Below are 72,089 nucleotides of genomic sequence, written 5' to 3'. Positions count from 1 at the left end.
GATCACAAACCGGGAAACATTGAAAGCCGCTATAGCACAATATTCAATATGACTAGTCTCAGACAGTGTGGTAAGAATATAGTAAGTGCAGTGTTTGGTGTCATTATCAGAGTACAGTATGATTTGGAAGCGGATATTTGTGCATATGGGATTGGGATGAAGGGAGCAGGGCTCTCAGCTGCTGTATCAGGTCCTGGGATTCAGGGAGCTCACAGGTGGCTTAAAGGCAGTCTTTGCCCTCAGGCTTCCTGAAATGTCCTGTATGTTCCTGTAGTGGAGCGGCTGCCCCACTCCCTGAGAATTTAGGCTGCAGCAGGCCAGTGGGCCTGCGCAGACAGGGAGCCAATCAGAGGAGGGCTTAATGGGAGCCAATTGGGGCCCAGATTGGAGGCAGCCAATCAGGGCCAGGCTCAGCCCTATAAAAAGGCTGCTCAGAGAGCAGAGCAGGCAGTCTGTCCTAGGCCTTTGACAGGGGAAGGTCTGTCTCCAGAGCAGGGAGACCGGCACCGCGGACAGTGCAGTGCTGGCCAGGCTCAGGGAGCAGAGAGGAGCTCTAGCCTGAGGCCTGCCAGGCTGCAGGCCCTGAGGGGAAGGGCCTAGCGGGTGCAAGGGGCTGTAGGGGAAGCGGACAGACAAGGGGAGAGAAGGAGGACAGCGAGGCTGCCACCAGAGGGTCCCTGGGTCGGGACCCAGAGTAGAGGGCGGGCCTGGGTCCCCCCCTTCCCCCCTTGCAGTACACCCAGCCATTGGCCGTAGGGAGCGGCCATTATAGACCACGCCAGATCCCTGACAGAAGGGATCAGACTTTGGGGTGTGTGGTTGACCACGGTGGCTGGAGCATAGAGACTGTTGATCAAACCCCCCCCCCCCCGGAAGGGGGTGTGGATGGACTGAGGGGCACTGCCGGAGGGCAGTGGTCCTGAAGAGGACGCCGCGATTTGGTGAGCGACGTGGGCTCGGAAGCCAACCGAGGGCAAGACAACGGGCGGGATACCACCGAGAGGGGACGCTCCACTGGACTGAGCTAATTCCCGAGACAACCAGTAGGAGGCGCCGTGTTGGTGAGTCCCAACCTTGTTACAGTTCCTCAGCAACAACTGAGGATCAGGGTCAGGACCTTGTTGTGTCATACACACTTGGAAATGTGGATGGGTCAGGCAAAATCCAAATCTGGATTCAAACTTCCCCAAAGTTTATATTTAAGGTTCTTCTGTTTCAACCCTATAGACATAGGGGATGATTCTGATCTCCTGTGCACTGCTCTTACATTGGTCTAACTCCATTCACTTCTGTGGTGATATTCTTGATTTACACCTATCTAAGAAAGATTAGAGTCAGCTCCAGGAGCCAGCCAGCTATGAAGTTCAGATCTGGATCAGAACAACTCCAAACTTTGGGTGAGGAGAGCGGGTCAGATTCAGATCAGGGTTTTTGTTCAGGAAAATCTCTTTATAAGTAGTACAGTTTAGAATAAAACCAACCTATTACATTTGTTAGCAAAAAGCCTTGGAATTATGCAGTACATCACCCTGCACAATACCTAGTGGATTGCACAATAAAAATATACAATGTCCCAAGAAAACTTTTAGGTGAATAAATCACATCAGTGTAGCTTGTTGGTCCCTCACTATGTTTAATGGGACCACACACTAAATGATGAGGATAAAAAGAAATAGCTACCCATTCAGTGAGCACCGTCCCTCCCTGGGCACTGAATGAGGCAGGGGTCCTGTGGCAAAAGTAGTATGTGATCATCTAACTGTTTCATAATAGATACACATAAAGGGATTAAATTAAGGTTGAACAGACAGTGTTAATGCTGGCATTTCCTAATGTTAAGAGCTTGACTTTGCAACTTTAACATTTTTAATATAGTTTTTTGGGTGCAATATTTATTCAAATTCATATTCTGAATAGAGATTTTTTCTGTTTTTTTTCTTTAGTGACCACAGTGGTTGCTATTAAAAAGTGACTGTTTACTCAGGTACCATATTATGGTATCTAAGACACCACCATTAGCTGTTGCCTGTTTTAAGCACAGACATATTTTACAGTAACTCAGCTATCACCAAGGGGTGTCTGTTGGTAAATACTGACTTTCTGATGGCGACCACTGCACTCTTACTATTCCAGGTCAGTCTCTACTTTTGAGCAACGGATTTTTTGACATCAAGTTATACAATATTCATTCATACACTGACTCTTGATACATTTACAAGATGTTTTACTAAGAATTCACAGACAAATAAGGGACACAATTAATTAAACATTAAATCAAGAGTAAGGGAGTAAGCATTAATGTCCAGCGTGCGGTTTTGTAATTCATCCATGAGCCAAGTGCATACCGATTGTTAGCCCCTAGCTGTAAACTAAAGAATCCTATAGCTAAAAGGACGGTGTCCAATTTCAGTGGAATTCAGAAATTAATTCAGTGGAATTATTCTGGATTTACACAGTGTAACAGAGTATATTTTGACCCAAGTACTATTGTTTTGAATAAAAGGTCTTGGGTGTAAAAAGTTGAGCTATAAAGACCCAGAGTACATTTTCAAGGAGTCCCATAGCATGGAGTCCATATGGCTAAACTACTAAAACCTACTCCATCAAATTTTGCTGTGGGGAAAAAAAAGACACTGCCATACTTCAGGCCTGATTCTGCTCCTATTGAAGTCAAAGACAAAACTCCCATTGACTATCTTGGGAATCAGATCAGACACCATGACTGAAATCATACTAGCTGAAACTTGCATAATAAATTGCAAGTACAATTTGAACCCATCTGGTGCACACAGCCAAAGAGATTTCTTTCATCCTGTTGTGGATTTTCAGTCCTAAGGTAACATTTTGCAGGACAGAACTGGAATTTGCTTTTTTTTTAATTGTTACTTTTCTAAAGCAAAGGCTCATACTTCAGATTTTTACCTGAGAAACTAGGCTTTTGGTTATTGCATACATAGCACTCACTATGTGTACTTCATAAAGTCATAATGGCAGGTATATACAGGATGGGGAAGTATATTTACATCAAACTGGTTCAAGGGAATCCAGGGCTAAATTCTGACTTCTTGCATAAAGGGCCTATAATTAGTTGGACAATTCTTCAGCCTTGCTGGTACAACAGCTTCCACCAGAAAAGCTTGTTGGGTAGAGTGGGTAGTGGCTTCTGTCTCTGTCTTTATGTATGTCTCACGGTCCACGTGGATCATTGCCAACCAATTCGCCCCCCTATGATCCTTCTTAGAATAACCAGGATTTAGTAACAAGTAAATCCTGGTGCAAAAAACCTGTGACTCAGAGGTCATAAAAAGTTACATTTCTAGCTGTTGGCAGTAACAAGCTAGCCAAGAGAAGAACAGCATCTGCCACATTTACCAATATATAAAGGACAGCCAGGATCCCAAATTCTACCCTGCCTTTTACCCATTAATAACACTTAGCATTTGTATGGAGCTTCACTTTAAAGCCTTTGTATAGATTAATTCACATTAACTAACAACTTTCATAGCAACCATGGGGTAAAATCCCAGAGGCTGTAGTTTTGAGCAAAACCTTTTCTCCAGGAATACTTGTCTGTTGAGGGCTTGATTAGGATTATACTAGTGTAACCTCACCGATTTCAGTGCAGTTACTCCTGACTAGAGCTGGCATATCAAACCCTGAGTCTACCATCATTGTAACCAGATCTGAAATAAGGGCTAGTCACAGGGAGTTGAAGTATCAAGTTGAAGTATTCCCAAAGTGGCAGAGGCTGTTGACATCTGAAGGTGCATAAGAAAAACAAGACGAGATTTTTATACTGGTGTAACTGCAGTTCATTCTCCTTCCTGTGCCTTACATCCCCATGCAATAGTTTTTAAAGCCAATTATTTGGCATTTTAGGCCACAGTAAGTCACCCTCCTTGGAACAGGAGTAACTCCACAGCGAGTTTGGTTGTATTCCTACCTACTCCACTGCTGGCAGTCCTCTCATTGCTATCACACACTGCACTTCTTCAAACCTTGATTGGATTGTCTGCATATGCATGTGCCCTTTACTGCCCCAGGATCATGTTGACTGGATGTCACCTCTCCATTTAAGTCTCCATTTAAATGCTGGCACTCAGCCCCTTTTCAATACCTGGTAGAAGGGAGTTCACACACCCAGAGTCACATACCCATAACAGCAGCCATGATCCCCTGTGCTTCTGCATGGACCCCTGTAGGACTCATAGACTTCACTGCCCTCTTTGGAGAGCTGCACGTCCAGTTCCATCTGCAGAAGAGTCACTAGAAGGCGCACATCTTCAAGACACTGTCAGAACAAATGGAGAAAAGGGGGCACTCCCAGAGCTGGACCCAGTGCAAAGTCAAAGCAAAGGAGCTCCAGCAAAAGTATCCGAAGACAAAGGACCAGAACCGACCCTTCGGTAATGCTCCCCCTACCTGCCCAAATGTGAGGAACTAGACCGCATTTTTGCAAGCAATGTCACCACTGCACCCAAGAACGATGTAGTAAACAGCTTTCCAGAAAGCACCCAAGACTCCATGACAAGCTCCCTTGACCCCGCTTATACCAGAGGGTCCAACCAGAGGAGATTTTTCTGGGCAGCCAAGAACTGTATGACCTGGTAGATTTGGAGAATACGAAAGAACCCCATACAGACAACTGAATAGGAGGATTTCAACAATATTTTCCCAGGTACTGGCTGTCCATTGCCATGCTGGGTGGAGCTGGGAGCCTCTCTCCACCTATACAGCTTTTAACCTCTTCCCCACAAGGTGCTCAAAATGACATCCATGCTGGGAGCCCTAAAGCTATAAAGTTTTATGTCCCTGCAGTATCGATATTACCACCAATAGCCACATGTACAACCTCCAACCCCCCTCTCCTCCCGAGCTGCTTTGTCTCACTCCTTCCTCTCTCCATCCCTCATGCACCCCCTTCCCGTGTTCAAGATGTTGGCACCACAGGGGCTAACAAATCAAATGTATTGCATGGCAGGCATGTTTCTTGTAGTAGCAGAAACGGAACGAGAAAAGTAATAGAAAAAGTAATTTGGCTCACAGTTTCGTAAGTGCCCTCAGCTTTTAGCTAATGAGGTTTTGTGTGTAAGTTACCTAAATCAGGCTTCAGAGACATTTCAAAATGCATAGGTATTTTAAGGCCTTATCAGGCACTCATGGCTCTCTGAAATGCTTGGGATCAGCGGGAGAACTTAGAGCAAAGATTATGCTCTATTTGGGTATGCACATTGCAAGGCAGCACAGCTGACCCAGGACTGCCCATCTACCTGTGCTGCTTCCACTCCTGCAGCAGCATGCAATTACTAAGCTGCTTTCTGCTGCCGCCACCCACGAGCCCGCCACCCACCTCAAACCACCGGCCCCCACTCACCCAAAATCATCAAAAGCCCACCCAAACCCTCGACCATTTAAAACCACCATTGGCGCCCCCCCCCCCAGCATTTTTACAGGGAACCTATGCGAGAGGGAAATAATTTGCAAAACATCTTACCATCTTGAAGCAAACCCCAGAGTGAGAGGAGAAGATGGAAATGGTGAAATCAACATTTTATCATTGTTGGCATGGAAACTAGGACTGGGGCAATTCATTTTTTTTTTTTTTATTTCCCTTAGCACCTGCAATGCCACCATCCATGTATACAGGGGACTTGTCACCCGCGGAGAGGCTGACAAACCACTGAAGGAAAAAAGAGGCGAGAGAGGAAATGTTCAAAGAACTGCAGCCCAAGAGGGCTGGGAAGGCAGAAGTGTGAAGGGAGTGTTTCCTGGAACACTCAGAAATGGAGTGCACGGACCTGGAAAGGGACACACATGATGCAGATGGTGAATCAAACAGCTGTGATGCAGCATCTTTTGCTACAAAGGTCAAGCCCAGCACCCCATTCTACCAAACTATGGAGACCATACTGGGACCTCCCTTTCAATCAACCAAATAGCCCACTCCCTCCCCGGAGATGGAGAACAGTTTACAGGGCCCCGCTTACAGGCCTTTGTGAGCATTCCGCACTCTGAGCACGCCCCAGTTCATTGGCTTTAGCGCTGTGTTCTTGTTTACTACTTTAAAATTCAAGCAGCCTCGTTACCGCTGTTATTTATAAACTCAATACATTTTTTTAACAACTCAGCTGAAAAATTTCACTGAGGAACAGCTCCCCCCATCATTTATATAACATCCCCTCTGTCATATTAATTCCTAATAAAAATCAATACACAAATGCATTTCAATCATTTCCTTAGTTACAGCACATTCATTACCCACAACTGCCCCAGCCTCTAACATAGGAGGACAATGCCTGCCTGACCCGGTTTCCCTCATCACTTGGGGCATTTTGCAGAGGCACCCTTTCTGGCTATCCAGAGCGTTCTGAAAGTCTTCCCCTGCTCCCACCCCTCATCCAGGATTTCTCCCTCACTCGCACAGATGTTGTGAAAAATACAGCAAACACTTGTCATGCTAGGCACATAATGCTGAGAAACATCCAGCCCTGTCATGAGGCACTGCCACCTGCCTTTCAGTCTTCCAAATGCATACAGCACTGTTGTTCTGCAACTATGCAGGGGTTAGTTAAACTGCTCCTTTCTCTTGTCCAAGTGTCCGGTGTATGGCTTCGTGAGCTGGGGAAGCAGAGAGTAAGCTGGGTCTCCTAGCATGACAGGAGGAATGATAACTCCATTAATGTTCATAGGGGTCCTGGGAGCAAAAATTCCATTGCTCATTCCAGCAGACTGGCCTGAGTTTTTAATGATCCTGGCATCATGGACCTTGCCAGATTAATATTGGTGAACAACCAGCCTTACAGTATCATGGAGAAATATCCTATCCTGTTGATAAAGTCTTTGGCCTGGTGTGGGGACAAAGAGTAGGCGTGTCCCCCATCAATAGCCCTTGCACAGTTCAGGAATCCCATCTGTGCAAAGCCACCAATAACCTTCTGTGCATTGCTATGACCTGCACAGCTGCATCCTCCTCATAGCATCACAAACCTCCATGACAACAGCCTTAACTGTTGATCTACCAACACCAAACTGGTTAGCTACTGACCAGTAGCAATCAGGGGTAATGAACTTCTAGACAGTGATAGTTCCTTACGCTGTGGGAAAGCATGTGACTGTCATGTTGGTGTTCTGACACAACACCCGTGAGGTGAGCTCTGCACTGATCTTTAGGAAGTTCTGAATCACTATCAGTGTTTTCCCCAGAATTTAAATTAGGGGTGTGTTCAAAAATACGGGGGGTTGGAGGTGAGGACTGGTGAGGGGTGAGACCATTAGGGCAAAAGTGGGCTGTATGACACCATGGTAAAAACTGAAAAATGTTTCACGACCATTTTATTAGATTTAACTCATGTTTTTAAATCATCACACAAATTAAAGTTGGCTATGCAAGCCTACTGTGAAGCACTATATCTACATCCTTCTTGGTTTCTTGTTGTAATTTTGCACAACTCTGTAAATTAACTTCTCAAATGCAGTGCATTCATTTTTGGTGGCTTCTCATGTGTTCAGTCCTTCCAGTCCTTCATGATATGCTCATGATCAGGCAGAAGGCGACTTCTTTCAGAACACACAATTCTATTCAATGAGGAAAAAGAATGCTCAACTGTAGCTGTTGTGACTGGGAATAGAAAGAGATGAATTCCTACTTATTTCATCCCAGGAAACATAGCACAAAAATTGGGTTGAACCACTAGTGATGATAAAAAAGAAGTTGAAGTCAAATCTTCATTTGTTCATCATATGATATTCCACTCTGTGTTCAAATTCTTTATTCTGTCCTGGTCACATGGCAGCCCCATTGCCTCACTCCACTCAACTGTTGGTGTTTTATGACAGGCATCTGTAAAAGCTACATAGAGGTTGATAGAATCCATAAGTTGCTGTTGTAGAGATGTAAGAATCAAGTCTGTGCACTTTACTTTTTCAGCTGGCTTAACAAACACTTCTTGTCCTCTTCATTTAAGGAGTTAATATATGTGCCCTAATTAGTCAACTTCTGAACTGAAGACTTTACTTCTTCCAGTACTTTTTCAGTGGATAGCTCTCTGGTTGATCTAAGTGTAGCTTCCATTGCTGGACAGAGATCTACTACTGTTGTAGCAGATGCCTGGATGGTATTGTTTAATGACCCACGTGGTTTCAACAGTAGACTTACAGGCGAGAATGAACTTAGTAGCAAAAGTAGTCCACCAGCCTCACTCCTTAGATCTGTCCCATCTCAGTAGATACTTTCCAAAGCCAATAATAATGGTTGCAGTAATTTTAAGACAACAGCCAAGGATAGCTCATGAGAAAGCCAGCGGGTTTTCCCAGGTTGGTCTAATTTGAACTTCAGTCCCAATGTAGCTTCTCTATTTTCCAAAAACATTCAATCCTTTTGGACTCTTGCTGAAAAAAGAGTATAATGAAGACATTAAATTTATAGCTTTTTAAATGCCCTTTGAAAATTCTGCAGCTCGTACTAGTGCTAGTTGGAGTAGATGGCCTCTGCAGTGTGTATTGGAGAGTTTAGAGTTACACTTTTCTCTGAGTAAAGCTTGTACTCCACTTCCAGAGAAGTTTGCAGCTCCATCAAATGCACAAACAGCCATCTCTTTGGGGTTCAATTTACAGGCATTTAACTTTTCTAAGATGTGGGTTGTCAGTGATGCAGCCAATGTGTCTTCTATAACCTGAACATCTAGAAATTCATCTACTGGCCTACTACTGACATCAAGATAACATACACAATGACTTAATACTTGATACCCATTTGCTATGATGCATTCATCAGTCATGTATGCACATTTTCTGAATGCGGTGAGAGAATTTTTCACTTTTTCAACTGCTGTTTTACTGCATGCTTCTAACCAGCCAGTTGAGTTTCTTGCAGAAAGATAGTGAGCATTTGCTAGTCTTGGTTGGAACCAGTGTCCAACTTCAGGATTAACAAATGACAATGTACTTAACATTGCCCTCCAGTTTGCAGTGTGTGGTATCTCTTCTTTAAAGAGAAAGTATGATGTGACAGCCATGTGTATTTGAATAAACTGTGTTGTGTCTCCAGCATTTTTAACAGCCTCATTAAGTACTTCTAAAATTGGCTTTGACAATGACTGGCTTATAAGGCTTTCTGCATGTTGATGCAGTCCAGAGGATTGATGTTTTGCAGCCTTTTCACATAGTTTGTCAGCAGTGGCTTTGCTGATCAGTCTGGCAAACCAAGCTCCTCCACTTTTACTATATAAATCCATGGTATGCTCACATCTTGAATACTGCATGCAGTTCTGGTCGCCCCCATCTCTCTCTCTCTCTCTCTCTCTCATTCATATATATATATGAGAGTTGGAAAAGGTACAGAGAAGGGCAACTAAAATGATTAGGGGTCTGGAACAGCTTCCATATGAGGAGAGATTAAAAAGACTGGGATTTTTCAGGTTGGAAAGAGAGGACTAAGAGGGGATATGATAGAGGTCTATAAAATCTTGACTGCTGTGGAGAAAGTGAATAAGCTCCTTCACATAACACAAGAACTAGGGGGTCACCCAATGAAATTAATAGGCAGCAGGTTTAAAACAAACAGAAGGAAGTACTTCTGCACACAACGTCCAGTCAACCAGTGGAACTTTTTGCCAGGGGCTGTTATGAAGGCCAAGTCTATAACAGGGTTCAAAAAAACTAGATAAGCTCATGGAGGATATGTCCATCAATGGCTATTAGCCCGGATGGGCAGGGAAGCAACACCAAGCTCTGAGAGCCTCCGTTTGCCAGAAGCTGGAAGAGGACGATGGGATGGATCACTCAATAATTTTCCTGTTCTGTTAATTCCCTTTGAAGCACCTGGCATTGGCCACTGTTGGAAGACAGAATACTGGGCTAGATGGACCTTTGGTCTGACCCAATATGGACGTTCTTATGAAAAAATTAAGTATAATATAATAATAATGTTTAGTACAGAAACTCCCAACACCAACCAAAATTGACCACTTGGGCAACACAGCTCTGTCTGCTCGATACCTAGGCAGAATAGGTGAGTTCATGAAAATACAATCTGGTCCTGAAGCTTTCCCCCTACCCCTGGCTCATCATTAGCTGTCCAGGGGAGAGCTCATTCAGACCTTGCTTACAAATCATAATTTGAAATTATAAGGTTGGCCAACATCGCCAAAATGAATGCGCCAACATTAGCTGCTCTTTTTTCTGACGTGTGAAGCTAGTCTTCGTTCACACTTTTCAAACCTATTATACTTTTTCAGGTACAAGTATTTTATCATACATTGTATCTGCTTTTAAAGTGTGTATTAATGTTTCAATTTCAATTCAAATTTCCTACCACTGACTAAATTGGCAACACTGCACTAGTTGACCACTGTGGGGGTGTTGGGGAAATTCTGTGTGTGTGTGTGTGTGTGTGTGTGTGTGTAAATCCCTGATCACTATTCTGTTCTGCTAGTTGGCCAAGCCCAGAAGTGGCTCTCCACCAAGTGAAGCTGTTCCAGATAAACGCCCTGCAGAAGTAACTGCTCAGTTTCATTCTCTTGCTCCTCCTCTACCTGTAGTTGTATTGCTGCAGCCTTGGAAGCCAGAGCCATATCCATCTGGTTGCATAACTGATAATTGCTATGCATCAGCCTGTTTGTATTAATGACTGTCACAACTGTGGTGTTCAGCCGGGGGTCCTCCATGCTGCCTGACAGCAGGTTCAAAAATGGCACTGGAAAAATATGGGTAAATTATTGGATGCCAGGAGAGGAATCATGGAAGTTTGTTAGTCTGACCACAAGTCCCAGAATTCTTGCAGGTTCTGGCAGACAACCCACAATGCACTACCTGAAAACTCCCAGAGCTCTCTAGAGCTGAGTAGTAGAACATTGCAGCAGGGGATAAATGCCCAGAATGCTGCACAGTAAACTCAAACAAACATAGCACTCTGTGGACTTAATGATTAATAAGGACAGTGCCTCAAGCCAGCATAACAAAGTGGTTTGAGTGAACTTCAGTTCAATATAGTTCATTTGTTGCACTTGGTGCAAAGTAATCCAGTGTAACATCCTCACGTAGACAAGCCCTAAAATGTGCTCAGAGCTGGTTTACAGCTGCAGAAACAGATCCTATTTTAGCTGATTTAAGCAAGGTGAAAGCACCCCTTGTCCGCACCCTAAGGAGATGTTACTTTTTCAGAGGAAGGCACTGAGCTACTTGGTTCAAGATTTTTAAATGTAAGTCTGGTTTGCTTTCCTCCTCCATCTGTCCTGCACTGTGTTCTCAAGAGACACTGCCCTTCACTCAGGGGAGTTGCTTTTGTGAAGGTCATACTTTCTAGGGACCTGTAGCATTCTCAGTGATCCCTGTATGTGAAGACTTCATTTCTTTGTCTCTTTTATTTATTAGAATGACAGAAGACATTTCCATGGGTGATGGCGTTCTGCTACTTGGATGAGTTCTCAAACAGCATGGCCAGAAACACACTATATACAGAAACAGAACATTCTTCATTCCCGTTAACAGTTGTAGTGTGTGGCTGGGAAGTGTTCTGTGATTCCAGGGTTGACTGTAGGTAGGGGTGAACTTATTTAATTTTTCCTGTTGGTTAATTGTTTTCTTACATAAAGTAGGGCTGTGGGAAATATTTGCTTGGAACCCTGAATCATCTGAAATAGAGTGAACTTAAATTCTACTGATACCCACACATCTTTGTGCACAGCATTAGCCTCACTTGGGACCCTTTCCTGAAGCTGGACTGTATTATATCGTTCTCCTCACAAACTCCCTCCAGCTGTCTCCCTTCCCTATCACACCTTGAAGACCCTTACCCTCAACTTACCATTTGTCTCCTTGAGGATATCCCTTATCCGGTTTAGTCCTAGGGCTTGGGGTCTACTGCCACATGTGGCTTAGGCAGTGCCAGTTGGTTCTGTGTGCTAGAAGGGGTACCAGGTAAAGATCCCCTCAATCCTTAACAGTGTTCTAGGGGGTAGTATGTACTTGCTCCTTGCTCCCCTAAAATCCTGCCAACTAGATCCTCAAACACCACCTGGACCAAGGTTGAAGCAAAGAACAGGTTCCAAGAGTCACATAAAGACATCAAAACATGGAGAAAATGCTTGGCTGACCATTGGGGTGGAGCAAGGAAAGGGGGTTCTTGAATGCGCAAAATGTGTAGAACTTGATCATCTGCCATGGTTAGGCTCACTACCAAGCCCTCTGAAAAGGCTGTTATTAATTACTGTTGTTCTCATAGTACAAAGCACCATAAAGTCACATTACAATGAGCAGTAAACAGCACATGGGATTATTGGTCAGCAATCTTCCTCCACGATTTGTGATCTTCAAATAGCCTTGAGAAGAGTACCGTACTGCATCCTGTCCAGTGAGCCACATCATCAAACCACACCCGCTGCGGGCCTCCCCTGGGCTGGCGCCTGCCCCTACAAAGCTTGTTGCAGCATTTTCCTCACCTGACCCACATGTGCCGCCAACTGACGTTTTCTTCATCTGACTGTCTTGATATCAGGTGTCACTCCAGTTAATTTGGGAAATTACCGCTTAGCCATGTATGGTGTAACATGGAGCAATCACTTGTGGCAGTTCAATTCAAAAGGCAGAAAGCCTCTTAATGCTCTGTTTCCTTCGCACCCATGTCCCGCACATGTATATCAAGATGCTGAAGGCAAGAGACTGCAGCAACTTCATTTTCCACTTCAGAGTAATACATTTGCTTCTCTAAATGTGGCTGAATGTCATTAGAGTAGCAGTTGTGAGTCCAATTCTGTGTGAGATGTCCAAGGTTACGTCTACACTTGGAGATAGGAGTGTGATTCCCAGCTCATGTAGACATGCTCTCATTGAGCTTGTGGGCTAAAAATAGTAATGTAGCCATGATACTATAGGCTGCAATGAGTGGCGGGCTAGCTGGCCCTACCACAAACCTGTCTGGACCCCATGGGGCAGCTAGTCCACGCCACTGCTTGCTACTGCCCATGATACTTCAGCTACACTACTATTTTTAGCAAGCTAGCTCTCATCGAGTTAGCGTGAGTATGTCTATGCATGCTGGGAATCACACCGCTGGCGCCAAGTGCAGGCGTAGCCTAAGGGATGTTTAGCATCCTTTATAATCATGCTACCCAGATATCTGAAGGACTGCTTCCTCATATTTGGGTAGGAATATCTTCACCGTTTTAACAGACTTAGATCTTTTGTCTTGTCTTTTCATGTGAACAGGCTGTATAGTGGCTTATTTGTGTGGGCCATGCAAACTGAACACTTTAAGAGCAGCAGCCGCAGGTGTGGGACAAAGCAATACCACTGGGTCTGAGGATTTGGCCCATATTCTAGACAATGACTGTAATGTTCCAGGTTTATGAATACCTCTCACATTTGTTCTGTTTACAAGTAAAAAGACGATTTCTCTAGCTAACAGCACTGCAAACACAAGATGTGATCAGAAAGACAAGCTGTGTTCTTTGACAGCAGCAATGACAAAGGTTCTGCACCTGGAGCATAACAATGGACAAATCATACTGGCATCTAGCACTTTTCCCACAGCACTATAACATTTGCCACGTGAACAGCAGAAAAAATTTGTGAAGAATAATTTGTCAGAAAATTATACAGATTCAACTCAGTACACACCTGAAGAGCAGGTCTGTTGACTAGGAAGTTGACATTTTATGTCCTATTTCTCCCAAAGCCACACTAAATAGAGAAAGTTAGATTAGGGAAATCTTAGTTTGATGCAAAGGGGCTGTAGCAGTGCGCAGGTTTCAGCTCTCTCTTTGGTGATAAATTTCATCATCTAGTTCATGCATATACACATCAGGATTTAGGACACTTTTATTGCTATGCTGCAGTAGCACATTAAACACCTACCTGAATCTGCTCTGCCTTACACCTTCTGTGTCATCAACAATTGTGCAGAAAGGGTACAAAATGCAGCAAAATCAGAATTTACCATCCACTTTGACTGATGGTAGCACCTTTGCATAGGAGGAAATGAAGGTGCAAAGCACAGGATGGTTGGGCCTTTCTTTTATTTGGATTATTAACTATAACTTTTTTGGGGGGGGGGGGGAGCTTATTTTAAGCATTCCAATGGAAAACATGTTGGATAGGCAGCGAAATCTGCACTAGCAATCCCAGCTCCAAGAGGCAGCCACCAGTCATTAAACGCTAAATTATCCTTTAGGTTTCCAGGGCAATATAACTTGACCTTTAACTAGAGCTCTATCTGTATTAGGAAACAAGGGTTTTGCAGGTCCCTGGAGGGATCTTCCAAAGGGAAGTTTCACTGCATTTTGTTTTTCAATGTGTAATGTGTGAAAGACATTTTATGAAACAAAATAGTCTGAAAACACTGTTAAGCGACATGCTATTTAGTTTTATTTCAGTTTCCTTTCATTTGATATATACCATTAATAAATGTCAGTTAGGGTTATTTTGTCTATTTATTGCACACGCTATTTAGGTCCTTTCCCTATCATAGCTCAGTCAATACACTTTATGCTTCCAATCACCTCACATTTCAACCTGCCCATGCAGAACCTAATAGCCATTGCTGGACCTATCCTCCATGAACTTATCTAGTTCTTTTTTGAACCCTGTTATAGTCTTGGCCTTCACAACATCCTCTGGTAAGGAGTTCCACAGGTTGACTATGCATTGTTTGAAAAAATACTTCCTTTTGTTTGTTTTAAACTGCTGCCTATTAATTTCATTTGGTGACCCCTAGTTCTTGTGTTTATGAGAAGGAGTAAATAACACTTCCTTATTTACTTTCTCCATATCAGTAATGATAGACCTCTATCATATCCCCCTAGTTGTCTTTTTTCGAAGCTGAAAACTCCCTCTTTTTAATCTCTTCTCATATGGCAGCCTTTCCAGACCCCTAATCATTTTTGTTGCCCTTTTCTGAACCTTTTCCAATTCCAATATAAAATCATGCCACCTGTTATTAAGCTTGCCTAACATTTCATATTACAAGACCTTATTTTCAATTGCTTATAACTTTGGCAAATTTTAGCTGAAAATTTTCATGGCAAGTGTCTGCCTCAAAATGCTTTTTTTTGGAAAATTTCAGTTACACAGTTTAGCTGTTTCTAAGATTGAAGCCTGAGAAATGTACATTGTTTTGGGTATGTTAAAAATTTCTAGTGACCTTATCTTTGAATGGCTGTAGTACCCCCATGCTGTGGACTAGAGACTTGAAATTTGACAAGGGGGTGACCTTTGTGTCAGGGATGTGCCTTTTGCCACCCACGTGAAAATCTGCCTAAATATGGCCAAGTTATAAACCTCTAAAAACATTGCAGTTTGCAAATACTCAGAGACTTTTCATTTTAGCAGCTAAAATACCAGCCTTCAGTGAGCATGCTCCTAATGTTGACCAAAGTGAATATGCACCATCCCCACTGTGAGCAACTGAGCATGCTCCAGCCCAGAACTATATAGGTGAAGCTGGACTTTCCCTGTAATTGCATCTGCATGTGTAATGGGTTTGGTGAAGACAATATGCTAACATCAGGCACAGTCTTTGCTTTCCCCTTCCTGTACCTCAGCTTCTCTTGTTGCTGTGGTACAGACCAGTCTTTTTCAGGACTACATATTATACAGAGTTAAATCTCTGATAAAAAGAGAGTGACAAAATCTCTAAGAGAAAGTTTACTAAATTTCTCTCTCCACATGCAGATGTATGTGACTGCATAAGTGTACTTATAACCCTCAAAAAAAAAAGTGACTTATCAATAATGCTTCTAAAGACACTGTCATGACTTCCCCCACAAGTTTTAGTCTTGTTACTGTCACAAGTTCAAATGCAAAATATAATTATGCATATGCACGTACATATACTGGGCTCTTCTCTGGGAAAATTTATCCTTCTCAGTCTCTGTGGAGTGGCATCACACACAGGACCAGCTCCAGCTTTTCTGCCACCCCAAGCGGCAAAAAAAAGACGAGCAGCGACACTTCGGCGGCAGCTCAATCGCGCCGCATCTTCGGCGGCAGTTCGGCAGTGGGTCCCCCCTCTTTTCCTCTTCGGCGGCAGCTCAAAGAGGAAGAGAGGGAATGAGGGACCCACCACCGAATTGCCGCCGAAGACCCGGATGTGCCACCCCTTTGAATTAGCCGCCCCAAGCACCTGCTTCCTATGCTGGTGCCTGGAGCCGGCCCTGTCAACGCACCATCGGTAGGGCATGCAAGCTCCTTAACATCTGGGAAACATGCAATAGTCTTACACTCTCCTTCAGACTCCCTTTGAATACATTCTGTTCAGAACCACCCTACCGCTGAGATTCTCAGCCTGTCTCCCAGTTTTCCTCTTTATAAACTCCTCCCCTTGAGTTCCCACTGTTTCAATAGTTGGAGAGTGACTCTGGGTGTGTCCTGCCAGGCTGCTTGCCCACAATGGAAATCACCCAAGTAGCTTCAAACACTTAATGAGCATGCCCAGTACTGGCCATGCCCACTTTCAGAATGATTCTGGAATTACTGGCCCATCCAGCAACATCTGCAGGCACAGTGTCTGCAACCACACAATCCTGCACAAATCCAAACCAAGAAATTATATTAAGGAGGGTGGTGGTGATTACTCCTTTGAGGGTCAGAGGGAAACATGAGGTGACATCATCAATAGCAGTACTGTAATTAAAACAAAAATGGAAAAAGTAAAAAAAAAATACAACCACCTTTATTTCAGAGCTATTGTCATAACTAAGCCCTGGAAAAATTAATGATGCAACTGAATGAGCCATTTCCCGGAGTCGAAGAGGTGGTTTTAATTACTTCAGTAAAGTATCTTTTCAGTAGCATTGCTGCCTTTTCACACGTATCCAGAGCTTCTAGTACTGTAGAGTATGGTCAGTTTCTAGATCAGTGGCTCTCAACCTTTCAGACTACTGTACCCCTTTCAGGAGTCTGATTTGTCTTGTGTCCCCCCAAGTTTCATGTCACTTAAAAACTACTTGCTTACAAAATCAGACATAAAAATACAAAGTACACTATTAATGGAAAAATTGCTTACTTTCTCATTTTTACCATATAATTATAAAATAAATCAACTGGAATATAATTATTGTTCTTATACTACAGTGTATAGAGCAGTATAAACAAGTCATTGTGTGAAATTTTAGTTTGCACTGACTTGGCTAGTGCTTTTCATGCATAGCCTGTTGTAAAACTAGGCAAATATCTAAATGAGTTGATGTGCCCCCCAGGAAGACTTCTGCATATCCTCAGGGGTACGTTTACATGTACCCCTGGTTGAGAACTGCTGCTCTAGATGTATGTATAAGTCACATGCTTGCAATGCAGCATTTACTGGTATAAATATGGGAAGAAATAATGCCCAGTGGGGAGAATACATAGTTTCCCCTTTCTGCTCCTTTTATATCTCCTGCATTCACCCCTCTCTTTTGCTTAAGAGGAAAAAACAATCCATAATCAGTATGCTACATATTAGCTTAGTTTTGTGGAAGATGCTGCCCTCTAGTGGGCCTCAAGAACAAGACAGCATTGCTTCTAAATTTAAGTAGCAATTAAACTGAAATATGGGTAGATGCAATTGTGACTTTTTCTTTCTATTTGTGAGTGTACTTAGAGCGTATCTTAGGGCTTTCTATTGCTGCCCATCACTGTGGTGTCTGTCTGCCTTCAGGCACAGGACAAATATTGCCCCCAAAGAGCTCTGCCAACACATCTCAATCCTGACCTCCAATACAACTCAGCCAGGAGTGAGCAAGGTTTTTCTGTTCCCTCCCTGGGTGGTAGTTTTGTGACATGAGAATGGAAAGGGAGTTTGATTATTAATTCCTATGTGACCTGATCAAGTATTTGAGCCAAATGTCCAGAGAGTAAATGTGAGTGCTTACAACTTAGTCTCTGTGATACCCATTGTAATTTTTAAAAAAGAACTATTTATGATCCTTATATATACCATAAAGCTGCACGACATAGTCATGTAAACATTAAGGGCACATGTTGCTTTAACTCCACTTTAGTATTATGTTCTAACTGTAATGGCACAGTTCATGTTCCGAATGGGGAGTTATGTTGATTTTCTTTCAGCCTGTCTCTATTAAGCGTAAATGGAGGTGTTCATTGAATGTAGAATATTCAGCATAAAAAGAGCTGCAAAAATACATGTAATGTGAATATAGATTTGAGTTTTTCCAGTTTTTATATTATATATATCATCTCTCTCTATATATAGATAGATAGATACAACAAAAAAGAAAATGTAGAGGTCCAGAATAAAGGAATGCACTGCATCAAACACACAAACAAGAGAGACTATAAAACTGACTATAAAACTATAAGCAAGTCAGAAGTCCCAGTTAAAAGTTGTAATGTTGATAAGGTTCAACCACATATATTTAACTGGGCTAAAGGCTTCAACAGTCCAAGGTTTTAATCTTGTATAAAGACAGGTTAGATTCCATCTAGCTTTCAATGTAACTGTGTGTAACCATGTCAAGAGACAACTGTTGTAAATGGGTCATCTATCTTAGCCCTGGTCTACACTAGGGGGTGGGATTGATCTAAGTTACGCAACTTCAGCTACGTGAATAATGTAGCTGAAGTTGACGTATTTAGATCGACTTACCGTGGTGTCTTCACCGCGGTGAGTCGACTGCTGCCGCTCCCCCGTCGACTCTGCTTGCGCCTCTCACAGCGGTGGAGTACAGGACTCGATGGGAGAGGGCTCGGGGGTCGATTTATCGCATCTAGACTAGATGCGATAAATCGATCCCCGCTGGATCGATCGCTGCCCGCCGATCCGGCAGGTAGTGTAGACATACCCTTAGTTATAATTGCATTGCTAATGGGGCCAGAGAGAGAGAGAAGCCCAAAACAAAGTAATCTACCACTAGTCCTGAAAGAGATACCATTTATTCCCTCCATTTTACCATTTCCATGTGATCAATGAAAGGGGCTCTAGTTAACCCCTCTGGATGTCTAGGTGGGTTCTGATTTTTCTAATATCTTAATAACTGAGATACAAAGCTGACTAAATTCTGGCAAAGGAAAGAAAAAAATTTCAAAAAACCTATATACAAAGCTTACGAGTAAGTGGCAGATCATATCCTACATTTGCCCTAACAGAGTATGTTCAGATCACTTTCAGTAAAGTCAGCGTATCAGCAACAGAGACTTGCTGTTAATGAAGGAACACAAGTTAGTTTTCATGCAGTCTCTTCTAGATGGCACAGCAGAATTTATTTAACTAGGACACATCAGGTATCAGGACAGGCCTATTATTCACTTGTCCCCAAAAGAGAAGAGATTATTTTGTTAAAAAAAGCTGAAAGAACTGGAGGAAATAAGTAACCGTACCAAATAAAATGACAGAAAATATTGAATGCAGTGAATATTTATTACTGTTACTTCCTCTTGTGAGTTATCTTTGGAAACCTCTGTAGTACAAGAGCCTACAATTTCATACCTTTCTAACACATGGTTAAGTATCACTTAACCTTTTAGCACAAGCCAAATGCATCCAACATGAAAAATTTTTGAAAGTACTATCTCAGTTAAGCACCAGTCATTGCTATTTACTCTCACTAAACAGGTTCCCTGGTAGATGTCCTGATTAAATGGAGTATGTTGTATTTAAGGCATAGCAGGATCCACTCAATTGGTAACCTAATAGCATGACATGTCTGTTTAACTGGATGTTTACCAGGGAACAAATTCACTTCAATGAATTTAAATTACTCTAAAAATGGCTCAACTTGTCCATTGAAATGGTGCAGCTGTGCTGTCTGAAAATCTAGAATATTTACAGAAATATATGGGCAAGAATGGGCCTACTAGCACAAATAGCCCATAGGATCTTTTTAGTTACCTCTTACTGCTTCACTGATGGATCATTACTGCTAAATTATTTTTTAATTCTTTCCATGTGCTATTTTAAAAACTTTTATTTCATCAGTTGCCTCCCCCAACACAAATGATTTCTAAAATCCGTGAATAAATGGAATAACTGGCAAATTTGTTTTGGGAGGAGCACCCACACACAGTGATTTGGTTTTACAAAGTTATGCAAAAGCCCACTCTTTGCCTGCAAAAAGCTTCAAAAGATAGATATTTTCAAAATGAAGAGGGACAAAAGCCACAGTTCACTATGATCTGAACGCAAGATTACCAGAGATTTGAAATTAAACAACTTGATTGTCTCATATATAGCCACTATTTACACACAAACAATGCATGCATCATACAAAATAGCTATCACTGGTAGAGGGTCAGACTTGATGATCTGATGAGTGAGTTTTCTTCCATGGTAGCTTCTATGATTAAGGATTTATTTCGATTGTAAACATTTGGGGGCAGGGATAGTGGTTTGTTATGTGGTAGTCCAGTGCCTACAGCAGAGAGGCTCTGATCCATGATGAGGTGCCTCTAGGCCAGGGGTGGGCAAACTTTTTGGCCTGAGGGCCGCATCTAGGTATGGAAATTGTATGGTGGGTCATGAATGCCATGTGAGAGAGGGGGACTCTATGGGGTGTAGCATGGGGGGGGGCTCTATAAGGTATGTTACCGAAGTGGGGGGAGAGGGGACTCATGGGGTGTGGTGCGGGGGGGGGTGGGCTCTATAGAGGCGGTACTGGGGACTCCTAGGGACCCTGCCAGCAGTGACACCAAGACGGCTGTACCAGGCACGTCCCTGGGTGGTTTCGAGACTGGGAGGGGATTGGGCCCCGCTGCCACGTAGGGGCGGGGTTCCGATCCCAGAAACAGAGCGGTGAAGTCGTGCCTGCACAGCGTGGCTCTGCGCGTGCTGGAAGATGGTGGAATTGTGAGTCAGGGGTTGGGGAGTGCCGGGTGGGCGGAATGGGGCAAGCCCCCGACCCTGCTCCACGGCAGGAGCTTGAGGGCCGGATAAAAATGTCTGACTGTCCGGAAGCGGCCTGTGGGCTGTAGCTGGCCCACTTCTGCTCTAGGCACTATCTGCAATACAAATATATGCATCAGTTACACAAACACAATTTCTACCTCTTCATAAAATCATTTTCTTCCCTATCACCAGATGGGAGAAAAGAGTAAAACCACAAGAACAGAGTTTTCACTCCAGAAGTAAACCTACCCAAGTCCCTCCATCCATCGTTTGCATTCTTGCAGGACCTCCACCACCCAGAGCTCTGTGGAGGGGCTTCTTCAGGCTACCAGGAAAAGAGGAAGTTTGCGATGGAGATGGTGTTACTCTCACCATAGACATGCCCCAAATATGCCCAGGACCGGGGCAGGTGCTTGAAATCACATTTAAAACATCTCCCTTCTGTACAGAGAAGGAATGATCAAGCTCACAATCTAATTCATGCATTTTCATGAAATTTAGGATTGGAACTTCCTTTACCTTATGATCTCCTAGCAGATAAACAATTGTATGTCTTTGAAATAGGCATTTATGTACAGGATACAGGTTTCCATGGGAGAAATGCCACCAGCCATAGAAATTTTGCCTGCTTAAGGACTGCTTAACATTCTGCAGTCCCTCCATCCATCCTATGCATACATACCAACTGCAAAGTCTACCTAAGGTACCATGCTATTAAGGAAGATTAAAATCCGAAGAAACCAAGTGGAACATCTGGGTAACATCATGCAGACAGGAACTTTTGTTTAGTATTATAGATGACTTCTAGTGCCCTAAATTTGACTTCATTTCTTGGTACTCAGAGATAAATTTTCCTGGGGCAAAGTCTGTTTGCACACGATGAAATGTGACAGATTGAGGTAGGAAAAGACTAGACATATCAGGAAACATGCCAAATTGGTACATGGTTATACAGAGGCTGCTATTGTAAACTGAAAGTTCCAAAATTTCAATTAATTGTGCCACTTGAAAATTTAGAACCTCCAACATGACAGCAGTAAATATGTGGGCTTTTTTTTGGGTGCAAGTACTGTTGGCATGAAATGTTCTTATATATCGGTAGAGGGTTGACAGCCTGGGAACGAATGTCTAAGACTGCCACTGAATTTCAAAGGCATAGCTGGGAGTTAGGCACCCACCTCCTGGTGAAAGTCCATGGAAGTTGGGTGCACAACTGCCCTACATGCCTTTGAACCCCTCTCCCCCATGTGCTTTTACTGTTTAACATTGCACAAGTATGTTTTGTTTTTAAATATTAGTTAAATAAACACGTGGGATCTTGCAGCGATGAGTCCAAATATTGTCAATATAAATATTCAGTTTTTTTCCTATGACAAATTTACATTAGAGTTGTACCTGCCTAAGGCTGTTAAAGGAGCTGTGAAACAGTTATTTATGATGGCCCATGCCATCGTAAGCTTTATTGAAGCTTATCAATCAAGAAGCTTTATTGATTGCTTTATTATGAATTTTCAGACATCAGCACTCAAAGCCTCTGAGGTGCAAAAGATGATGAGCTGGAGTCGACTGCACCATAAAATTCAATGTACAAAAATCTATATTTAGAAGACAATACAATAAGAGAAAAATCAATTCATTTCAGTCTGAGTTTATTTAATATTGTATCTAGTTCACTTTAAATAGAACATTAACTCCATCAATACTGGAAAGACATTGTGATAATACTTAAATTAAAAATTTAGTCAGTCACTGCATCACTGAAAATTATATTCCCCAAGTGGAAATATAACTATTCTATTTTTAAGTAAGAGTTTATTGCACTTAAGTTGGAAATATTTTTTTAAAAACATTCTATTTCTAGCAGATCAGTATAAATTGTCTGATCTTTATACTATTTTGTTCTGCTTAATAATATCATGAAACTGTACAGATATTAGTTCTGTAGAAAAGCATTAATAGACTGAAGCTTCAAAAAAGAAAGTTAACAAAAAAAAAAATATACCCATGATTTTTTTTTCTCCTCAGATCTATACTTTGGTCACTGAAGAATCTCCTTTATTTAATTGAAATCTATCAATAATATTCTTTAAACTAGGCTATATCATTTTTATAGAACATTTGCACATTTCAGAATTTTCAAAACTGAATAAGTGAGTTCACATAAAATATATCTGATTGCAAGAGTTCAAAAATCAATGGGTGGAGAAATGGCATGTTTAAAAATGAGACAAGCTCCTTTAAATAGGAGATTGTAATCATTAAATAAATTCCTTCCTGGCTTCTCTGCAGATGAGTATACACTTCTACATGTATTCCTAAAGCATTCAAGCATAACACAAATCTTTTGGCATTTATGTTTTTTCATTTCTTCTCATGCAGAACAATTTATTGCAATAAAATATATCTAGAGTCAGAATTCACTGGGGAAACCAGCTCACTCCCAACTAGAAAGGTTAAGACAAAAACGTGAAGGTAGGTAATTACAGAAGAAATGCAGGTAAGGCTCAGTGGCATTCAAGGAGACTAAAGCTTCAGATCTGTTAATCCTTTCAGATCAAACATAAACGTTACAAGCCATCAAACAAATCTCTGCTTTATGAGAAAAGTCACTCTGATCACAGTCAAGCAAAATCTGCCACTAGACTGTTCTCTAAACTTCCAGACATTAACTATGTTATATAGTCGCTGCATAACAACATACTGTCAGTAAAACACTCACCAATCATTATGTATATTACTTTGAACATCTACAAATGTAGGACAAAATTCTCTGCTGGTGCAAACTGGCACAGTGTCAGTGGAGTTGCACAAATCTGTCCCAGTGGAGAATTTGGCTCTTTAAGTTTAAGCTCTCTAACGTTACATTAAATATACTATATATTAAATATAGGTGGGCCTTGGTAATACAATGGGTGTGTACTGGATACACTGAGAATATGGTGAAATGTAATAGAAAGTGTTCAGTAATTTTGTGCAGGAATTGATTAAAACAGCAGCATACAACATGTTTCCTTTGTGCTTTTCCTGGAACAAAGAGGTTGGCCAAAAAACCATCATATGAAAAAAGGTTAGGCAGATTGTACTGCTGCAATATTGATCACTCAGAAAACAAGAGCACTCTTAAAAGACTGAACACAGCAGGACTGTATGTGCTGAATGTAGTTAAAAAGGAAACCGCAGGAACTTTCCATGAAGTTTGAAGATTATAAGACATAAGAAAATAAGGCAAAATAAAATTAAGTGCTGCTGCTATTTATTAGAAATGGGAAATGAGGCTAATGGGGCATGGCCACAATATAGCAGTTCTTTGGAGTTATTACTCTTATGATGTTAACACTGGACAGGGAGGGCCTGAAGAAAAGGATTTGTGGTCACAACTTGAACCATGGGGCCAAAGACATTTACAAAGAGACATTTGCCCTACATTGAGGGGAAAATGAAAATCTGGGTTCCTTCCCACTCTGAGTGGAACAGGTAGGCTGCCAACCCTCCAGGATTGTCCTGGTGTCTCCAGGAATTAGAGATTAATCTTTAATTAAAGATTATGTCATGTGATGAAATCTCCAGGAATTCGTCCAACCAAAGTTGGCAACCCTAGGAACAGGTAGCAAATCTCAGAAAAGATCATCTGATTTTCTTTGTGCGCTTTATTTTTTTTTTTCCTTTTGAGTTTTGTCTTTAGCTGCTTGCAAGCTAATGTAAACATGTTTGGATATGTGCGATTAAACTTTCAGTTAAAAAAACTGACGGCTACAAAGTGGGCAATACAACAGTAATGAGTTTGTGATTTAAGATAATTTTATCATAATTTTTTAAAATATATTTATATAAAATAACATGGATGGTCAAAATTGTTTAACAATAAAAGGATAGGTCAAAATAGAGTTCTTTTCACCAACATTGGCACACAATTAAAAAAGGAGCTCACGAGATTCTCCTCGAAGGGTATTCTACCTTCCTCGAATTATAATCCTTTATTAAAGTACACACGTTCTAAACCAGGGCTGAACTCTTGGATCTTGGCTCGCAATTCTGGCTCCAAGCGTGTTACGGACATGGAACTGAGCAAAAGAAAGATAGTAAAATGAGTACACAGAAAAATGCTGGGATCTAAAATAAAAAAGATGATGTATCTGCTCAAGGCTTTTTGGACTAGGAAAGGAGGTTCTGGATCTATTTTTTCCCCAATATGATGTTCTTAGATCAGAAGCAAAATAACTTTACTTGCTTGGAAATGAGATGTTCTGCCTATTCAAGAAATAGCTGCTGCTCTAGTATCTTGGACTTCAACCTTGATGGTTAGGTTCTCATGTAAATGTAGTGCTGGAAGATACAAACTATACCCTTTTATGAGACTTTCAAAAAATACTGTATTTGGCTGCTTTTGATGACTGTGTTATTTTATTCTGTTGAATCAAAGGAACTATTCTGTAGATGCAACATTTATTTTTCATTTGTAAAATGAATTCATCTGACAAGTCATGTAACAGCTGCAATTTCTTAAATACATTTTTAAAAAAAATTAATTTCCCTATAAAATTAGTGAGTCAACTCAGGACACATGAGGGTGAATTTCAAGAAGCACTGATCTGACTCAGGAATAGCACAGTGCTCACTACACTGACTTGCCAGTACAACTGTGTCAATCCAACTCAACATAGCCCTGCCGTGTTCCTTGCTATTGCAGCTCTTCAGCCTGTTCTTAGCCAGGAGGGCAAACAGTGTGTAATTGCATTGTTGGAATCAAGGGAGTTACACCAGTGTAAAAATTATGTAAGTGAGATGAGAATGAGACCTAGGGTTTCCAGAAGAGAAAAGCTAGTGAACTCACCCACTAACTTTGTTAACCAACTAACCTCCAGTTGCAACATTTAAATCACATTAAATATTTTTCCACTTGATGCAGTAATCATGACTTCCATTAATGACAAAAGGAAAGAATACATATCAGTGGAGTTTTTACACCAAGTTTACATAATTTATTGCATTTGAGCTGACCTTAATATTTAGTCTTCCCAGGCTCCTTTAGGATCTCATGGACAATGAATGTCAGCTCCATGTTTATTTTCAAACAAAGCTAATGGTTCTGAGACACATTAACATGGATGAGGCTCTTACCTGGGGACAATCTTATTACCCAAACTACAAATAAAGCACACACAGTTCAGGTGGCGTCCATTCAGTGCGAGTTTCCAAATGAAAATAAATGGGATCTCACCACTTTTTTCATACATTAAAATGACGCCACCACCGTAAGGCACAAAAATGTATCCTTTTGACATCATCTCCCCCTCTTTGAATCCCTCTACTGGCTCCTCACTGTGCTGTGTATCAAATCCAAGCTCCTTGTCCTGACATTCAAGGCCCCACATTATTCAACCCCAATCTGTATGTCCAACTGTTTCCTTTTTTTCCATTCACCCCATTCTCTCTGTTCCATCAATGATGCCCACTTTAACATCTCCTTTGCATCCCCTCCACTCCTGCTTCTGTATCTTCTTCAGAGCTGCCCTGCAACAGGAATGCCCTCTCAAACCCCAAGTCCTCCCCTTTCATTCAAATCCCTCCTAAAACTCATTTCTAACACCCAGCCTATCAGAAGTTAAACCCCGCTCCCCAACTAAACGGAACTATTAATATGCACACCTGCCTTACTGAGTAACTGTGGCAACTGTCTTTTCCTTCCTCCCTCATGTGTATGACCCACACTTGTCATATGTGAATTTAGATTGTATGCTCTTTGAGGCTGGGGGGAGGAATGCCTTGCATGCTTCTGGGCTCTCAACATTAAAAGAATAAAAAAACCCACATGTACCTTTTTTGAGGAAATAATGCACAGCACAGAGGTGTAGCAAACACCAAACTATAAAAGACAAAAATAAGATTACAATATTTAGGGTAGAATCGTACTTTTCTAAAAAACATTGCTAGACACACAAGTCAATCATTTTATTCTCTTTTCTTCTCAAGAACGGTAGGCCCCAATCCTGTGACATGAAGTCAATTCTCCACTGCCTTGCACCATGTGTAGTCATATACACCTATGCAGAGTGCAAAGAGGGCGCGAAGCACTATCACCCATATAAGGCAGTGAAAATCTGATTTGGTGACATTTCACACCCACTTTGCATAGATGTAAGTAATGCACAAGAGGTTAGGCAGTGAAGAATCAAGCCCCTTGTTGACTTCCATGTGAGTTGAGGGCATTCACAACATTACAGGAATAGGTTCTACATTATCACCTGTTTAGGCAGTGGTCAAAACAACTTATTTTAATCAGTTGTAGGCCTGAGCCACCACCCGCACCTCCTTCTGCCCCCTTTCTTTGCTGGTTATATCTACGTTTGTAATTTCTCCACGCTGATGGCTACCATAAAAGAAGCAATGGAAGCAAGAGATTCGTGATTCATTTTTAAAAAATGAATAGATAATACAATATAGAATGAGCAGATGTAAATGATATAATCTCGTTAACACCTCATCTCACAGAAGGAATGAATAGTTTCTGATGCTCATTGGCTTTACTGCCCAAAAACATACAGCCTTGATTTTTTAAAATATTTTCAAATTGTGCCTCTTTACATCTTCCAAGGAAGCTATAGTCACACCTGTTAAAAATAGTAGAGAAGAAACTCACTCACCAGATTCCAACTAATCCAACTTGAATGGGGGCACTCATCCACGGGAACCGCTGTGTTAAAAATAATTATTACATAGTGAATCAAGTGTGCTTTTCCCTCCCCACAGTTTTGGAGATTTCATGTACTCATAAGAGATGGACTGACAGCTGTTAAGAGCTAAACATGGTGCAGATATACTGTGCAAGTTCTCCCCACAGCTTTGCCAGCACATTTCAATCCTGACCTCTAACATTGCTAAATTTGAGGGCCTGGTCCCAAGTCATCTGAAGTCAGTGGAAAGATCCCCATTGACATCAATGTGTATTGGATCAGATCTGAATAAATCTCCACTAGGAACTAGATTAATAGATGGCTGACAACCCATTTTGCTCATGGCTGGATTCTGATTTGAGTCTAGGGGCCAGTTCCATGGTGAGACCACTTTGTGCTGCACTGACTTCAGAATGTAGCAGCAGCATCAGTGTCTGGCCCTGAGAGGATCAGCCCAGTGAAAAAAGAACCATATGGCAGAGTAGAGGCTCATATGCTGCCCACCTTCCTGCCATAAGGAATTTGGTCAAGACAGCCCTATGCTGTATTGAATCCTGGCTATTGTTTCAATCTGTTGTGCACCCTCAGGTTGATCTAACTTATGCCTGAGGACTTGCCAGCAGTGGCTTAAGGATCATGGGAGTGCCAAGGTAAGGTTTTGCACCAACCTCTCTCCTCACCCCTTGATTTGCTCTGTATGCTTCTCAGCTATCGCTGAGGTTCTGGCTCTAAATTCCTATGGATAAAACTAGTACTGTGCAACCGTGTGAGGGCCCCACTCCTTTTACAATTAAAGAAGAACATAAAATAGAAGCTGTGATTTGTTTAGCAAAGCAAAATAATTTTTTTTTATACAAATGTGATATTTATGGCTGGTTCATCTCTATTGCACTTTCTTTTGCAAATCTCATCAAATGTATTTGGAAAGAAGACAAAACTTTTATTGTAGGTCTTTAGATGATTTTTTAAAAAAATACTATGTTAGAATTTTAGTTGAAATTAAATACTAATGAAATAAAACCAAACATTTTAATGAAACTCTGCTGTGATGGGCTTTTTCATTACCATCAAACGAAGGTCTCTAAAAAGCATGAAACACACAATTGCTATCACAACAACATGTTGATTTGAAACAAAGCAGTTAATTAGTTAAGATTACACACTACAGTAGGTAAGTATAAAGACGATGTGTCTACAAGAAGCATTCCTCAAGCTGTAGGAAACTGGTGAACCAACAACAAAAGTGAATGTCAGTATTTTAAAGGGGAAAATGGAAGCAATAGGAAATGAAGGCAAAAAGGAATTTAAGAAAGTAAGTACGACAAGGTTGGTGCTAAAAGATCATAGCAGAAACAAAGAAGTGGGAAAACAATTCTGGAATTAGCTCTTTCCTCAGGGACAGAGAGAGAGGAAATAACATAGCAGATTGTGCCCTTCTTTGTTTGAGGCAGTCTGTAGTCCAGAAATGGCTGCAGGAGAGAACTGTCCAATTCATCAGTTACCTACAAAAGTAGACAACAGATGGAAAAAAGCAGCATCAAGGCGATAAAGGAGGATGAATTCAGTGGTGCCGCACTGTTCTGACATTCCACTAATGCATCTTCATCTGACCTTTGCCCCAGATAGATTGGTTCAAAAGGCTTTGGTTTCATACAGTGGGAGAGTTAATGACAAGAGATGGTGGGAATAGCATCACAGGAGCAGAAGTGCTCGGAGACTGTATGCTTATCACAGCTTGTGTACCAGCAGCAGAGGACTGTGGGATTGCTATCCTCTTTGTGGGAATGTTAGTCAGATTCCTTACTGTGAAAGGCTATGATCAAGGGGAGGATTATGGTTGAGAGATTCCAAGTATTGAACACTGAGGGAGTTGAGATAGTCTCATAATACAGAGGCATCAGGTCACTTGGGGTATATAAGACAGATCTGTGCTTTTATCACAGTAAAGCACAGTGGTATTCAGCCTTCTTCTGAGTAGGATATTACTCTGAAAAACACAGGTGTGTCTAACAGCCTAGGCAGCATCATTAGCATAAACTGGTTTGTTTAATGAAACGTTTTTTGTTTCATGACAGTAGGATGTAAAAAACGCCTGTTAGGCAGATAAAGTCCTGACCTTTATTTTCCAAGAATGCTGCTGGACAATGCTAATATTAAAAAGAGTAGGAGGAAGAAGCCAGCATTAAAGATCAGTTTTAAGAACAAATATCTGGAAGGGTGAAAAAAATCAAACCAAACAAGGAGGTATAAGTAAAATACACTTAACTAAAAACAAGTTAGAGGCATCAGACGTAGAATGTGCATCTGTCTGGAGAGAAAACAAAAACAAAGAAGCACAAGATAACAAAATAATTTGGTGAATACCAATTCTCTCATTGAACTCAGGAAGACAGTAGTTCTGAATGTATCAGGACTTAGCTTCCAGATGGTTTGTGTGGCAGGTGTTATTGTTGGATAGCGCACATAACGAGGTTGTAGAAATGACAATTAAATATGAAAACTTAGTATTTTAGTTATTGTTTCTATTCACTGTTAGTGCATAGTCACATTGGGAAAGATGGCAGATTCAAAAGTTCTTCTGTTTGCAATTAGATAAATAAATAACATTACTGGAAGCAGTTAAGGAATTAGAGGTATATGGAAGGAACTTGAATGTATCATAGGATAGTTCTTTGAAGAGCAGAACTATATGAGAGAAGACTGCAGAACAGGCTTTCTTTCTAATTAGGAAAAAAAGTTTGTAACGGTTGTTACAGTTGCAAACTAAGAAAATCTGAATAGATGGTTATATTACATGAAAGGGGAAAAAATACACAGGAATCAACCTGAAATGATGTGTAGCGCAACAGGAGAAAGTAGGATGGGAACTTGTATGAGAAATTATATGAATTTATGAACCACGTTAGAGTTGGTTTAAAAATCTCAAAGTTCAGGTGGCAACAGTGATTTTCAGAAGTTTGTATGGAAGAAGCATCCAAAGTGCCTCTAATGGAAGGGTTAGATGAGATGGAAGTGCACCTATAAACTCTGCATTTCTATGCTAATATAGTTTATGGCTCCTGCCACTGGCAGCAGCTATTGTGACTTGGTTTTCAGACATACATACCCAAGCATGAGTCAACAGAGATGATGAATATAAGTAATAATCATATAGTCATATGGCCTTTGTTTTTATTTCAAATATCAATGGAGTTTACCATGATACCATTAAAACTGTTAGACATGAAGAAACAGAAAACAGAAGATATTCTATGGTAGGATATAAAGAAATGAAGACTTGCTGATTGACACGCATTTGTTTATTTTCAGGCTTTTTGGTCTCAAAGGTATGTCTTCACTGTAATTAAAAACCGGCAGCTGGCCCATGCCATCTGACTTGGCCAAGGGGCTGTTTAACTGCAGTGTAGATGTTCAGGCTTGGGCTGGATCCCGGGCTCTAGGACTCTCTAAGGTGGGAGGGTCCCGGAGCTTGGTCTGCAGCCCGAGCCCAAACATCTACACCATGGTTAAACAGTCCCTTAGCCCGAGTTCTGCAAGCCCGAGTCAGCGGGCACAGGCCAGGTGCAGGTTTTTAATTGCTGTGTAGAGATACCCAAAAAGTTTTTACAGGCACATAAGAATTATTTTCTGGAATGCTGGTGTGCAAAGCAAAGACTGAGGTAAATGTGTTAGTAAAGCAGATTGTAGGTGGTGGTGTCACAATACTGCAGGTGGAATGGTGCTTCTGGAAACCTCAAGAGGACATGCACACGCTGCTAGTTAAAAAATGCAGCTCATTCCTTAATAGTTTTAGAACTAATCTACACCAAATGTTACCACTGACTAACTGCAGAGCAAGGTTTCACCTGAACTCACAGTCTGTGAGGCTGAGGGGAAGGAACAGGAGAGCATAAACGATCATGATGGTACCAAAGAACATTGAGTAGCCACTGAAGAAATCTCTCATGTATGCTGATCTGCAAAATTCACAACACCCTTATGTTGATTATACTGCACAATAAATATTTGAAGTTTGACTCCAAAGACACACTGATTCCTCCTTCACTCTTTTTGCCATAAATGTCATGTTTCTGCCATGCAAGTTGATATGACACATGACAATTCTTTCATGCCGGGCACATGTAAAACCATTTTTGCTCTAAATTTGCAACCCCTTGGATTTCAGAAAACAAATGTCCTTGCTCTTTAAGGACAGTAAATTTTCAGGTGCACTGCTGTAGTTATCATGCCTCAAGTAGTCTAAAGGTCAAAGGAAGTCCATGAATAGGAGGTAGGTCAAATCAATATATTATCTCATTTATACTAGGGAAAACATGATGTGTGTACATGGGAGCTTCACTCCTATCAGTTAGGAGAACCATGCAGTTTAAGTCTCCTATAGAGTAAAGATTTTCATCCCAAAATTCAACAGCTATATTCCCTGTTTTAGCACTGTGACGAACACAATTTTCTGAAGAAGTGAGCATTTCAGGAAAATGTAGTTTTCTAAATTTGGGGATAAAAGAAAATAAAAATTAAACAGTCTTAAAGAAATGCATATTTATACACAAGTGTGTGCGTGTGCATGTGCACACACAGTGTATATTTCAATAGTGTAGTTGTGAAATCTAAACTCAACATAAAGACTATGAAGAACAGAAATATAAGAAATAATTCCTCAGAGTCAACTAAACGTGTAATCTAAAAACCAGGGCCGGCTCCAGGCACCAGCCTACCAAGCATGTGCTTGGGGCGGCACCCAGGGGGGGGGCGGCGCTCAGGGTTGTTTTTTGTTTTAAACATACTGGGGCTGTTGGGGCGCCCGGCGGTGCTCCGGCCCGAGAGCGGGGCCGCGACTGGGCTCGCCGCCCTCCCCGCGGCGCTCCGGCCACCGGGGAGAGCGGAGCCGCAGTGGGCTCGCCGCCCTCCCCCGGTGCTCCAGCCGGCCGGGGAGAGCGGGGCCCCAGCCGGGCTTGCCGCCCTCCCCGCGGCGCTCTGGCTGGCTGGGGAGAGCGGGCCCACGGCCGGGCTCGCCGCCCTCCTCCCGGCGCTCCGGCCGGTCGGGGAGAGTGGGGCCCCAGCCGGGCTCACCTTCCTCCTCCGGGCGCTCCGGCCGGTCGGGGAGAGCGGGACCCCAGCCGGGCTCGCCGCCCTCCTCCCGGCGCTCCGGCCGGCCGGGGAGAGTGGGGCTGCGGCTGGGCTCGGCACCCTCCCCTGCCGCGCTCCCCGCCGGGGGGGCGGGGGGAGGCTTTTTTGCCTGGGGCGGCAAAAAAGCCAGAGCCGGCCCTGCTAAAAACTGATTACACTAAAAATATACCTTTCCCAGGCGTGTCGGTAAGTTTATACACAGTACTTCTTTTCTGCTTCTAACAGTAAGCATGCTCCTAACTCAACTTGTGTGTTTCCCAGACAAACATATGAGATTGTCCATAGCCACTCATGCAAAAGGAAGCCAGGGACATTAATGGGCAAAGAAATTCTACCTTTGTAACTAAGATACAGCCCTGGCTCAGGTCTCATGTGAAATCTGTATGATATTTTATTCACAATGTAGTATGTTATTACTGCTGATTACAACCTCATGCATACACACAGTGTAAAAGGTAAACCAAAAGACCTTAATAGATCAGTATTAGATTTATACTAACATAATATGAACAACTGGATAAGGACATCACACTACATTAGCTTAAATAAAATATGAGAAACATATCATACTTATTGAAACATGCACACCCAATATTTGGTTTACCCATAATTCTAATGGGTCATTTTCAAATCATATTTTTTTCCACTTCAAGATACTTTTTGACTGCAGCTAAGCGGAACCTCTCTTTATTGACCAAAACTTAAAAAATAAATTTAAAATGATTTGCATTGTATTTGTAACAAATTCAATGTTTACAAGTATTCCACTGAAACAAGCAAATCTTGCTGAACAGAGAAGAATTGCATATTTTAGAATTTTTTTTTAAAACATAGTTATTGTATTTTATAATTTGGTAGGCTCATTCATTTTTTGGGTGGGTGGGAGCAGAGGGAAGGCAGGTGACACTAACATCATTCGAAAACAGATCGCAATCTGTGTGCAGCCCATTGTGTTAGCTGATTCAGATAAATGTTCCCTAGATTTTAACCAAAATATCATATACACATACATGATGCTATGCAGAGTAATCTACTCATTCCTTTCATAAAACTTTTATTTAGACAGTGCCGAGGTGAAGGACAGGGACTGTTCAAATGAATTATTTATATAATTCACGATACTTCGATAGCACCTCTGATCAGAGCGATATATGAAAGCACTCTGCCAACCTTAAGCAAGCATAACACCCTATTATTTCTGCTTTACAGATGGGGAAACTGAAGCACAGGCAAGTTAAAGAGCTAGATTCTATTTGGTGCTGAGCAACTCATTTGATGTACTTAAGCACATGCCTAAGACCCACTGACTTCAATGGGGCTTCTGGACGTGCTTAACGTAAAGCATGTTCTGAACTGTGTTCGTGAACTGGAGCTTAGCTCCCTCAACTCCCATTGTCTTCAACGGTAGTTGAGGGGACTGAATATCTTTAAGGAGCTGCTCAGGTCCTCACAGGATTGAGCCCTAAATGACATGACAAGAGTCAGAAATTCTTGACTGGCAGACCAACCTTTAACCATTAGACAGCATTTCCGAACTATTCAGTAAAAGATTTAATAATGTAATTGGCAAAACTACATAACTGAAAATATTCCAAATGTTTCTTTATGCATATTCAGAAACAAAAATTTTCCTTTTCTAGGGAATATAATAGTTAGCGGTCAGATCATAGAATCACAGAAGAAGATTAGGGTTGGAAGAGACCTCAGGAGGTCATCTAGTCCAACCCCCTGCTCAAAGCAGGACCAACCCCAACTATATCATCCCAGCCAGGGCTTTGTCAAGCCGGGACTTAAAAACCTCTAAGGATGGAGATTCCACCACGTGCCTAGGTAACCCATTCCAGTGCAGATGTAGACTAACTTTATGTTTCTGTGTGTATTTGTGGTTAAGTAACATAAACAATGTTTTATGAAAACACAAATATTATTGAAAATATAACATTGTAATCTTTCTTCATGTAACATTTACTTAATACTCTGTATATGAAATACATGTGACTATGTCCTATATGCATATATTTAGCAACAGAGGCTTACCTTTAAAAAGGCTTTTTTTTCCAAAGTATTCATTATAAAGGGAGGAATAGCTGAAAGTGAGAGAATAAAAAACAAAACACAACAAATGCTTAAATCTTTGCAAACAACATATAGTTTTCCATAAACCTTTTTGCAGCAGTTTAGAACAGTAGTTGGAAATCTTATGCCACCTTTAGAATCTGGAATACTTTTCTGTGACTTCTTGAAGTGTGAACAATGACATCCAAATAGCTTAATTATGACAGTTTCAATATTTACACATATCTCTATCAATGTGTGCAAGCATTTTGCTTGGACAATTCAGTCTATTGTAAATTTTCCTCATTCTGGAGCAGACTCATCTTCTCCTCGTTTTCCCCCAGTGCTCCTTTCCCATTGTGTAGGCTGTTCTAGTGGCATCTGCACTTTCCCCACAACTCCAGGTCAAAAAGAGCAGCTGACTTTCAGTAAGCTGAAAGCATTGGTTAGTAGGACCCATTAACAGCAGTAAGGAGGTGATACACCATAAACAACCATTGTCTCCTTGTACCTCTTGGCTTTTACCAGCCTGCACACAAATTTTAACATTCACATCCATTGTGAGATTACATTATCAAGGTATTAGCCTAAATTAGTGTAATACTAAGCACAGAAAAAACTATTTCCCATACAGTAGAATCATCTTAAGTGAGACATCTCAATGGATGACCTATCATCCTAATTAAGCACCTGCCTTGAGTAAAAGGAGGACACTTTAAAGCAGCCAGTTAAGACTTTAAATGAACTGAGTACCATAATGAAGATTTCACTGCTTTTCATTTTGATTTGACTTCCCTTTTCCTGCTCCCCTCTGCCCTTCACAACCTCTCCTTATCTTTATTTGACAACTTGTCTTCTAACACATTGGAATGGAAAATTTCTCACCTATTTAAAATATGGTTAAGCACTCAACAACCTGGCACTGGTTAAATATGTCCAGACTTGTAGCTAATTCTGTTCCATTTGAGTAGAAGTTACCACCACTCGCTGACAGCAGCCTAAGAACCATATTCTCAGAAGTATTTAGGCAACTAGTTTCTATCGATTTCAACAGCAGTTAGGCAGCTAAATACCTTTGAAGATTTGGGCCTAAGGCCCTGTCTACACTACCACTTATGTCAGTGAAACTTATGTGAAAAAAACACCCCCCTGAGAGACATACGTTTTGTCGCCGTAAGCTTCTCCCGCCGACGTAGCTACCGCCGCTTGTTGAGGTAGTTTTACGATGTCAACGGGAGAGCTCTCACCCGTCGGCATAGAGTGGCTACACAAGCCATCTTACAGCGGCGCAGGTGCATCGGTACAGCTGTGCCGCTGTAAGATCCCTAGTGTAGCCATGGCCTAAATCTCTTCCTGGGGAATCATTCCAATAAATTCTGTTCCATTTAAGAGGAACACATAGCATGGTTCCTCCTGGAATGTCTCTACAACCATAGCAGGGTTTGATCTATTAGAGAAACATTTACATAGAATTCAGCATCTCTCTAGCTGTTTATTCTAACAACTGTAGGACAATCATTATGTTTGACTAAAGTTATACTAACCCATGCCAGGGGCAGCCATGAGAATCCTTGAGACAACCACCTGAGTAATGGCCTGCTGAGCAGCTTTGGCTGATTCACCTAACCTGTTCCCATTTTCGTCTGTAACAGGGATACCAAATTTGAGTTCCCTGTTGAATAAAAAAAAAAAGAGTTTAATAACAATTAGTGGCACTCATTTTTATCCTTTTTTGTCATCTGATCCTAAATGATTTTTCCTCCTTTAACTATGTCAAATTGAAAAAATACTTCCAAGCAAGTGACATAGGCCATGTGTACACTGCTTTCGTTGTTAAAACTTTTGTTGTTCAGGGGTGTGAAACCTCCCCCCCCCTCCCCCGAACGATAAAAGTTTTGACGATGGAAAGCGCCAATAGGGACAGCGCTCTCCCGGTGACAAAGCTACCGCCCCTCATTCAGAGTGGTTTTATTCTGTCGCCGGGAGAGCTCTCTCCTGGCAACAAAGAACGGCTACACTGTGCACTGTACAACAGTGTGGCTGCAGCGGCACAACCACGCTGTTGTAAGGTGCGCAGTGTAGACACAGCCTTAATATTTTATGAACTTTAAGTGAATACTTTAAAGAGCTTTTAAAAAATAACTCCTTTGGTGCCAAACAAAAATATTTCTTTTGTAATCTTGTAGGCCAAATATAGGGATTTTTTTTGCTGTGGATAGGGGGAGGGGGGGTTAAACACACTAAAGAGTACTTCTCTACACAACGCACAGTCAACAAAAAAGAATTAGATATATTCATGGAGGACAGGTCCATCAATGGCTATTAGCCAAGATGGTCAGGGATAAAAACCCATGCTCTGGGTGTCCCTAAACCTCTAACTGCCAGAAGGTGGGACTGGATGATGGGATGAATCACTTGATAAATTGCCTTGTTCTGTTAATTCCCTCTGGAACCATCTGGCACTGGCTACAGTTGGAAGACAGGATTCTGGGCTAGATGGACCATTGGCCTGACCCATTGTGGCCATTCTTATAAGACTCTATATGTCAGGACTTGAAGGACAGGTACTTGGCTTTTGAGATCCAAGAGCAAAGATCTAATGGGATACTTATCTTAGGAGAACAAAGATGTTCTATTTTATACTTGTGGTATTTAATCAAATGCCTTTAAAACCTAAAAAAGACTGCCCTTGAAATGCCAAGGGCATTTTGCAACTTGCGAAAGTTTTTCTTTGCAACTTTGCGAACAGGGGCTGCTAACAGGGAGTTTCGCAAGGGAGTTCTCCAGGTGAAGGAGGAGCTAATACAGCATCTGTGGGGTAAGTGACTGTCTGTAGTGTGTGTTTGTTTGTGTTAGGGGGTTACTTGCTGTGTGCTGAGCTTGTGTTTGTTTGTTTGGTTGTTTGAGGGACCGTGTGCTCTGGCTGGCAGTTGGAGGCAGGTTTGAAAGCTCGAAGCCTCTGGTAATTGGCTGAGCCTTAATCAGTGGGCGGGGCATTCACTCAGGCCAGGGCTTTATAAAGCCGCGCACAAGCGACCAGGGGCTGCTAACAGGGAGTTTCGCAAGGGAGTTCTCCAGGTGAAGGAGGAGCTAATACAGCATCTGTGGGGTAAGTGACTGTCTGTAGTGTGTGTTTGTTTGTGTTAGGGGGTTACTTGCTGTGTGCTGAGCTTGTGTTTGTTTGTTTGGTTGTTTGAGGGACCGTGTGCTCTGGCTGGCAGTTGGAGGCAGGTTTGAAAGCTCGAAGCCTCTGGTAATTGGCTGAGCCTTAATCAGTGGGCGGGGCATTCACTCAGGCCAGGGCTTTATAAAGCCGCGCACAAGCGACCAGGGGCTGCTAACAGGGAGTTTCGCAAGGGAGTTCTCCAGGTGAAGGAGGAGCTAATACAGCATCTGTGGGGTAAGTGACTGTCTGTAGTGTGTGTTTGTTTGTGTTAGGGGGTTACTTGCTGTGTGCTGAGCTTGTGTTTGTTTGTTTGGTTGTTTGAGGGACCGTGTGCTCTGGCTGGCAGTTGGAGGCAGGTTTGAAAGCTCGAAGCCTCTGGTAATTGGCTGATCCTTAATCAGTGGGCGGGGCATTCACTCAGGCCAGGGCTTTATAAAGCCGCGCACAAGCGACCAGGGGCTGCTAACAGGGAGTTTCGCAAGGGAGTTCTCCAGGTGAAGGAGGAGCTAATACAGCATCTGTGGGGTAAGTGACTGTCTGTAGTGTGTGTTTGTTTGTGTTAGGGGGTTACTTGCTGTGTGCTGAGCTTGTGTTTGTTTGTTTGGTTGTTTGAGGGACCGTGTGCTCTGGCTGGCAGTTGGAGGCAGGTTTGAAAGCTCGAAGCCTCTGGTAATTGGCTGAGCCTTAATCAGTGGGCGGGGCATTCACTCAGGCCAGGGCTTTATAAAGCCGCGCACAAGCGACCAGGGGCTGCTAACAGGGAGTTTCGCAAGGGAGTTCTCCAGGTGAAGGAGGAGCTAATACAGCATCTGTGGGGTAAGTGACTGTCTGTAGTGTGTGTTTGTTTGTGTTAGGGGGTTACTTGCTGTGTGCTGAGCTTGTGTTTGTTTGTTTGGTTGTTTGAGGGACCGTGTGCTCTGGCTGGCAGTTGGAGGCAGGTTTGAAAGCTCGAAGCCTCTGGTAATTGGCTGAGCCTTAATCAGTGGGCGGGGCATTCACTCAGGCCAGGGCTTTATAAAGCCGCGCACAAGCGACCAGGGGCTGCTAACAGGGAGTTTCGCAAGGGAGTTCTCCAGGTGAAGGAGGAGCTAATACAGCATCTGTGGGGTAAGTGACTGTCTGTAGTGTGTGTTTGTTTGTGTTAGGGGGTTACTTGCTGTGTGCTGAGCTTGTGTTTGTTTGTTTGGTTGTTTGAGGGACCGTGTGCTCTGGCTGGCAGTTGGAGGCAGGTTTGAAAGCTCGAAGCCTCTGGTAATTGGCTGAGCCTTAATCAGTGGGCGGGGCATTCACTCAGGCCAGGGCTTTATAAAGCCGCGCACAAGCGACCAGGGGCTGCTAACAGGGAGTTTCGCAAGGGAGTTCTCCAGGTGAAGGAGGAGCTAATACAGCATCTGTGGGGTAAGTGACTGTCTGTAGTGTGTGTTTGTTTGTGTTAGGGGGTTACTTGCTGTGTGCTGAGCTTGTGTTTGTTTGTTTGGTTGTTTGAGGGACCGTGTGCTCTGGCTGGCAGTTGGAGGCAGGTTTGAAAGCTCGAAGCCTCTGGTAATTGGCTGATCCTTAATCAGTGGGCGGGGCATTCACTCAGGCCAGGGCTTTATAAAGCCGCGCACAAGCGACCAGGGGCTGCTAACAGGGAGTTTCGCAAGGGAGTTCTCCAGGTGAAGGAGGAGCTAATACAGCATCTGTGGGGTAAGTGACTGTCTGTAGTGTGTGTTTGTTTGTGTTAGGGGGTTACTTGCTGTGTGCTGAGCTTGTGTTTGTTTGTTTGGTTGTTTGAGGGACCGTGTGCTCTGGCTGGCAGTTGGAGGCAGGTTTGAAAGCTCGAAGCCTCTGGTAATTGGCTGAGCCTTAATCAGTGGGCGGGGCATTCACTCAGGCCAGGGCTTTATAAAGCCGCGCACAAGCGACCAGGGGCTGCTAACAGGGAGTTTCGCAAGGGAGTTCTCCAGGTGAAGGAGGAGCTAATACAGCATCTGTGGGGTAAGTGACTGTCTGTAGTGTGTGTTTGTTTGTGTTAGGGGGTTACTTGCTGTGTGCTGAGCTTGTGTTTGTTTGTTTGGTTGTTTGAGGGACCGTGTGCTCTGGCTGGCAGTTGGAGGCAGGTTTGAAAGCTCGAAGCCTCTGGTAATTGGCTGAGCCTTAATCAGTGGGCGGGGCATTCACTCAGGCCAGGGCTTTATAAAGCCGCGCACAAGCGACCAGGGGCTGCTAACAGGGAGTTTCGCAAGGGAGTTCTCCAGGTGAAGGAGGAGCTAATACAGCATCTGTGGGGTAAGTGACTGTCTGTAGTGTGTGTTTGTTTGTGTTAGGGGGTTACTTGCTGTGTGCTGAGCTTGTGTTTGTTTGTTTGGTTGTTTGAGGGACCGTGTGCTCTGGCTGGCAGTTGGAGGCAGGTTTGAAAGCTCGAAGCCTCTGGTAATTGGCTGAGCCTTAATCAGTGGGCGGGGCATTCACTCAGGCCAGAGCTTTATAAAGCCGCGCACAAGCGACCAGGGAGCTTTGCGAACAGGGGCTGCTAACAGGGAGTTTCGCAAGGGAGTTTCGAAGGGGAGTGGGAAGGGAGTGCGAGTCCCTCACCAGCCGTAACCCCATCCCCGTGGCCCCCCCCTAAAAACCTATAAACCAAACCACATTCCAAAACTCCCTTCTGTAAACCACCCTTTCACTAACTAGGATACAATGCAGGCAGAAGCCCAGCAGCAGAGTGGGGGCTATCCAGTTTATTGCGCCGACTGTTGCATGTATGATTACCTGCCCTGTGGGCGGGTGGCGTATGTGTGCAGTCGGTGCAAGGAGCTCCTGGCCCTCAGAGACCATGTACGGACTTTGGAGGCCAGGGTGGCGGAACTGGAGGAGCTGAGAGAGGCAGAGAGGTATGTTGATGAGGCTTTCCGGGACACTGTAGAATTGTCCCACCTCCGCTTAGACAGCACCTGTGCTGTTAAGGAGGAAGAAGGGCCCAGGGAAGTAGAGCAGTCAATGGGAGCAGAGGGAAACTTTCCCGTAGTTGGGACCCTCCTTCCAGATGGTTCTGGGGTTGCCTCTCGCACTGAGGTTGCCTCTCCGGGGGAGGGAACTCCAGTTTCTAGGAAAAGGCAGGTGTTAGTAATGGGAGATTCGATTATTAGAAATGTAGATAGCTGGGTCTGTGATGACCGGGAGAACCGTATGGTGACTTGCCTGCCTGGTGCGAAGGTTGCGGATCTCTCGAGGCATCTAGATAGACTTATGTGTAGTGCTGGGGAGGAGCCGGTGGTCGTGGTACATGTAGGTACCAATGACATAGGGAAGGGTAGGAGAGATGTCCTGGAAGCCAAATTTAGGCTGCTAGGGAAGAGACTGAAATCCAGGACCTCTATGGTGGCATTTTCAGAAATGCTCCCAGTTCCACGCGCAGGGCCAGGTAGGCAGGCAGAGCTTCAGAGTCTCAATGCGTGGATGAGACGATGGTGTAGAGAGGAGGGGTTCACGTTCATTAGGAACTGGGGAAACTTCTGGGATGGGAGGAGCCTATACAGGAGAGATGGGCTCCACCTAAACCAAAGTGGAACCAGACTGCTGGCACTAAACATTAAAAAGGTTGTAGAGCAGTTTTTAAACTAGGAGATGGGGGAAAGCCGACTGCTGCAGAGGAGCGTGTGGATCGGACACAGACTTCCCTTAGGGGAGAGTCTGATGATAGAGAATCTCCAGGTTATAGTCAGGAGCAGAGGACTGAAAAGTATAATGTAAGGGCCGGATCAGATGATAAACAGCCACATAAAAAAGAATCTGGCACATCAGAAAAAGACAGGCTAATAAACAGGGACAAGTTTTTAAAGTGCTTGTACACAAATGCCAGAAGTCTAAATAATAAGATGGGTGAACTAGAGTGCCTTGTGATAAAGGAGGATATAGATATAATAGGCATCACAGAAACCTGGTGGACTGAGAGCAATCAATGGGACACAATCATTCCGGGGTACAAAATATATCGGAAGGACAGAACAGGCTGTGCAGGGGGAGGAGTGGCACTATATGTTAAAGAAAGTGTAGATTCAAATGAAGTAAAAATCTTAAGCAAATCCACAGGTTCCATAGAGTCTCTATGGATAGAAATTTCATGCTCTAGTAAAAATATAACATTAGGGATCTATTATCAACCACCTGACCAGGACAGTAATAGTGATGATGAAATGCTAAGGGAAATTAGAGAGGCTATCAAAATTAAGAACCCAATAATAGTGGGGGATTTCAATTATCCCCATATTGACTGGGAACATTTCACTTCAGGACGAAATGCAGAGATAAAATTTCTTGATACTTTAAATGACTGCTTCATGGAGCAGCTGGTACGGGAACCCACAAGGGGAGAGGCGACTCTAGATTTAATCCTGAGTGGAGCGCAGGAGCTGGTCCAAGAGGTAACTATAGCGGGACCGCTTGGAAATAGTGACCATAATACAATAGCATTCAACATCCCTGTGGTGGGAAGAACACCTCAACTGCCCAACACTGTGGCCTTTAATTTCAAAAGGGGGAACTATACAAAAATGAGGGGGTTAGTTAGACAAAAGTTAAAAGGTTCAGTGACTAAAGTGAAATCCCTGCAAGTTGCGTGGGCCCTTTTTAAAGACACCATAATAGAGGCTCAACTTCAATGTATACCCCAAATTAAGAAAAACAGTAAAAGAACTAAAAAAGAGCCACCGTGGCTTAACAACCATGTAAAAGAAGCAGTGAGAGATAAAAAGACTTCCTTTAAAAAGTGGAAGTCAAATCCTAGTGAGGCAAATAGAAAGGAGCACAAACACTGCCAACTTAAGTGCAAGAGTGTAATAAGAAAAGCCAAAGAGGAGTTTGAAGAACGGCTAGCCAAAAACTCCAAAGGTAATAACAAAATGTTTTTTAAGTACATCAGAAGCAGGAACCCTGCTAAACAACCAGTGGGGCCCCTTGACGATGAAAATACAAAAGGAGCGCTTAAAGATGATAAAGTCATTGCGGAGAAACTAAATGGATTCTTTGCTTCAGTCTTCACGGCTGAGGATGTTAGGGAGATTCCCAAACCTGAGCTGGCTTTTGTAGGTGACAAATCTGAGGAACTGTCACAGATTGAAGTATCACTAGAGGAGGTTTTGGAATTAATTGATAAACTCAACATTAACAAGTCACCGGGACCAGATGGCATTCACCCAAGAGTTCTGAAAGAACTCAAATGTGAAGTTGCGGAACTATTAACTAAGGTTTGTAACCTGTCCTTTAAATCGGCTTCCGTACCCAATGACTGGAAGTTAGCTAATGTAACGCCAATATTTAAAAAGGGCTCTAGGGGTGATCCCGGCAATTACAGACCGGTAAGTCTAACGTCGGCAAATTAGTTGAAACAATAGTAAAGAACAAAATTGTCAGACACATAGAAAAACATAAACTCTTGAGCAATAGTCAACATGGTTTCTGTAAAGGGAAATCGTGTCTTACTAATCTATTAGAGTTCTTTGAAGGGGTCAACAAACATGTGGACAAGGGGGATCCGGTGGACATAGTGTACTTAGATTTCCAGAAAGCCTTTGACAAGGTCCCTCACCAAAGGCTCTTACGTAAATTAAGCTGTCATGGGATAAAAGGGAAGGTCCTTTCATGGATTGAGAACTGGTTAAAGGACAGGGAACAAAGGGTAGGAATTAATGGTAAATTCTCAGAATGGAGAGGGGTAACTAGTGGTGTTCCCCAAGGGTCAGTCCTAGGACCTATCCTATTCAATTTATTCATAAATGATCTGGAGAAAGGGGTAAACAGTGAGGTGGCAAAGTTTGCAGATGATACTAAACTACTCAAGATAGTTAAGACCAAAGCAGATTGTGAAGAACTTCAAAAAGATCTCACAAAACTAAGTGATTGGGCAACAAAATGGCAAATGAAATTTAATGTGGATAAATGTAAAGTAATGCACATTGGAAAAAATAACCCCAACTATACATACAACATGATGGGGGCTAATTTAGCTACAACGAGTCAGGAAAAAGATCTTGGCATCATCGTGGATAGTTCTCTAAAGATGTCCACGCAGTGTGCAGAGGCGGTCAAAAAAGCAAACAGGATGTTAGGAATCATTAAAAAGGGGATAGAGAATAAGACTGAGAATATATTATTGCCCTTATATAAATCCATGGTTCGCCCACATCTCGAATACTGTGTACAGATGTGGTCTCCTCACCTCAAAAAAGATATTCTAGCACTAGAAAAGGTTCAGAAAAGAGCAACTAAAATGATTAAGGGTTTAGAGAGGGTCCCATATGAGGAAAGATTAAAGAGGCTAGGACTCTTCAGTTTGGAAAAGAGAAGACTAAGGGGGGACATGATAGAGGTATATAAAATCATGAGTGAGGTTGAGAAAGTGGATAAGGAAAAGTTATTTACTTATTCCCATAATACAAGAACTAGGGGTCACCAAAAGAAATTAATAGGCAGCAGGTTTAAAACAAATAAAAGGAAGTTCTTCTTCACGCAGCGCACAGTCAACTTGTGGAACTCCTTACCTGAGGAGGTTGTGAAGGCTAGGACTATAACAATGTTTAAAAGGGGACTGGATAAATTCATGGTGGCTAAGTCCATAAATGGCTATTAGCCAGGATGGGTAAGAATGGTGTCCCTAGCCTCTGTTCGTCAGAGGATGGAGATGGATGGCAGGAGAGAGATCACTTGATCATTGCCTGTTAGGTTCACTCCCTCTGGGGCACCTGGCATTGGCCACTGTCGGTAGACAGATACTGGGCTAGATGGACCTTTGGTCTGACCCAGTACGGCCTTTCTTATGTTCTTATGTTCTTATGCCATACACGACATTGAAAACAACTCAAATAGGTAGAAACATTACAAAACGGATAAACTAACTAAACAAAACAAGTAGTTCATCTGCAAGTGTTGCCACAAAAATTACATTTCTTCTAGAATGAATGTATCGCATTCTCTTTCTTACCTTTGCCTCATTAATGGAATATTTATGCAATTAGCAGCGGCTACAGCAGCAAAAGGAACAAAACGTCCTATAAGGGGCGAGACATGCTGTGAAAAGGGGAGGAAAAGGTTTTCAGGTTTCACAATCTTTTTAAAGGGTCTTCTTAAGCCATTTTTTTTTTACATATAAAGCAGATTGTTCTCTTTGACTTAAAATTCAGAGAGAACCCACTGTGAAGTCACGGGCAAAAAAAATCTGACATAAAACTTTTAACTGACAAAACTGACAACCCTCTCTGTCAGGGTAAGCATTGGCAGGAAGGTTGAAGGGGAGACAGTCTTGACTATTAGCATCGCCGTTGCCTAGAAGTGTGAGCTTCCTGACACACCCATCAGCATAATAGCAAGGAGTGGCACCAAAGAGACCTTAAATTTAATTCCATCCACTGGCAAGGTTATATCCACCAGGCATCAATATTAATAGCTTTGTAACTAAGGGCACTGACTATACAGAAGCTATTGATCAAATCAATATGTTGTATAATCTGTTATGCTCTACTTAAAATAAATTCTCTTGAACATTTCGTCATTACTGAATTTTATCCAAAACTGATATTTAACAAAAATATGTAAGACATGCTATTATTTTTTTTTGGGGTGGGGGGAGCGGGTAAAGGAAGAGGAAAAGGTAAAGAGTCTTCTTTCATGGTAAATCTGAGGATTTAGTTAAATAACTAGACAATTTTCAACCTGAAATCAGTTTAACAGAAACATCCAGACGTACTCCATAGCAGCTTCATTAACTCTGTAATGCCAGTTTGGGACAGAGTTGCAAAAAACTGCAAAAATCGCAAGCAAAGAAATGTGTATCTTCACTCATCACTGAAGCACGTATTAAAATTAAGCATTTGGAGAACAAGAATATATAAGCTCAACAGAATCCCTTGTGTAGGATCAGGTGATAAGAAAACTCCAATTCCCTACATTTTAAAAGTGAAAGCAACATAAATATTAAAAGGGAGGTAGTGAAAACTCTTGCACGTATTGCTATTGCAAAATATGGTATTCTTACAAAGTTTACAAGTTTTAATCAAAGATTTTGATAAAAGTACTAAGTTCGTTGGCAAAAACTTCTTGACATATTTTCAGGAGTTTTGACAATAACAATAAGTAATAGTAAATAAATAGGTATATGAATAACTACATCCTACATAAATATTATTTTATGCTTAAATATCAGACTACTTATTTCACACTTTGGCTATGTCTACACTGCAACTGAACTGCAATCAAAGGTGTGATTGCAGCTGGAGGAAGCATACCCACACTAGCTTTAATCTAGCTAACTTGGCTAACACCACAAGTACATACCCAGGGTCTCAGAAGGGCTCATACAGCCTACGCCAGGGTCGGTGGCGTCATGTCTTCACTGCTATTTTTAGCCATGTTATGCCTACCTGAGCCGCAATCACATCTTTGATTGCAGTTTGACTGCAGCATAGCCATAGCCTTGGACACTTATGGCCAAATGTTCAGCCAGACTGAGGTTCAGCCTCCACGTTTGCCGGTGCAGTTTTGCATCTACAAAAAATGTTCCTGCACATTTTGTTCACATGAATGGATGAGGAGCATATATATCTTAGTGCTTACTGGTCTAATTTCCTGATTTTCTTCCAAAAGATACTTAGACATGTAACACTGCCAGTGTAAAAATGGAGTACATGCAATTTGCACTAGCAAGAGGGAGGGATGGGCCACTGAAAAATCAATCTGCAGTTCTAAACGAGCAGTAGGTAATTATAGTTCCATAATGGGAATTGTGTTTAACAAGATGTAGAGGTACCAGAGGATGACTAAGCCACTAAAATTCTACTAAACATAAAAGTTTAACTAAGAAAAATTCAATACCTTGGTTAGTGCATTAAGTCCTAGAGCTGTTGCTACAGCACCCGTAGTGGCAGAAACATAGGCTGTTCCCAGCTGGCTAAAACAAAAATAAAAATGATTGCACTTGCACAACCTGTATTTGTATTAACTTGCAAAATCTTCAAATTCTAAAACAACATGCATCAATACTGTACTAAAATAACTTAGTTTAAAAACAAAGCTGCATTTTATTAATGTGGAATCAAATTTCTCACTGCATCTTATTCTGTTCATCGCATTTTAGCTTTCGCTCATATGTCCAACTCTCTGAACTGAGGCTGTGAAGGATCGTATGTCCTATATTTAATCTGTTGATGTCCTTAATTAAAGACATTAACCAAAGCTTCTGACAAGGTAACAAGCTAATTTAGCATTCTCAAATGACTGGTTAAACAGTGCAATGAAGATCTCTATTAGAGATTATGTTGGCGTTTAAAAGATTGCTTAACTCATAGCAGTTATATTCATTTTTAAAAGGTTAAACATAATTGTAATCTCAAATCATTCTCAAGCATCTCTTCGCAACTGTGCTAATTTGTTAGCACGCACTCACACTGATTTGTGCAGTGACTCATGTCCACATACTGCATCAGAAATTACTGAAGCTCAACCATCTTCAGATAGATGGCAGTGCTGGTTACAAAGATATTTGAACTATTTGGTTAAGCATCTGACCTGACAGTAATTGGGGCATCTCCACTCCTGTTGGTGTAATTTACAATAGCGTTGAAGGACTGGTTAATCCACTGCCAGAAGACCACTGCCGGAGTAGTTCTTAAAACAAGAAAAAGAGTTTTTTTTTAAAATGGACATTAACAAAAGAGCGATGTTATACCAAGCAAGGTGAGTATGAACCTGAAGAGCTGCTAGGCTGTTCTTGTTTATCTGAGCAAAGTTATCAGAAACTAGTTTATTACAGTAATCAAAATACAGAATACATTTTTAAACAAACACAAAAACACAACTAAAAACCATATCAGCAGTCAGTATAATAAAGCACAACCCTAATTATTCACTCAAGATGGGAGGTGAATTGCAACAACTGAGACATTATGGCAAAAGCTTCACTTCTAAAAATTGAACAAAAATATACGAACTTACTTCCACCTTATATATAGACTACATTTACAGACCTGGTTATTTCTCGCCCAGCTCCACAACCACATGGATTGGTAGTTTTCTTTGGAGAACTCACACACACACACACACACACACACACACACACACACACACACACACACACACACACACACACACACACACACACACACACACACACACACACACACACACCTTTTAAATCTACTTACTCCAAAAGTTCTTCAGTCTGCTAGTGTGACATAAAACATGTCCTCTGACCCTGAAACATTTGTTTGAGTTCAAGAATCAACAGGTGATTTTTTTCATTATTAGCTCAAAGCATAAGCAAACATTTCTGCATGAACTAACAATAAACATTGATGTTGTACAGGAATGAATGTAAAATCTGTTTCAATATAGGATCAATGACAGATTCATTTGAAAAAAAAGTCTCTGAGACGTCCTCTAAATTGTGTGAATGCTACTAAGGTGATGCCTCAAGACAGAAATCCTACCTTGAAAGTATTTAAACACTTTAGCTGTTGGGGTAGCAAGAAAGCTAAAGATCATGCTTAACTTTCAAAGCTACAGTCTGAAAAACTGATGTGACTGCTATAATATTATCAAGATGGGTGCTTTAAAAATGCCTATGTGGGGAGGTGGAGAGGGGGTAACTGTTCTACTATGAATTCTGAGATGGAAAACAACCCATTAATGTGAACAAAGAATATCGATTAGAACATTCTTTCTATTAAATTCAAGTAAATTGCACTTGTGGGGCCTTTTTCAGATGACAAAATATTATAATTACCAGGTTGTTCAGTGGAAAAGCTCCAGAAGACAAGTCATTGGCAGAGACAAAGGACACAGAGATCAGCAAATCGTTTACATTTCTTAATATAGATTGCACTGATATTTGTTTTTGTTGGTTTTGATAAAGTGATAAGATAAAGTAAGGATAATTTTAGAATCACTGAATCAAATACAATAATGTTATTGCCTCTAACTTCTCCACTGGTTCTTCTAAGAAAAATAATATTATTTCAGAAATAAATAAATAAAATAAAATTCAAGTGCAAAGACTGCTCACAGAAGATACTAAGACTGGCCTTTGAAAGTAGACTCCACTGAATTTGTGAAGATTTGGAATAAGGATAATTCAGGTGCTTTTGAGGAAAAGGGAGGTAATAAAAGGGACATGGGACTGGACGACTGATAGACTGAAGGATGTTTAACACTTACTTTGCAGAGAGCATCCTACATGCCAGATCTCTACAGTAAGAATTCTCAGACAGAATCTCCTCCTCTTAGTTCTCCAGATAAATCTCCTATATGGACGGGATTTTGGAACATTCAACTTCCTCAGTTAAATGAGGAAAAACAGGATATTTGGTGAATTATTAGAGGAGGCTAAAAGGCTCACCTCACAGCTACTTCTAGAGGAAACGACCAATAAATGCAGGTAAAAGGGATGCAAGGACAGAAGAGGAAAGGAGGCAACATTTTATATTTAAAAAAGTATTTATAAAACATCTTTTAAAATGTTCCGATGAGCTAATTACATTAAATATTACCTACTTAATTTACTAACAGTGTTTGTGTTATAGTGGCATCACTTACCTATAAAAGGTCATCATACAACCTGTGATAGTCATGTTCATTGGTACCTGAGCTGACATTCGGCCAATCAAAATCATCTTTTCACCGGTGTCTGGGTGAAAAGCTGAATCATACACATATTTTGCTCTCCATAGTTCATCTTCTGTCAGCCCAGGGGCCACAATACCTTGTCTTGGAAACAAATAAAAAATGTTGTTATAAAATATAGCAATTAGTATAAACAAACAAATATGGTACCAAAGGACTTTTGGATGAACAGAATAAATTTAAAAAGACAGAAGTGAGTATTGTACTTTAGCTTCTATTGTACTGCATGTTAAGAACCCCATTGACAAGTGCATTTGGTAGATTAGCCTTTATATAGCTTGCTGAAGAAAGAATCAAAATTCCCTGCAATGGTTAGGAACCTTAGCTGATACTGCCCATAACAACATTCTACCTGTTCAAAAGAATGTAGAGATTTCAGCTATATAACTTCCATTAAAATCACTAGTAATCACATAGACAAAAACCCATGCCCAAGTCTGAAAATTTATCTTCAGGTATCTGAGAAGCTATTTATCTCAAATAATAGAACAAGTAGTCAAAGTTAGCTCTCAGTATTGCTGTCATACCAACTATTTATCGGAATTAGACAGCTCATCCATAGACCAGAGTGCTTTCTTAGCACGGGTTCTCAGACCATGTCATTTGTTAATTCATAACTCTAGATGCTACTATTTTAAATATCACATATACTTGGCATTACAAGAAGATACAATAGAATACCTAAAGGAAGCGATATTGGGTTGAAAATGTTTTAAATATTTCATTAGATGGATATAATCACCTATTGATATGAGTGACACTTAGCAAACCACAATCACTTATGGTCCAAGAAAAAAAATGGTCATTATTACTGATGGCCAAAAATATCCAACTATCATACCTGTAATCATGAACAATTTTTCTTGCATTTTCTAGTTGTTCATTAGGTAATAAAATATTCCTGGGATCCGTTACAGTAAAGAAATGATTGGCTCGTCCAACAAAAGTGCTTTGATCCCAACGGGGTTCCTTGATATTAATGTCTAATGGTATATCTGCTGACATTTTCATGAACTCTGTGTGCAAAGAAAAAATATTTCAATTTGATAATTCTTAGTAATACATAATGTACCGAGAACCTCTAAGGGTGTAATCTTGCTAGGTGCCAAACACTCTAAAATTCCATTAAAAACCCTAAATGAGCAAGTACATACTTTGAATGCAATGTATTTATCCCATATGCTTTCCGCAAACAACAAAGTGATTGGCATTAGTCAAATTGTCATTCACATGAGGAACAAGTGCAAGTTTATCTGAACATACATATATATTTCTACATTCCTTCTCTTAAATAGCTGCACAGTAAAAGAATGGTTCTCAGAAGATGAGTAACTGAAGAGCAGAATGTTATTGATAATAGCCTCACAAAATAATGGATAACGCAAAATACTAATTCAGTATTTGCTTTACTTGAATTAATTATGTATTCTCTCGACACTCCACCAGACTGGAATAAAGTGACTTAAAGCGAATTAAAAATTAAATTGAGAAGACAGGCTTTAAGTGAGTTAAACTATTCTTCTGCCACTGTATTTTGTGAGAAAGCCTGTAAAAAAATTCTGGCACAGCAAAACAAAATTAAAGTTAGAAACACACAATACAATATCTTTTACTGTAACAGCTGCATTTTCTAGACCTTACTGTAGATTATCCTTTACTTTTAAAAGTGTTACCAAGCAATCCATAACACTAAGAAGGTGTGCCAGTTTTCCTAGGCATAAAGGCAGGAAAGAGCACCTCTGCCAGTTAACCTCACAGACCTAGCAGTGTTCTACCACCTCAGTAGAACAGGGTGACTTATTCATAGTTTGCAGTAATAATAGTTGCTTCCACACCAAGAACAAATATCATCTGCTCAACCATTCATTCTGTCTAATTACTAAATAAGTCTGTGGAAAATGCTAATTAATAATGATTGGTTGGGGTCAATAAACAATTGTATTTCAAAGGCAATGCTTCTCACAGCCCTCTAAAACAGGCAAATGGATGTTAAAATACATCTAACTGAGAAGTGATGTTAAAGACAACCCGTTGTGTTTCTTATGGGTTTAAGACTGAATGGGACCATAAAAACAATGTTTTTTCAATGCATTTCTAAACATTAATTTTTAAACAGTATGGTATTCTGTCTAGTATTGAAAACAACCACAGACTTACAGACTTCAGTGAAAAAGAAAAGTAAACACATAAAACCCAATATGTGATCAAACACAAGACCTTGAGAGAATGACAGTTTCACTGTAGACACTACAGCAAAAGCAGGCAAAAGATCATACCAGCAAGAGCACATGCTCAGCTCCCCCTGACGTCACTGGAGCTGGAGCATGTCCATGTCCATAGGGGACCTAGGCTGTTGCCTAGGACGCCAGGATTTGGGGGAGCAGCATTTTGCCGCCCTTGGTGGCAATTCGGCGGCAGGGGGGTCCTTCCGCGCTCCGGGACCCGCCGCCGAAGTGCCCCGAAGACCGGGAGCGCGGAAGGACCCCCCCCGCCGCAGAATTTCCGACGACGACCGGGAGTGCGGAAGGACCCCCGCCTAGGGCGCCAAAAACCCTGGCGCCGCTCCTGAAGTAAACAGAGCCATCTACAGTCAACTGTCCTGGTTAATGGAAGCCATCAAAATTCCAAACCACCATTAATGGCCCACACTTTGCATAATTACAATAGGACCTCAGAGTTATACTTCATATTTCTAGTTTCAGATACAAGAGTGATACATTTATACAAATAGGATGACCACACTCAGTAGATTATAAGATTTGTAATGATACCTTACAAGAGACCTTTTGCATGAAGCATATTCCAGTTACATTATATTCACACTTATTAACATATTTTCATAAAATCATATAGAGTGCAACGTCACAGAGGTATTAACTCAAAGGCTGCAAACATCTGACTAAACAAAAAGCACAAATCATGAGTGCATACTGCAGCCAGTGAACACTATTGTCTGATGTTTTAAGACTGTTTTCCTGGTTTATACTCTTAATGTGTTAAGATCATTTAAGCGTCTAAATGTTTCTCTAGACAAGTGTTATTAGCCTGGCTATTTTACTACAGGAGGTCTGTGATGCACTGCTTGTGCAATGCTGTTTTAGGAATGTTGTTACTGTCTCAATAAACAGAAGCCTATGCTGTCACATGGAAGGTCATTTCAAAGACGCTCAAAGCATCCAGATTCTCACATCTTTTATTTTGACAATTGCATTGGATTAAGAGGTTGGATTATTTGGCAACAAAGTCAAATTAGCTATTCTGAATGCTGGCCTTGTCAAAGCAAAGTGTGCTAAGGTCTTTCCAACAGATGGGACCTAAATTTGAAATAGAACACAACCTTGTGAAACCAGAAAAAATAAAGATGAAATAAGGACAGTTTCCAGTAATGATTAGGGCACATGAATAGTTCCCACTGACCTAACTGGCTCACTTGCAGCAGAATGCACTACTGGTCCCCAGATAAAAAGGGTTTATCTACTGCAGTTGATGCCCAATACCTATTAGCCCAAGATCTACATCTTCTTGCCAAGATTAAAAATACTAGTGCCACCACTCCTTTTCAGGCCAGTACCTTGCAATTTAAATGGCACCATTATGTGCTGATTGTTGTTGCAATTCAATATTGTACTGTACTCATGATAATCAACTTTCTATTTAATACAGTTTTATTACCTAGCTGAATAACAGAAAACAAAATTTGTTGTATATAATTATTCAATGAATTTCACAAGTAGTCATCAAATGATATATTCATTAAATAGCCTTTGATCAGTTAAGAAGTCAGTCTAATATTGCACAAGAGTATATGTCAACTGAATTATTCAATAATTACCAGTGAACTTTTAAAAATATAGTCACTTATTATTGTACCAGCTCTACTTATTACCTCTTTCTTGCTTTTTGTCATAACTTCCTTCCATTACGAACTTCACTATTTCTTTCTCTGAAAGAACTCCAGGAAAGTGGGGATTTTTCCAAGAACCGTAAATATCTTCAAAACTGCTGTATATTTACTAAAATAAGTAATCATAAACCAGGGGACTCAAAGAGCACTAACTCTGTTGTCCAAACTTACTGTAAATATAGTTTCAGTACATGTTAAATATACAGATAACTTACATTATCTCCCATATTTCAAAGTTCCAAAATTAGCTTACACAAGAGAAGCTCAAAGTCCCCCTGGATACTAGAAGGATAATAAAAGCAACTCAGTATGGGGGTGGGAGGTTGGGAATCTAGTTCTATTATTAAATCGAAAGGGAATCTTAGTTAGGAGATAGCAGTGTCTATTTGCATTTTTTTATAGAAAGTTGGCAACCTTCCTTCATCAAAAAGGGGAAACACTTTTCTAATTCATGGACTTCCAAAGAAACAAGTTGGCACAATGACAGGCTATTTATAAAGGTACTTTGAAATGCTGAAGATACTCTTCATGATAACTACGTAACTGCTAATAGACCAGTACAATCGAATAATACAGTGACTTTCACAAAGGCTCTCAAAAGACCTTTATTAACACTTATCAGGTTTCTCAACAACTTTGTGAGGTATCATTTCCCCCATTTTAAAGATAAGGACACTGAGGCAAAGCAGTAATAACTTGCTCATGGCTACAAGGCAAGTCAAAGCCAAGAACAGAACCCAGAATGTCTGAATACTAATCTTTAACCATCTCTGCTACAGCAGTTACTTACATACTCTATGATAGTGTGGTAAATAAATTCTCACAAATTATCCAGTTGGGGGAGGGAGGGAAGGAAGAAAAAGAATTCCCACTTGTCGTCTAATGGGCTTTATAGACTATTAACTAGCATGTGGAAATAAACTGAGTCAGCGCACAGAGTGCATCATAAGCATCTTATGCTCTCTTGGTCCTGCCTTACTCAAAAAGGGCTCACACATTAAGCGTTAGTTGAAACTTCCAAGAGATCTTCAAGAGGACCACAAGCAATTAAGCAAGACTCATTGCCATTGGTATCATTAGGCATCAATTTGATCTCTGGGAGATGTCCCAATTAAGCATAAACTGGTACTTTATCTTAGGAATTTTAGTAGGTAGACTATTGAACTGATGCAGGTGATTCTACCAGATCCATGTAGGTAATGTTTGCTCACATGTGAGAAACTTGTCTGGCCAAATCATTATACAGTAGGGGCAGATTCTTTTTCTAAGCAGTATTTTATTCTTAGTAAAATGTGAGGGGGAAAAAAAATAAACCCTGCTACTTCCAAATGTTGAGACCCAGCATGTTGTGGATCTTTCCAAGCTCCCTGGGGCATGTGCTGTACCTTCCTCTAAATTCTATATAGCATCAACAATGTTACCAGCATTCAAATAATAAATGAAAATGTAAACCTGCATTTTCAGATTTTGTTAGCCTGTAATATACAATAAATTGAAACAAGCCAATATGACCTGTTTCATATATTTAAGGTAATGAACTTTTGCTTTGATACACTGTTGCCAATAGCCCATTTTTAATCTCTAACACTTAATGTGATGAATTCTTCCACAGTGCTATATAATCTTTCCTATTTCTAAGAAAGAGGTCCACAAAGAAGAACTGTATTCATTTCAAAGTGTCATTTTGTTTTTAAAAGGTTTTGACATTTACATAAGGTTCACACAGTGCCAGGGACTGTACACAAAATCATACACTGCATGAATCCTGGCTTAATCATCAAAGCAATGCTAACATTGTAAAGTTATGCATTCATTTAAATATTAGTGTTTCTCCTGATCATAAAACCAGCACTAAAGTGACAGGAAAATATCTAGAATTTCCCTGAGAGGTGTGGAGCATGTAAAATTTTAAGTCAGCTTCCATCCTGCCAAATTTAATAGGCCACATTCAGAGGTGAACTGTAAGTTACTGACTGATACGTGAGAATAAACAAGCCTGAATTGCTGTAACTTACACGAGGAGGGGAAGATCTATAAAAGAAACTAAGAAGGGGTGTAAAGTGTCTGTTAAAGTAGGACCCTCTCTGTGTAAATTACACTGACACTTTTGCACCCACATACAGAGGTATAATTTTCACCATTTTACATAACTAGAGTTGGTAGAAACTGACTGATGTTTCAATCATTTCAAGTTTTCCACTACATTTTTCATTAAAAATCTGATTTTTTTAATGAAAAGTATTTCTCACAAAAAATGCAGGTTTTCAATCACTTGTGGAGCTGGTTGAAATATTTCAACAATTGAAATATTTTGATGAAATTTTAACATTTTTACAATTTAAAAAATTCCCCGGACATTTTAAATTGGTTTTTCAACCAATTCTACACATAATCTATGAACTTCTCAGATTTCTAATAGCCTCATCACCTCCTATTTTCTTTTTTGTGTTCCTCTCCTACACTTTCCTGCATACCCTCTCCACACAGAATTCTCATCATGACTTCAATGGCGGGATCATACTCTTGGTAGTTACAGGAGCATACTCTTGATGGTTACTTTAAAACAATGTCTTCATTAATTAACATAGTAGCGCCTTAGATTTAATGACCATCCATAAAAAATAAAAATGGCCCACAACTAATGGATTTGCAACTGTGTGTTTTGTCATTTTAACTATTAAAATGTGAAGTGCATCAGTTCAGCAAGTTTTCAGCAGCAAAAGACTGTGATAATTTAAATATCAATTTTACAGAAGTGGAACATGATACGGATAATCTGAAATATGGGAGTAGGTGGGAAGCAGAAAAAGGTCATGGAAGCTTCAACTGCAAGACAGGATGGAGAGGATGCACTGTTAAGTCTAGCAGCTGTTGAAAGGACTGGCATTCCTTCACATGGGAATGAGCCATTTCTATAGAAAACAAGCGTTTACATTTTCCTTGAGGATGAATGTTCAAATGACTAAAAATTAAATAAGATGAAGAGGGCCAACAACATTGTTTCATCGGATGGACTGATTTAAATCAAGGCTATTGAAATTGTGATTTTAATCACCAAATGGAAAGCCTCGATAAATCATCAACTGGAAATGGAAAAGTAGATTACTGTAAACTTATTTTCTAAAGAAAGATGCATTCTCATTGGTTGATATGACCATTAAAACATATTGATTTACAACTAAACAGAGCTTTTACACTAGATTTGGTGCATCTTTTTGCCACCTAGGAGGGTACATTATAACTATGTACATTTATTTAAGCAATTATATAGCTTAATAGTTTCAGATTCTTATTAATAATACATTTTTAGTATGTTAGAAAATGGCAAATGATATATTGCCTATTTACTAGATAATTAACTTTCTGATCACGATTTGCATCAAGCTGCATTAGGACGGTAACTGGAATTTAATTAAACACACAAAACAGCATATAAAATTATTTTGATTAAACCAACTAACCTTAAATATTTTGGATAGATAAGCTTCATTATTTTTCCATGTGCTGGAGAGTACGTTTCCATGCTGGGTGGGGTCATAAATATTCATAATTTGAGAAGTGAGTCAAACCAGAGCTCCATTAAGGCAAAGCCAAAAAAACAGGAGTATGAGACCACCCAGGCTGGCTCAGTGGATGATCCTGATGAGACACCTGATGATGTTTCCTGGAGTCAGAGGCTGGGCTGCTGTGATGATATCAGACTCTTGTACCCACTAGCACAGGATCAAGCCCTACTGTCTATTGTGCCATATTTATAAAGTTTGACCTCAAAAGTTAAATATTTTCCCCCTTGATTCTTTCTTTACATAGAAAAGCAGCCTTGTACTCAAAGTTTTTGATAGATGCTCATGGATTCAGCATATTTATTTTTTATTTAAAAATTTTAAGAAATAATAATATTAGGCCTTAGCATATTTTAAAGAGGTTTATTTTTAAAAAGAAAAAATAATTTAACATAAATTAAAAGAATTGGATTTAATAAAAAAATCTGATTTTTATGATTATTTTCAAAAAAATATTGATTTTTATCCACCCTGTCATATTAACTTAATGCACCAAGGAAAGAATGATAAATGCCATGGCAGAGAATGTTCATTACTTATCTTTTAAAAATTATTGTAACCCCACATTTTTCATTACTACAGTTAAAACATTTCAAAATATTAAATGATTTATGAAGAATGAAACCCAACGACAATCGTGTTCACCATTTTTAGGACCCAATCCTGCCTGGAGCTCTGTGTGGGCACAGCTGTCAGTCCACATGGAATTCAGTGAAAGATGGGGACCTTAATTAGTAGCTACCTAAGAAAACAAAAGGTTTTCTTCCTCCTCTAGATTTTTTCTGTATATGGTATATTTGGCAGACGCAGAAATCTTGAGAAAATAAAAGCAAGTATGAAAAATCTAAAATACATCGAATCATCCATTGAAGTGATGGATACAATCCAAGGAGGAAAGAAAACAGTTTGTATCAAGTGAAAATGCAGAGATTCAAGATCATTCTATACACTTCGACAATAAATTTAATTTCTCTGAGTGTAATGAAACCCAAGTGCTCTGAACACATAAAGAGTAATTAGTGTAAGGAGCCCACAATTTGCAGTCACCCGAAAGTTGAAAAAAAGCTGCTAAGCTTTCTGATTTCACAGTGGAAAGCACTGTTAAAATGGTACACATCTAACAAACAGCAAGGATATTTCCTTGCCTTGACAAAATTACAAACTTTTCACAGAAATATTTTTTATATAGAAGTATTGTCCTTGGTACTATTGGGATTGTAAAATCCCAATTTTTGTTTTGTTTTGCTTGTTGGTAGACCATCTGTTAACAGAGAGGTAGGTACCAACAGTCTGAATGGAAAAAACAGTTCATGTATTTCTTTCCTGTTCTGCATAATTTATCATCCACGATCAGTAAATAGTGAAGATGTACATAAAATCCCATACAAACTAAACTATACAAGCAAACACCAACAGAACTCCACTGGCCATCACATACAGTCCCCAGCTAAAACCTCTCCAACGCATCATCAGTGATCTACAGCCCATCCTGACAACAATCCCTCACTTTCACAGGCCTTGGGTGGCAGGCCAGTCCTCGCCCACAGACAACCCGCCAACCTGAAGCATATTCTCACCAGTAACTACACACCGTACCATAGTAACTCTAACTCAGGAACCAATCCATTCAACAAACCTCAATGCTAACTCTGCCCACATATCTACACCAGCGACACCATCACAGGACCTAACCAGATCAGCCACACCATCACCGGTTCATTCACCTGCACGTCCACCAATGTAATATACGCCATCATATGCCAACAATGCCCCTCTGCTATCTACATCAGCCAAACTGGACAGTCCCTATGTAAAAGGATAAATGGACATAAATCAGATATTAGGAATGGCAATATACAAAAACCTGTAGGAGAACACTTCAATCTCCCTGGACACACAATAGCAGATTTAAAGGTAGCCATCCTGCAGCAAAAAAACTTCAGGACCAGACTTCAAAGAGAGACTGCTGAGCTTCAGTTCATCTGCAAATTTGACACCATCAGCTCAGGATTAAACAAAGACTGTGAATGGCTAGCCAACTACAAAAGCAGTTTCTCCTCCCTTGGTGTTCACACCTCAACTGCTAGAAGAGGGCCTCATCCTCCCTGATTGAACTAACCTTGTTATCTCTAGCCTGACTCACTCTTGCTTGCATATTTATACCTGCCTCTAGATATTTCCACTACATGCATCCGACGAAGTGGGTATTCACCCACGAAAGCTCATGCTCCAATACGTCTGTTAGTCTATAAGGTGCCACAGGACTCTTTGCTGCTTATACAAGCAAAGTGTTTTAACAAATACTTTGGAAACTGTCCCTATACTTAAATATACTCCTATATATAAAAAATACTTCAACTATGAAACAAGAAATGGGAACTGTGCACAAAGGTATTTTTATCATGGCTATTTTTTAAATGTATTGAAGACGCCCTACTTAACTGGAAGGCATAATTCTCTTTTCTGGTGAAATAATGAGCCTGCAGCCAAAGATCCCGGGAACTGGTACAATACCTTGTATTCATGTGGTCTTGTAACAGTATTTTAATCAGCTCTATCTTAATCAGATACATTAATTTTCAGAGAGCTAGTTTTAAATTGCCCTAGAGGAATGCCACAGCTTACTTAATCAGTCTGAAGGCACAAAAATCCAACACCAGAAGCGATCAAATAAATTTTATAACAAATTATGTAAGACCTGATTCTGATCTCACTTACACTAGTTTTCCATTTGTTTAACTCCACTCACTTCAATGGAGTTACTCCTGATTTATACTGTGATCAGAACTATATCCTTAGTGATACAAAATCTGTACCTGAATATTACGACTAATAAAATAGTAAGAAAAGAAAAATGGTGGACATTTTGGTTACATAAAATTAAGATAACTCAGGAAATCAGATAAATTTAATGAAAAGTTTTTAAAGGGAACATGCATGGGAAGTAAATGAACAAATCTTGTAAAAAGATTTCGGCAGCTACAGCCATCTGATGAAGCCAGAGCTCAACAGCGATCAAATCATTTACTGCTCTTTTTTGGCATCTTATTTTATCACTTCCAGAGATTACATTATTTAATAAACACCATCAGAAGTGGAATAATCTATTTAATAAGAGTTTTGAATCAATAGCGCCACAACATTTTCATCCCTGATGCTTCAAAATCTGAGAAAATTAAACACAAGCAGCACAATTATCTCATCAGTTATTCAGCTTCCAGTTATTGTCAGCATTCCTTTTCAAACAGCTCAGTAGCAGAGATGCTGAAAAACAAAATTAATTATGCAGACATGTCAACTATTAACATAATTCACACTGAACAGTCAAGCTGAAGTGACTGTCACAATGCAAGGACACGCACTATGGGAAAGTATTAAAAACCCCAAAGATATTTTTATATAACACAGTTAAACAATTGTTTCTGTTGTGGATATATAAACATATATATTTTTTTATTTGTTACTTTTGGACAATAATTTTTTTTCACTGATTCCAGTAACACAACACATCCACCACTTGAATTCAAAGTATATTTACTTTTTAATAAAACTTGTACATATAGATCCAGATGGTTCTAATCCAGAATTCAAGATTATGAGGAAAAATATCATAAACAACAATATTTATAAACCACTTTTCACTTATAGATCTCCGAATGCTTCATAAAAGAAGGAATCGTTATCCTGAATGTACAGATGTGGAAATTCAGTCACAGAGAGGTTATATGGCTTGTCAAAGGACAGAGAGAAAGGCAATGACAGAATTGGAAATAGAAACTAGGTCTCCTACAACAGTGTCATCCAGTGGTAAGGTCCAATGTTCCTATCCACTGGACCGCAGTGCCTCCAGATTAAGTTAGTTGGGTAAAAAAAACCTGTCCTATGTCAGTTTAGTCTAACTTCAATACAGTCTTATTAAGAAAGAAGTCAGATGCATAAAATTATGTATAACTTTCTCTCCCGCATCTCTTCCTCCTCCTTTGTCTGCATTATGTTCCATTTAGGCCCAGGTCTTGCAAACACTGACAAACATGGATAATTTTAAGTGTCTGAGTAGTTGGGACTAGGGATGCCCCAGTCCTGCAATAAATAAATAAATAAATAAATAAATAAATAAAACCATGCCTGTGCTTAACTTGATGCACTGTGAGTAGTCCATATGCAATTCTTAGCAGAAACATGGCCTGAGATTAGACTCCTCAGACCAGGGTCCTTATCTTCATATATAGTTAGGTGTGCATGGCACTTTAGAAGACATTATAAAAGATGTTTGTGCATAACAGATAAGAACTCTTTAAGGGACACTCTCAACTCATTTTTTAATTGACTAATTTTTTTTAAATCAGTTTTTGACAGAAACTTTATTTAATAGTTTTTATGTCTTTTCTGCTCCCCTTCTGATATTTAGGAGGGTAATTTGAAGGGGCATCTAAAAGCAATACTACTAAACACACTCAAGTTTGCCCCTCCTTACTTACTCTTTGATAAGATGGAAACATTTACAATTTTTTTTCAAGTGTCCTGTACTCCTGTTCTTTTTGCGGTTACAGACTAACACGGCTGCTACTCTGAAACCTGTCTTAATGGGGAATAAAGTTTATAAATATCATAAGAAGTGACAGTATCCTCCTCTGAAAATGAAACCACAAACCAGAGCAAAGTCTAAACAAGAGTTTTTAGTACAAAGGCTACTGTTAGTTTTACCATGGAATCAGCAGCAGTGGAAGACTTTAAACTTTGTTTAAAGGATAACAACAGTAGCTGCAATGGGTCTGAAAACTGCACGTTCAGAAGTCATCAGGAATTAAACTCTCAACTGTAATGTTTCAAAGTTCACTTTTTTCTTTATTAAATGTAAAATGTTCTACAGCTACTTTGTAACCTAACGCAACAGTCACAAATGAAGCAGCAACTATATGTGATACAATTAGTCATAGATTAGATGAGTTTTCGAAGGGCCCATACACTTGGTAACTTTTTTACTCACATTAAAATACAAATGAACAGCACTGAAGTTAGCTGTAGTCAAAATTTAAGGTTTTAGAACATTTTAAATTGTACTGGTTACTAAAATCACAGTGACAAATTCATTAACTCCTGGGTGAGTAGAAATCTTCTCTGTACAAGTGTTACCGGTTCTGCAGAATCTAAGCATTCATTGAATAAAGTAAAAATAAAATAAAGTTTCTAGACCTTATAATTGTGAACATAAACTTCTAAAAGTGAACCAAGTGTAAACGAGGCAGTGATGCCTTCCTAATTCTACAGATGGACATCTCTAGCGCCAGAGTAAAAAGGGGACAGCTAATGTTATTATGATGGGTGGGCAGGAGGGTTCCAACACTGCTAATGATTGAGGAGACAGCGTTTATGTACAATGGGAACTGCAACTTCCAAAACCTCAGGCAAAGGCACTAGTGTGGGGGGGGGGTGGGAAATCCCAGAAGAGGACTCTGCTGAGTTGATGTCAGCAAAGCCCCCCCACTCCCAACCCTTCTGCTTGGTGGTAGGGCGTTCTGTTGTGCTGGCAGGCAGGGGACCCACTATTTCTCTCCTTCACTCTATCCAACATCTCCCTGATCCTCAGCCTGATGATCCCTGTTTTTGGGCAGGTTGAAGTCCAAGAGAATGGCCCCAGATGCCTGTCACCATAGCAGCAGGCTTTGTTGGTAAGACAAGGGTCCTCCTGCCACTCCAGTAGAGGACTCTGTGTGTCTGACCAGCATAAATTGAATGAGGAGGAGGCAGGTTGTGTGGGAGGTCCAGCTTTAACTGGAGAAGCAGAGTGCTTCCAGAGAAAGACTAGCAGGGATGTATTTAACCTGCATGAGATAGGGAAGGAGGTTTAGCTCAGAGGGGTACTGATGTTATTTCAGCCTGCTCAGTAGGCTTAGTGTTTGGGCTAGTAGATGCTGGGCATGGGCAGTGGGTCGAGCCCCACTTCGGGGAGGCTAGCCCCTGGCTCCGCCCCTTCCACCCCCCCACCCTGCGGCTGGAGCCCGAGCCCCCCTGTTCCCCTCACGGCCGGAGCCTGGAGACCTCCTCCCCCTGGCAGCCTGAGCCCTGCAGTGGCCGGATTCCCGAACCCCTTTGGCCCCCCTCGCAGCCCAAGCCCCCCTCTGTGGCCAGAGCCCCGAGATCCCTGGCCCCCTCACAGCCCAAGCCCCCTCCACTGCCGCAGCCCCCTCCCTCCTCCGCAGCCGGAGCCCCAAGATCCCCTCCCCCCACGGCCCGAGCCCTGAGCCCCCCTCCCTGCAGCAGCCCGAGACCCCCTCCGTGGCCAGAGCCCTGAGATCCCTGCCCCCCTCGCGGCTGCAGCCCCCCTCCCCCCTCCGTAGCCGGCGCCCCAATATCCCCTCCCCCCCACAGCCTGAGCGCCGAGCCCCCCTCCCTGCAACAGCCCGAGAGCCCTTGCTGCCTCCCCGTGGCTGGAGCCCTGAGACCCCCTGGCTCCCCTCCACGGCCAGAGCCCCAAGACTCCCGGCCCCCTCTAGCTCTCCCCCCATGGCCAGAGGAGCCCTGGGCCAGCTGAAGCCCTGAGCCCCCCACAACCTGCTCAGAGGAGCTCTGGGCTGGCCGGAGCCCCCGCAGCCACACCTCCCCTCCACAGACCCCCAAACCACCCCTCAAAAATTCAAAAGCTCTTCTCTTCTTCCGGAAGAAGAACCTGAGCTTTTGCTATGCCCCATGCAGGTTCCGGGGCGGCTGAGGAAGCGGAATGTGTTATTCAGACAGCAACCCTGGGTTCATCAGTAATCGCCCTGGAGTCCACGGAGAAAATTCTGAGGAACCTAGGAAGCTGAACAGCACATACTGCCTCCTCAGCCACCCCGGAACCTGCATGGGGCATAATAAAAAGCAAAAATTTCCCCCCTTGAACCTGCAACCGGGGTCCAGCGGCAGCGCTAGGGGAGGCAGAGCCTCCTCTGGCCTATTATACCTGCCACCCATGATGTTGGGTACATTTTTCAAGCCCTGTGCAACCTTGCCTATCAGAATGGGAGATGGCATTAAAACAAACTGCTGTGATGGAAAAGCTCATTTAAGCGAATGGCAGTAACTATTAATTTAAGCCGACGCCCTTATAATTTATTATGATGCGCCACACATCACAGCATGATTTATGAGGATGCTAATGCTATGAAAATTTGGTAACCATTCTCAGTAGCTTAATTTTGAAATGAACACACTGGCCTTTTAAGAACATAAGAATGGCCATACCGAGTCAGACCAAAGATCCATCTAGCCCAGTATCCTGTCTTCTGACAGTGGCAATGCCAGGTGCCCCAGAGGGAATGAACAGAACAGGTCATCATCAAGAGATCCGACCCCCGTCACCCTTTTTGGGTCTAGAATTAAAAACCTGTGGCATGGCCATGGCTGGCCCGGGTCAGCTGACTCTGGCTAGGGCTGCAGAGATAAAAATCGCTGTGTAGATGTCCGAGGTTGGGCTGGAGTCCGGGCTCTGAGACCCCTCCTCCCTACCTCCTGGGATGCCAGATCTTGGGGTCTGGCCCAACACAGCCATTTTACATCCTTGCAGCCTGAGCCCGAGTCAGCAGACTCAGGCCAGCCACGGGTGTTTAACTGCTGTGTAGATGTGCTCTTTTTGAGTAGTCTCAGTCTTGTCCCCAATGGATATGGATTTTCCTTCCCCCAGACCTGAAAATGCCCATCATAATGACCTGTCTTTTGACAGTTTCTGTGGAGAAGCCAGGGACTGAAGACCCTGGGGACCAAACTACTCCCTCCCACCTGGAAAAGGTGACCCCTCCACCTCAAGGCTGAAGCAGTCTGACAAGGCAATGATGGGGCAGCACACATTGCAAATACTCATACTGTAACTGGTGTGATGATAAAAAGACTTCAGGCTCCAGAGACATGAGGCCAACACCTCTCATTATAATTAGTGCTAGATGGTTTTAAATGATAATTTTGGGGAGAGGAGCATCTTTACATGATGCCAAATTTTCAGCATATTTCAGATTTATCTTTGTCATTTAGCGGTGCTGTTCCCTCTCTGCGTTATGCTGGCAGCCCCAGTTTAAAAGATGATAGCTGGGAGTCAGCGGCATTGCAAGATAGTGATACAGAAAATTACAAATGAGTTGCCAAATTTTTTCTACCCTAAAATAGCATTTGCTGGTAACTATCAGTTGAAACCAGAAAGCTTTCACTGCAATGTCTACTTTTCCAACTGCATTAATAAAAACACATCACATGCTAGAACCAGCCCCTCCCATCACAACAATACTACCAGATACATTTATAAGGCAAAAAGTAAGTCCTGTTTGTCGCCTAGCAACAAAAGCTATAGTCTGTGTTAAATGGATAGGGCCTGCTGCTGAGACTGACTCTTCAATACAGCAGCCATCTTTGGTGTGTAACTTAAAGGGAGATTTCATCATTCTGCACTGAAGCCACCTCCAGATGCTAGAGGTTTGCAGCAGCAGCCAGCTCAGCAGTGTGCTTTCAATTTACAACCCCTCCTCGGATCCCTGCCTCCCCTGAATTACACATGGGCATTCACCACACATTTCTCCCCTATTTTTTCAAAGAGCTTCTTTGCTAACGAACAAGTATCAAAGGGGTAGCCGTGTTAGTCTGGATCTGTAAAAGCAGCAAAGAGTCCTGTGGCACTTTATAGACTAACAGACGTATAGGAGCATGAGCTTTCGTGGGTGAATACCCCCTGCTAACGGACAGTTATTTCAAGCTCTTCATTTCATCCCCAAAGGCAATTGCTTCAAACTTGCCTCCTCTGGAGGGTTAATGTGTTTTCTTCCCCTTATCTGTGTCAACAGGAAACTGAACCAGGAATTATTTCTTTTTAACTAGACACTCTATATGGCCCTCATCATGGTACCTTTTCTCATTATAATGCATCTTTTCCTGAAAGGATTGAAACTGAGGATCTTTACTGTGCCTAGGTATAAATCTGCCCCCCTTGCCTCCTTAATGCCCTCATCTTGATTATACATCGCTCCCCAAACCGGGTGCATTAGTCAAGTCACATGCGTGTATAGGTTGGGGGTACACGAGGAGCAGGAGCTCCAGCATAAAGGAACCCACCGGTCACCCAGGGCGAGTGTGCATGCTACTAGCTAGCCTATGAACCGTGGAGGGCACGGGCCAAGCACCGATCCCCCCCCCCCCACTCTGCAATATCATGCCTGTTTATTAATTGGGGGGTTAACCTGGAGGGAGGTTGCTGCATTAGGGGATGACCCCCAGGCCTCCCTCCTGCATAGGGGGAGGGACTCTGCAGAAGGACTTAACTCCCGGGGGAAGCTGCCACCCAGTCACCGGTCTTTTGGGGATGCGATTGTCCGGGAGGGGGCTCGCTGCAGAGGAGTACCCAGTTCCCCGCGCGTGGAGGGGGCTGCGGCAGGAAGCTTAACTCCCCCTCCCGGAGGCTGCCCCAGGTCCCCGGGGATGGGGAGGGCAGGTGGCGTTAACCCTTGCGGGGTTCCCGCTGTCGCGTACTCACAGCGCCCGCCGCTCCGCACAGCCCGCCGCCGGAAGAGAGTCAGCCAGTGCCGGGCAGGCGGGAACTGGAGGCGGGCGCCCGGCCCTGCGCGGCCCGCCGAGGGGAGGAGACGAGATGCGCGGGGGAGGGGGCAGCACCCGATGGAGACGAGGGAGAAAGAGATGGGGAGGGGGTGGGCAGCAAGGCCGGAGCAATGGGGTAGGAACGGGGAGGGGGAGCTGAGGGCGGGGAAGAGATGGGCGGGGGCAGGCAGCCGGGTGGATGGGGAAAAGCATTGGTATTAGCCGTAGCTTGTTATTTCCGTTTTGTAATGAGGCCCCTTTGCAGCCCCTGGGGGGCATTTCCCTTCCCCGGTTCCCTGCGCCGCCCCAAACTCAGTGAGATGTTGAATAAACACAATCCCTGTTCTGTTCGGGTTCCGCTTCCCACCAGGGGGCTGGAACAATGTGTATCGTAGGGGTGCTGAGAGCCATTGAACCAAACTGCAAACCCTGTGTAGGATGTAAACAACTTCAAGCCAGGGGGTGCGGTGCGGCAGCACCCCTAGTTCCAGCCCCTATGCTGCCCACTCATCCCTGTGAGGGCCGAGGTGCCTGCAGGGTGCCAGGCTCTGAGAAGCGCCTCATTACAATCATCCTTCCACAATTACGTTTTGCAGTTTTTAAGGTGTAATTTCAAAATCTGACACTTGCCTCCAAAGCAACGCTGGCCCGGGAGACCTGGAGCTGCCAGAAACCTCACTAGTTTGTTATTGCAAGGCATGGCTATCCACATAGCCACACCGCGTAGTGTAGGAGTGCTATGAATGGTGAACTATCTGTCTGCCTAGCTCTACCACACATCAGCAAGGTAGCTGTGTGTGCTGGTGTGACCGTTTAAGGCTGCTCAGGCGGAGACATGTTCTGTCTGCACAGATTTCCTATTTTTGTTCATAAGGCCTGCATTGCATTCACAAGCTTATTATTGAATTCCTCCTTGATATTAAGTAGTCTGAGATTCCAGGTATGAAAAGGGCAAAGGGAATATCAGGACAGTTCACATAGGCCAGTGTTCACCTTGTGGCAACCCTGTCAGGCAGAATACTTAGAGGCTAGCTGATTTCAGTTTAACACAACGTGAAGCTTCTGGGATATCACATGCCATGTGTAATACTCACCCAGGAGTATTCCCGATTGTGAGACACCTCACCACCTGCTCTTAGTGTAGAGAGTCTTGCCTAAATGCCTGCTGTAGTTTGGTTCCCTGAAACCAACAGCCTCTGGTCACAGCCAAGCACCAACTTGCAGGTCTTTGCAGACCTCACCCTCATGCAGGCTAGTGACAGACACATATCAACATCCTAGCCCCCCTGTAGTGTCCAGCCTGTGTCACAAGACACTCACAGCAATAGCCATGTAAGCTGTCTTCAGAGAGAGAGCGTACACACTGCTTAGCTAGCACAACTCAGGATCAGATCCTTTATAACAGCACAACACTGGAATCTACTTAAAGTGAAAACAAATATGAGTTTATGTACTGTGACAATGCACCTCTTTCATCACATGAGGGCTCAGCATTTCTCCCTCTGGCATTGGGGCTGTGGTAATATTTCACATTGGTTTGTTTAGGGTTGGCGCAAGGGGCTTCTTTAAACAAACAAAAAATACATTTTCCCAAATCCCACTGGAGTATTGCCTCTTATTAAGCTGGCTATTAATTGCCAGCCACCATCTGTAACCCACTCTGGGCCCAGCTACACTGGGAACTGCTCCAAACAGAAACAAACACAAGATTTCTCCATCTGGTGAAAAAACAGCTGTTTACCTAGGGGAAGCCCTTTCCCCCTCACTGCAAACAACCCTTCTGTAGCTTGCTTCTCATCCTTCCTCTCACCCCCCACTAAAAGAGGTTTTTAAAGGTCATTGTATGCCCTTCATTAGATGCAGATGTCCATAATTTGCACTCACCCCCTTCCCAGAACCCAACAGGACCACTCTTCTAGATTGAGGAGCAGTTGGCTCTCTGACCTTCACACCTGTCCTTGCTTTTCTTCTGTTGTGCCCCTTATTTATTGGAGTCCCGGGCTCAGTGGCTCCTCCCCTAGGCTGAGGGAGGGGCATTTAGCTGTGGGCGGGCCTGTGCCCACCCACCTCCCGGAACCCAACAGGACCACTCTTCCAGAATTGTCAGGTGTGACTTCATCACATTACAAAGATTAAAATGTAAGAGATTGTAAGCAAGGATAATAACAACAGGTTACATGTAAAACACAAGGGATAATATGCTTCTTAGAGTCTAAACTTAACTGTAACACGCTAAAGCCCTTGTCCAAAGCAATTTCTCAACTAAAACAATGTCCCAGCATTGCAAGCCCACGTGGCCAGGATGCAATTTTCATGAACGCAAAAAACACCCTCTGTTTTGCTATCCTTAGTGAAGGATATGTAAGGGGTCCTTTTTTCTTCCTCTAATAGTCCAGTAAAGCTTTTTGATGCCCCTCTTAAAGTTCACCCCCAGATAAGACTCTTCTCCCCTGTTGCTTATTCTCTGGTGTGCTTCCCACGTTGGTTTCAAATGCCCTCCCCCCTATTTTTTTTTTGTTGACTTCACATGCAGACAGGATTTCCATTGTGTTGGCTTTACAATGCTTTATTTACATTGGATACAGAGATAGGTAAATAGACATGATTTTGTCTGGCAGAAGATTTATTGGTCCACTCTGCCTTGTTGCAGACTTTAAAGCATGATTTCAGTATATATATATAATTCTTTATATAGTGTCAGTACAAACAGTTCATAATGATATTAATGACCAGTGTGACATCGGCTTTCATTTGCAACCTTACAAGATACTTTTGGGATAAGTACTATGAAAGCAGTGTGTTGAGTGTAGTGAGTTTGTCAGGCCTGATGGGAGTTGCTGACACAGAATAGTGAACTCTTTCTAGGTGGCACCAATGGTCTTCTGGGTCACATCATGAAGCTAAGTGTATAATGAAAAAGCTGACATAACACTTAACAGTATTACTGGTCACGTCTGTAACAGGATACTTCATCTGGATGACGAGCAAATTGGATCATCAATCAATTTCATGAAAACTTCAAAGGCAAAAAATGGGTGGTTCAAAGGCCAATCCTGACAATAAAGATGGACTTTTAAATTTACTTTCTCATTTTCACTTCTGCTTTTATAAATATTACAGAAAAAAGGAGCAACAGGGAAACGCTCACAGGAAAGCACAAGGAAAGAACCCATGACAGGAAAGAAATTTACTCTCAGTGCCTGGTCCTAAAATGTAATTGAGAACAACTCAACATCACTGGATATTTTTGCACAGTGGCTTCTTCTAAAAACAAAAATGCCAATGTTTGACATGATCATGTACGAATTAGTTGGCTGCATCCAATGAAGTGGGTTGTAGCCCACGAAAGCTTATGCTCATATAAATTTGTTAGTCTCTAAGGTGCCACAAGTACTCCTGTTCTTTTTGATTACAAGCATTTTCTTGATCTTTAGTAATGATATGCTTAACATCTGACCTATAGCATATCATAGCTTTAATTTTAAATTTTTTTTTAACTCACGCGATTAACTCAAAAAAATTAACTGCGATTAAAAAAAATAATTGCGATTAATCACACTGTTAAACAATAGAATACCAATTGAAATTTATTAAATATTTTGGATGTTTTTCTACATTTTCAAATATATTGATTTCTATTACAACACAGAATATAAAGTGTACAGTGCTCACTTTATATTATTATTTTTATTACAAATATTTGCACTGTAAAAATGATAAACAAAAGAAATAGTATTTTTCAATTCACCTCATACCAGTACTGTAGTGCATGTAGATTTTTTTTGTTACATAACTGCACTCAAAAACAAAACAATGTAAAACTTTAGAGCCTACAAGTCTACTCAGTCCTACTTCTTGTTTGGCCAATTGCTAAGACAAACAAGTTTGTTTACATTTATGGAAGATACTGCTGACTGCTTCTTATTTACAATGTCACCTGAAACTGGAGAATGCTTTCAGATGTCTTAAAAGAGCAACACTCAGGCCTGGTCTACACTAGGCGTTTATATCGAATTTAGCGCCGTTACATCGAATTAACCCTGCACCCGTCCACACCACGAGGCTATTTAGTTCGACATAGAGGTCTCTTAAATTCGACTTCTGTACTCCTCCCCAACGAGGGGAGTAGCGCTAAATTCGACATGGCCATATCGAATTAGGCTTGGTGTGGATGGAAATCGACGCTAATAGCTCCGGGAGCTATCCCACAGTGCACCACTCTGTTGACGCTCTGGACAGCAGTCCGAGCTCAGATGCTCTGACCAGCCACACAGGAAAAGCCCCAGGAAAATTTGAATTCCTTTTCCTGTCTGGGCAGTTTGAATCTCATTTCCTGTTTGGACAGCGTGGCGAGCTCAGCAGCACTGGCAACGATGCAGAGCTCTCCAGCAGAGATGGCCGTGCAATCCCAGAATAGAAAGAGGGCCCCAGCATGGACTGATCGGGAAGTCTTGGATCTCATCGCTGTGTGGGGCGATGAGTCCGTGCTTTCCGAGCTGCGCTCCAAAAGACAGAACGCAAAGATCTATGAGAAGATCTCTAAAGCCATGGCAGAGAGAGGATACAGCCGGGATGCAACGCAGTGCCGCGTGAAAATCAAGGAGCTGAGACAAGGCTACCAGAAGACCAAAGAGGCAAACAGACGCTCCGGATCCCAGCCCCACACATCCCGTTTCTACGAGGCACTGCATTCCATCCTTGGTGCGGCCGCCACCACTACCCCACCACTGACCGTGGACTCTGAGGATGGGATATTGTCCACGGCCGGTTCCTCGGACATGTTAGCGGACGGGGAAGATGAGGAAGGAGATGAGGAGGACGAGGCAGTCGACAGCGCTTACCAAGCTGATTTCCCCGACAGCCAGGAGCTCTTCATCACCCTTACAGAGATCCCCTACCAACCCTCCCCAGCATGTAACCCGGACACAGATTCAGGGGAAGGATCAAGCGGTAAGTGCTTTAAACATATAAACCTTTATTTTTTACAAAACTGGAATATTAAGACTAAGAACAATGTGTGATTCATGATTTCTTCCCCCTGGGCGCTTAAGTAATCAGTTCCAACTATTTAAAAAAAATCAAACAGTGTCCGGTTGTGCATGATTCTGCTGCCCAAGCTGCTCCACTCTTTAGTCCCTGCTACTGCAGCTATATTAAAATCCGGTCTATATGTCCGGGGATAGAGCAGTAATCCTCCACGGACATCTCCACGAAGCTCTCCTGCAGGTAATGGGAAAGCCTGTTCATCAGATTCCAGGGGAGAGCGGCTTTACTGGGTCCTCCGAAGTACGAGACGTTCCCGCGCCAGGAGACAAGCAAGTACTCCGGTATCATTGCCTTGCATAGCATGGCGGCATAGGGCCCCGGTCTTTGCAGGCTTTCTCGAAGCATCCGTTCCTTCTCTGTGTCTGGGATCCTCATGAGAGTTATGTCGCTCATGATGACCTGCTTTGAATTAGATAGGGGACTGTTAGTATTGGCACTGCTTGCAAGTTCCTTTACAGAACTGTGACCGCTGGTTTACAGCCACGCGGTGGGGGCGGGAGAGGGGCAGCATACAGGGATCTTTCCCTGGGACATCCGCGAG

At 41.9% G+C, this 72,089-nt stretch overlaps 1 protein-coding gene across 1 annotated transcript; it reads right to left on the bottom strand.

The window, feature by feature from the left end:
- Positions 1-24,779: 24,779 nt before the first annotated feature.
- Positions 24,780-66,485, bottom strand: SFXN1 (sideroflexin 1). Its single transcript, XM_065409490.1, has 11 exons — positions 66,441-66,485; positions 50,325-50,499; positions 49,397-49,567; positions 47,372-47,470; positions 46,679-46,754; positions 44,793-44,878; positions 36,213-36,340; positions 34,651-34,700; positions 27,457-27,506; positions 26,631-26,678; positions 24,780-24,876 (listed from the first exon to the last, which is right to left on the bottom strand). The coding sequence occupies exons 2-11, from the start codon at positions 50,492-50,494 to the stop codon at positions 24,780-24,782; spliced, it is 975 nt and encodes a 324-aa protein (XP_065265562.1). The 5' UTR covers positions 50,495-50,499; positions 66,441-66,485.
- Positions 66,486-72,089: the final 5,604 nt, after the last annotated feature.

Source organism: Emys orbicularis, chromosome 8 (genome assembly GCF_028017835.1).
Source record: "Emys orbicularis isolate rEmyOrb1 chromosome 8, rEmyOrb1.hap1, whole genome shotgun sequence".
NCBI lineage: Eukaryota > Metazoa > Chordata > Testudines > Emydidae > Emys > Emys orbicularis.
Note: the sequence above shows the minus strand (reverse complement) of the source record. Positions and strands in the feature narration are given on the sequence as shown.

Excerpts from the sequence above, each read along its gene's own strand:
- SFXN1 (XM_065409490.1), bottom strand. The coding sequence starts at position 50,494 with ATGAAAATGTCAGCAGATATACCATTAGACATTAATATCAAGGAACCC. Across the intron at positions 36,341-44,792 it reads ATTCCATTAATGAGGCAAAG|GGAACTCAAATTTGGTATCC; the intron begins GTAAGAAAGAGA and ends TTTATTCAACAG. Across the intron at positions 34,701-36,212 it reads CATGGCTGCCCCTGGCATGG|CTATTCCTCCCTTTATAATG; the intron begins GTTAGTATAACT and ends TCTCACTTTCAG.